This window comes from Moschus berezovskii, chromosome 1 (assembly GCF_049115385.1).
Source record: "Moschus berezovskii isolate FMDL1 chromosome 1, NW_MosBer_1.0, whole genome shotgun sequence".
In the NCBI taxonomy this organism is placed as follows: domain Eukaryota; kingdom Metazoa; phylum Chordata; class Mammalia; order Artiodactyla; family Moschidae; genus Moschus; species Moschus berezovskii.
Genome location: NC_142460.1, coordinates 9,314,545 through 9,385,840, shown reverse-complemented (window position 1 = coordinate 9,385,840; position 71,296 = coordinate 9,314,545). Strand labels below are relative to the sequence as shown.

The window sequence follows — 71,296 nt, the reverse complement described above, 5'->3', positions numbered from 1 at the left end:
CGTCCAGAGTTCATCAGGCACTCTATCAATCAGATCTAGTCCCTTAAATCTATTTCTCACTTCCACTGTATAATCATAAGGGATTTGATTGAGGTCATATCTGAATAGTCTAGTGGTTTTCCCTACTTTCTTCAATTTAAGTCTGAATTTCACAATAAGGAGTTCATGGCGTGCTGTGATTCATGGGGTCGCGGAGAGTCGGACACGACTGAGCGACTGAACTGAACTGAACTGAAAGGGTGGGTCCTAACCCAATATGGCTGATGTCCTTATAAGAGGAAGTTTGAATACAGACATACAAAGGGAAGAGTATGTGAAGACACAGGGAGAAGACAGTGCAGATTTAGAAAAATATTCACAACACAAAAGAGAGTTATCTTTTCTTTGGTGGGAATTTTTAGGACTTCAAGCCTGGGAGGCAGCATCTCCAGTAACCCTGAAAGAACTGCTCTAAAGAAGTGAAACTCCAATACTTTGGCCACCTCATGCGACGAGTTGACTCACTGGAAAAGACTCATGCTGGGAGGGATTGGGGGCGGGAGGAGACGGGGACGACAGAGAATGAGATGGCTGGATGGCATCACCAGCTCGATGGACATGAATTTGAGTGAACTCCGGGACTTGGTGATGGACAGGGAGGCCTGGCATGCTGTGATTCATGGGGTCGCAAAGAGTCGGACATGACTGAGCGACTGAACTGAACTGAACTGATATACATATGTATATATATGTATGTATGTATATATACATGTTGTGTTGTGCTTAGTCACTTAGTCATGTCTGACTCTTTGCAACCCATGTAGCCAGCATATATATAATTATGATTGATTCATATTGTTATACAGCAGAATTCAACACAACAATGTAAAGCAATTATCCTTCAATTAAAAAATTAAAGTTAGAAAAAAAAGAAAGTGGTTTCTCAGATGGTATTATGAAACTGACAGAATCTCAGTGAGACCCAGGACACGAGATTTGATTGCTATACAACCAGAAGCAATGGGAACCAAGGGAAATGCCCAACCGCGTGTGGACATTTTCTAGAGGAAAGCTCACTCAGTGCTCACCGCCTCTGTCTCATCACTCACTGTCCCTCAATTATTAGGGACCAGGATTCAGAAACTTCAGAGCTGCCCCAGGGGAACCAGTGTGTCTGTTGCCTTGCTTGCAAAGACCTCCAGTTTCTTGGTGCTTGGCCACTGCCTCGTATTGCTTGCATCCTTCTAGTATCAGGTAGGTATCGACTTGTAAGAAATTAAGTCACACACACCATCCTGGCTCTTCCTAAGTAAAGGTTTTGGTTTCCCAGCATCTGTTATTCTGGAAGACTCGCTAAAAGTTGAACTTCCCTGGTGGCTTAGTCGGTCAAGAGTCTGCCTGCAAAGCAGGAGACCCAGGTTATATCTTTGGCTTGGGAAGACTCCCTGGAGAAGGAAATGGCAATCTGTTCCAGTAGTATTGCCTGGAAAATCCCATGGACAGAGGAGCCAGGGTTGGGGGGGCGGTGGCTACAGTCCATGGGATTGCAAGAGTCAGACATGACCTAGCAACTAAACTTATCTGTCTCACTAAAAGGCAGTAGCAATGGCGTCTAAGTGAGCCTATGAGAAGTTTGCTGCCCTAAAAGGTTCAGTGATAGATGGAACATGTCTGTCCACAATCCCAGATCCAAGAGGTCTTCATCATTGGTGATTTTGCTGCTTAAGTACTGGTCTTTACAATACAGTGATTTTCTGGAACTCTCTACCAAAGAAGGGTGTTTTAAAAAAGCAAACAAACAAACAAACCACAGTTCCTTCTCACACTAACTCTAAGGCTTCTTCTGCTTGAATCTGCTTGTTCTGAACTTTATTTTCTCAAATGAAATGTCTTACCAGCAATCTCTCCCCAAACCCTCCATGCCACAAACCTCTACACCCACTAGTCTTTGGAGACTTTCAGTTTCTGGGTGGAAATATAAACATATGGGGATAAAAAGGAGAAACCAGTTCTGACGGTAACAGAGCAGTCAACCAGCTGCACCGTTCCTGGTTTGGTACAGATCCTGGATGCATCAGCTGGAAATAGAATGGGGACAAGGAGGGCCTTGAGTAAATCAACTGACTTGTTTGAAGACATTCGGACCAAGTTACCTCTTAGCATGTTTCTAGAGACAATGTCCTATGATTTTATGAAACTTGAAAGTCATTCATTTACATATTAGAAGAGTGTTTTTTCTTTCCTGGCAAAAATGATTCAAGACTTTTCAAAAATGATGCTAGAACAACTGGATATCTACATGCAGAAGAATAAAACTGAAACCTTATCTCACAACACACACAAAAATTAATTCAAAACGGACCATAGACTCGGATGTAAGAGCTAACACTACAAAACTTTCAAAAAGAAAACACAGGAAAAAAATCTTTGTGACTTTGAATTGGCAGTAATTTTTAGCTATAATACCCAAAGCACAAATGACAAAAGAATACATATATAAATTGGGCTTCATAAAAAAAATTGTGCTTCAAAGCACCAAATACACAGACTGAGAGAAGATATTTGTGAATCACATTTCTGATAATACACATATCCAGGATGCATACAGGACACTAGCAACTTAACAACAGAAAGACAAATAATCCAACTTAAAAATGAGAAAAGCATTTACACAGACATTTCCGCAAAGAAAATATACAAAAGACCAAAAGATGATCAATATCATCACTTAAGAGATGTGAATCTAAATGAAAATTTGATACATGTCACACCCAGATAACCACAATGGTGTGATCACTCACCTAGAGCCAGACATCCTGGAATGTGAGTCAAGTGGGCCTTAGGAAGCATCACTAAGAACAAAGCTAGTGGAGGTGATGGAATTCCAGTTGAGCTATTTAAAATCCTGAAGGATGATGTTGTGAAAGTGCTACACTTAATATGCCAGCAGATTTGGAAAACTCAGCAGTGGCCACAGGACTGGGAAAAGGTCAGTTTTCATTCAAGTCCCAAAGAAAGGCAATGCCAAAGAATGTTCAAACTACTGCACAATTGCACTCATCTCACATGCTAGCAAAGTAATCGTTAAAATTCTCCAAGCTGGGCTTCAACAGTACATGAAACATGAACTTCCAGATGTTCAAGGTGGATTTAGAAAAGGCAGAGGAACCAGAGATCAAATTGCCAGCATCCATTGGTTCATCGAAAAAGCAAGAGAATTCCAGAAAAACATCTGCTTTATTGACTATGCCAAAGCCTTTGACTGTGTGGATCACAATCAACTGTGGAACATTCTGAAAGAGATGGGAATACCAGCCCACCTGACCTGCCTCCTGAGAAATCTGTGTGCAGGTCAAGAAGCAGCAGTTAGAACTGGACATGGAACAACAGACTGGTTCGAAATAGGAAAAGGAGTCCCTCAAGGCTGTATATTGTCACCCTGCTTATTTAACTTCTATGCAGAGTACATCATGAGAAATGCTGGGCTGGATGAAGCATAAGCTGGAATCAAGATTGCTGGGAGAAATATCAATAACCTTAGATATACAGATGACACCACCCCTATGGCAGAAAGTGAAGAAGAACTAAAGAGTCTCTTGATGAAAGTAAAATAAGAGAGTGAAAAGGTTGGCTTAAGACTCAACATTCAGAAAACTAAGATCATGGCATCTGGTCCCATCACTTCATGGCAAATAGATAGGGAAACAGTGGAAACAGTGACAGACTTTATATTTTTGGGCTCCAAAATCACTGTAGATGGTGACTGCAGCCATGAAATTAAAAGACACTTGCTCCTTAAAAGAAAAGCTGTGACCAACCTAAATGCATATTAAGAAGCAGAGACATTACTTTGCCAGCAAAGGTCTGTCTAGTCATGGCTGTGGTTTTTCCAGTAGTCATGTATGGATGTGAGAGCTGGACTACAAAGAAAGCTGAATGCCAAAGAACTGATGCTTTTGAACTGTGTTGGAGAAGACTCTTGAGAGTTCCTTGGACTGCCAGTCAATCCCAAAGGAAATCAGTCCTGAATATTCTTTGGAAGGACTGATGCTGAAGCTGAAGCTCCAATACTTTGGCCACCTGATGTGAAGAACTGACTCATTGGAAAAGACCCTGATGCTGGGAAAGACTGAGGGCAGGAGGAGAAGGGGAAGACAGAGGATGAGATAAATTGGATGGTATCACTGACTCAATGTGCATGAATTTGAGCAAGCTCCAGGAGTTGGTGATGGACAGGGAATCCCGGTGTGCTGCAGTCCATGGGGTTTCAAGGAGTTGGACATGACTGAGCGACTGAACTGAACTGAGCTGAACACCCAGTAGGAAGATTTAAATTTTTAAAAGACAAAATTTAGCAAGCATTTGGAGAAATTAGACCTCTCATTCACAGATGGTACTATTTTATTTTTTAAATAGTGAATTACATTTATTGATTATCTTTTGTTTTTAATTAAAGTATGATTTAGTTGATAGAATTTTAAAATAGTGCAGTGGCAGTGACTTGGGAAAACAGTTTGGCAGTTTTCAAAAATTTAAACATAAAGTTACCATATGACCCAGCAATTCAAGGACCTATTTCATAGTTAAAACATATATCTACACAAAAATCTATACACTCAGTTCAGTTTAGTTCAGTCGCTCAGTCGTGTCCGACTCTTTGCAACCCCATGAATCACAGCACACCAGGCCTCCCTGTCCATCACCAACTCCCGGAGTTCACTCAAACTCATGTCCATCAAGTCGGTGATGCCATCCAGCCATCTCATTCTCTATCGTCCCCTTCTCTTCCTGCCCCCAATCCCTCCCGGCATCAGGGTCTTTTCCAATGAGTCAACTCTTCGCATGAGGTGGCCAAAGTATTGGAGTTTCAGCTTCAGCATCAGTCCTTCTAATGAACACCCAGGATTGATCTCCTTGAGAATGGACTGGTTGGATTTCCTTGCAGTCCAAGGGACTCTCAAGGGTCTTCCCCAGCACCACAGTTCAAAAGCATCAATTCTTCAGCGATCAGCTTTCTTTATAGTCCAACTCTCACATCCATACATGACCACTGGAAAAACCATAGCCTTGACTAGACGGACCTTGGTGCTAGATAAGGAGCAGAAAAGCCCAGATATCAACCAACTGATGAATAGATAAGCAGTTATTGATTGGAATATTACTCAGCAATAATAAAAAAGGTATGAAGTACTGACACTTGATGAATACGGATGACTCAAAAGAATTATGCTATGTGCAAGGAACTGGTCACAAAATAGCAGATACTGTATGATACTACTGGTCCTAAATGTTCATATTAGGCAAATTCGTTGAGACAGAGGACAGATTCAGTTCAGTTCAGTTCAGTTCAGTCACTCAGTCGTGTCCGACTCTCCGCGACCCCATGAATCACAGCACGCCAGGCCTCCCTGTTCATCACCAACTCCCGGAGTTCACTCAAACTCATGTCCACAGAGTCGGTGATGCCATCCAGCCATCTCATTCTCCGTCGTCCCCTTCTCCTCTCGCCTCCAACCTTTCCCAGCATCAGAGTGTTTTCCAGTGAGTCAACTCGTCGCATGAGGTGGCCAAAGTATTGCAGTTTCAGCTTTAGCATCAGTCCCTCCAATGAACACCCAGGATTGATCTCCTCCAGAATGGACTGGTTGGATCTCCTTGCAGTATAAGGGACTCTCAAGAGTCTTCTCCAACACCACAGTTCAAAAGCATCGATTCTTCGGCGATCAGCCTTCTTCACAGTCCAACTCTCACATCCATACATGACCACGGGAAAAACCATTGCCTTGACTAGATGGACCTTGGTTGGCAAAGTAATGTCTCTGCTTTTTAATATACTATCAAGGTTGGTCATAACTTTCCTTCCAAGAAGCAAGCGTCTTTTAATTTCATGGCTGCAATCAGCATCTGCAGTGATTTTGGAGCCCCCAAAAATAAAGTCTGACACTGTTTCCACTGTTTTTCCATCTATTTCCCATGAAGTGATGGGACCAGATGCCATGAACTTTGTTTTCTGAATGTTGAGCTTCAAGCCAACCTTTTCACTCTCCTCTTTCACTTTCATCAAGAGGCTTTTGAGTTCCTCTTCACTTTCTGCCATAAGGGTAGTATCATCTGCATATCTGAGGTTATTGATATTTCTCCCAGCAATCTTGATTCCAGCTTGTGCTTCTTCCAGCCCAGTGTTCCTCATGATGTTAGTGGTCACCAAAGGCTTGAAAGAGGGGAGAAAAGAGAGACTGGTACAATGTTAATTTGGGGGGTGGTGGTGGAAATGTTACAAAATAACAGTGCTGGTCACGCGCATTTGTAAGTACAGTTGACCCTAGAATAAAACAGGTTTGAATTGTGTGGGTCTACTTATACATGGCTGGATGGCATCACCGACTCTGTGGACATGAGTTTGAGTGTACTCCGGGAGTTGGTGATGGACAGGGGGGCCTGGCGTGCTGTGATTCATGGGGTCGCGGAGAGTCGGACACGACTGAGTGACTGAACTGAACTGAACTGAACTGAACTTATACATGGATTTTTTTTTTTCCAGTGCTATAGAGAACTACATGATCCATGGTTGACTGAATCCACAGATGCAGAAAGGCACACACAGGGGGCTGACTGTGAAGTTATACACGTATCTCCAGAGGCGGTGGGTCGACTCCCCTAACCATTGCATTGCTCACGGGTCAACTGTGTATGAAAAGCCACTGAACTATACATTTTAAAAAGGCGAATCCGGGGGTATGTGACTTATCTTTCAACAAAATTTTATTTAAAAAGCAATGCATGAGATTTGAATTTCAAGCTCATGGCATGAAGTACAGTCCTAACTTCAGCTAAAAGAATTAACTAAAAAAGAAAATAAGAAATTGAAGTTCCAAATTAAAAAGTGTTTGAAAACAAACCAAAAGGGAGCAGAAGAAAGAAAATAATGAAGATAAAAGCAGTAAGTAATGAGATGGAAATTTTAAAAACACAGCATACGTAATAGATTCAAATGTAGTTCATGGGAAAAAACACAACAAAGAACGTAGACAACTCTACTTAGGAAAAGAGGGAGAAACACAACTATAATCACATAAATGACAAAGCAAATAAGAACAAAGCAGAGGAAGTTAAAATACAATGAGAACCATCTCTGGCCACGAGAGAAGACAAAGCTCTGATTTACCCTCTCACTGTAAACAATTTGAAAATTGGACAAAATTGATTAGACAGCTGCTTTCGGACATTAGAAATAGATAGCATAGACCTAGAATGAGATGGCTGGATGGCATCACCGACTCTGTGGACATGAGTTTGAGTGAACTCCAGGAGTTGGTGATGGACAGGGAGGCCTGGCGTGCTGTGATTCATGGGGTCGCGGAGAGTCGGACACGACTGAGCGACTGAACTGAACTGAACAGTCCCTAGTGGGCTTCCCCAGTGGCTCCAGTGGTAAAGAACTTGCCAGCCAATGCAGGAGGTGCAAGAGATGCGGTTTCCATCCCGGGGGTCAGGAAGATCCCCTGGAGAAGGGCGTGGCAACCCACTCCAGTATTCTTGCCCGGAGGATCCCACGGACAGAGAAGCCTGGCGGGCTACAGTCCGTAGGGTCGTCCTCGACAGAAGAAGAGTCAGACTCAACTGAAGTGACTTCACATTCGCATCGTCCCTACTCACAGAGAAACAAAAGAGATAAGCCTTTCGATCGCTCCAGCTCTCCAACTCCAGACATCTTTCTGACTGTAGGGCAGAGGGGCAACCAAGACAGAGCCCAGCACTTGATGACTTGAAGAGTCAGAGACCAAAATGCAGGGATACTGGGGCCTGTGAAGTCATAGGGCAGCTTCCCAGACAGGAAAGAGCTACTCAGAAAAAAAAGCTGCAGGAATGTGCCTCGAGGTTCCTTGCGTGTTTGTTATGTCCTGGGTTGCTTCTGGATACGGTGGATACAGGCAGAGACTGGCCAGGTGCTGTCAGCTGACCGAGTATCGGAGTCACACAGGGAAGGGGGTGTAATATTAAATTCTGACCAATCAGAGTGGAGAGTCCTCAGTTACAACCTGGGGCATTGAAGAACCCAGCGCAGTCACACCATACTGTTAGGGCTGAACTTTCTGTGGAGTCAAGTTATTCTAGCCCTTCCCTGGCAAACCAAGGCTCACAAGGATCAATCAATCTGGCCTTCAAGTAACTTTTCTCCTTCCAAAACAAAGTCCATCACTCTATACAGGAAAATAACAAAATCTAGACATTAAAACATAGCATTTACAGCAGCCTGAAAAAATTACCAAAAAATTCTTATGACTAGGAGAAATTCTGATCTTTAGAAGCAAATCAGAAGTTACAGATGATGGAATTAGTAGACAAGGACATTAAATCAGGAATTACACATAGATTTTAATATTTAAAGGAAAACATAATGAGGAGAGACATGCTGCTGCTGCTGCTAAGTCACTTCAGTCGTGTCCAACTCTGTGCGACCCCATAGACGGCAGCCCACCAGGCTCCCCCGTCCCTGGGATTCTTCAGGCAAGAACACTGGAGTGGGCTGCCATTTCCTTCTCCAATGCATGAAAGTGAAAAGTGAAAGTGAAGTCGCTCACTGGTGTTTGACATGAGATGCATTTAAAAGAACTAAATGGAAATTTAGTTCCAGTCCATCCTAAAGGAGATCAGTCCTGAATGTTCATTCAAAGGACTGATGCTGAAGCTGAAACTCCATTACTTTGGCCACCTGATGCGAAGAGCTGACTCATGTGAAAAGACCCTGATGCTGGGAAAGATTGAAGGCAGGAGGAGAAGGGGACGACAGAGGATGAGATGGTGGGATGGCATCATTGGCTCAATGGACATGAGTTTGAGCAAGCTCCGGGAGTTGGTGATGGACAGGGAGGTCTGGTATGCTGCGATTCATGGGGTTGTAAAGACTCAGACACGACTGAGTGACTGAACTGAACTGAAATGGAAATTAAAGAGATGAAGCTTACAATAAAGGAAATTTAAAAAGCATTAGCAGAAGGAATAATAGTACATTCTAATACTTCAGAAGAAAAGACCAATAAACTTGTGCATGTAACAACAGAATTTAGATAAAATAAAGCATATAGAGAGAGAAAAACTGAGATTCAATTATTTGTGGAAAATTTTCATGCCCTCTAACATGATGGTCAAATCACCATCTGCAGTGAATTGAGCTCCCAGAATCACCCAATTCACTTTGATTTGGGTGATTCTGGGAGCCCAATTCACTGCAGATGGTGATTGCAGCCATGAAACTAAAAGACCTTACTCTTTGGAAGGAAAGTTATGACCAACCTAGACAGCATATTAGGAGAAGGCAATGGCAAGCCACTCCAGTACTCTTGCCTAGAAAATCCCATGGACGGAGGAGCCTGGTAGGCTGCAGTCCATGGGGTCACTACGAGTCTGACATGACTGAGCGACTTCACTTTCACTTTTCACTTTCATACATTGGAGAAGGAAATGGCAACCCACTCCAGTGTTCTTGCCTGAAGAATCCCAGGGATGGGGGAGCCTGGTGGGCTGCCGTCTATGGGGTCACACAGAGTTGGACACGACTGAAGTGACTTAGCAGCAGCAGCAGCAGACAGCATATTAAAAAGCAAAGACATTACTTTGCCAACAAAGGTCCATCTAGTCAAGGCTATAGTTTTTCCAGTGGACATGTATGGATGTGAGAGTTGGACTATAAAGAAAGCTGAGCGGTGAAGAATTGATGCGTTTGAACTGTGGTGTTGGAGAACACTCTTGAGAGACCCTTGGACTGCAAGGCGATCCAACCAGTCCATCCTAAAGGAGATCAGTCCTGGCTGTTTATTTGAGGGACTGTTGTTGAAGCTGAAACTCCAATACTTTGGCCACCTGATGTGAAGAGCTGACTCATTTGAAAAAACGTTGATGCTGGGAAAGATTGAGGGCAGCAGGAGAAGGGGACGACAGAAGATGAGATTGTTGGATGGCATTACCAACTCAATGGACATGACTTTGGGTAAACTCTGGGAGTTGGTGATGGACAGGGAGGCCTGGCACACTGCGATTCATGTTGTCACAAAGAGTCTGACATGACTGAGCGACTGAACTGAACTGAACATGATGGTAGTTGAAATCTCTGAAAGAGAAGAAAGCAGAAAATTAATTGCAGAAATAATGCCTCCAAATTTGATGAAAATTGTGTAGTCAGAGAAGCTCAGTGAATCCAGAGTAGGATAAAAACACAAAGGCACACAGGGGTGGATAGGGAGGGAGGTTGGGAGTGGGGTTCAGGAGGGACGGGACATATGTACATCTGTGGCAGATTCATGCTGATGTGTGGCAGAAACCAACACAATATTGTAAAGCAATTATCCTTCAGTTAAAAAAAACACACGTACACACACTACACCATAAAACATCACAATAAAATAGCTGAAAACCAGTGATAGAAAAACTCTAAAAGTAGAGGGGAAAGATGGGCATAGAGCAAAGGCAAGAATGACTGCAGATTTCTTGCCAGAAACTGTGCAGGTCAGAAGACACAGGGGTGATATATGAAAGGAAAAGATGAAGTGATGATAGATGAATACACAGATGATCAATCTTGTCAACCTGTAATTCTATATTCAGGAATTTGAAAATGGAAGCAAAATAAAATCTTTCTGAAAATGGAAGCAAAATAAAATCTTTTTCAGACAAACATAAGCTGCAATAATTCACCTCCAGGATATCTGCTCTTCAATAAATTAAAGCCAAGATCTTTGTACCAAAGGAATATGAAACTTGGAATCACATGAGAGCTTGGATCTAGATAAAGAAATGCACAGAGCAAAAAATTGGCAAATTTCTTCATTTCAGTTCAGTTCAGTCGCTCAGTCGTGTCCGACTCTTTGCAACCCCATGAATCACAGCACGCCAGGCCTCCCTGTCCATCACCAACTCCCGGAGTTCACTCAAACTCATGTCCACAGAGTCGGTGATGCCATCCAGCCATCTCATTCTCCGTCGTCCCCTTCTCCTCCCGCCCCCAAACCTTCCCAGCATCAGAGTCTTTTCCAGTGAGTCAACTCGTCACATGAGGTGGCCAAAGTATTGCAGTTTCAGCTTTAGCATCAGTCCTTCCAATGAACACCCAGGACTGATCTCCTCTAGAACGGACTGGTTGGATCTCCTTGCAGTCCAAGAGACTCTCAAGAGTCTTCTCCAATACCACAGTTCAAAAGCATCAATTCTTTGGTGATCAGTTTTCTTCACAGTCCAACTCTCACATCCATACATGACCATGGGAAAAACCATAGCCTTGACTAGACGGACCTTTGTTGGCAAAGTAATGTCTCTGCTTTTTAATATGCTATCTAGTTTGGTCATAACTTTCCTTCCAAGGAGTAAGCGTCTTTTAATTTCATGGCTGCAATCAGCATCCCCAGTGATTTTGGAGCCCAAAAACATAAAGTCTGACACTGTTTCCACTGTTTCCCCATCTATTTCCCATGAAGTGATGGGACCAGATGCCATGATCCTTTGTTTTCTGAATGTTGAGCTTCAAGCCAACCTTTTCACTCTCCTCTTTCACTTTCATCAAGAGGCTTTTGAGTTCCTCTTCACTTTCTGCCATAAGGGTGGTGTCATCTGCATATCTGAGGTTATTGATATTTCTCCCGGCAATCTTGATTCCAGCTTGTGCTTCTTCCAGCCCAGCGTTCCTCATGATGTACTCTGCATAGAAGTTAAATAAGCAGGGTGACAATATACAACCTTGACGTACTCCTTTTCCTATTTGGAACCAGTCTGTTGTTCCATGTCCAGTTCTAACTCTTGCTTCCTGACCTGCATACAGGTTTCTCAAGAGGCAGGTCAGGTGGTCTGGTATTCCCATCTCTTTCAGAATTTTCCACAGTTTATTGTGATCCACACAGTCAAAGGCTTTGGCATAGTCAGTGAAGCAGAATTAGATGTTTTTCTGAAACTCTCTTGCTTTCTCCATGATCCAGCGGATGTTGGCAATTTGATCTCTGGTTCCTCTGCCTTTTCTAAAACCCGCTTGACCATCTGGAAGTTCACGGTTCACGTACTGCTGAAGCCTGGCTTGGAGAATTTTGATCATGACTTTACTAGCGTGTGAGATGAGTGCAATTGTGCGATAGTTTGAGCATTCTTTGGCATTGCCTTTCTTTGGGATTGGAATGAAGACTGACCTTTTCCAGTCCTGTGGCCACTGCTGTGTTTTCCAAATTTGCTGGCATATTGAGTGCAGCACTTTCACAGCATCATCTTTCAGGCTTTGAAATATTTCAACTGGAATTCCATCACCTCCACTAACTTTGTTTGTAGTGATGCTTTCTAAGGGCCACTTGACTTCACTCTTTTAAAGCATAATTAAATATTTAAGAAAAATGTAAAAATGTATTGTGTATTTAATATATGTAACATAAAATGTGACAATAACAAATAGCAGGGAAAATAGAAGTATAATGTTTTAATAATTCTACATTATACATGAAGTGGCATAATATTATTTCTATGTGGATTGTGATATTTTAAAGTTGAATAAACCTTACGAATAATCACTTTAAAAACAATAAAACATGAAAAGTGTAGCTTATTGGCAATAACGAATGTAAATAGAATAGCAAAAAAATACAGTTAATCCAAAAGAAACAAAGAAAAGAGAATAAAGAAATATAGACGGTATGGGACAAACAGAAAATGCAGCAAGATAATAAATTTAAATTCAACAATGTAATAGTCTACACTTCAAAGACAGAGCTTCTAAGATAAAAAAAAGACAAACTATGATCTTCAAATACCTACTTTAAATGTGATGACAAAGATATGTACAAGTAAAGAAATGGAAATAGACAGATCATGAAAATAGTAAACAAAATAAACTGAGCAGCTTTATTATAGCTCAGTTGGTAAAGAATCTGCCTGCAATGCAGAAGACCCCAGTTCCATTCCTGGGTCCGGAAGATCCCCTGGAGAAGGGATAGGCTACCCACTCCAGCATTCTTGGACTTCCCTTGTGGCTCATCTGGTAAAGAATTCACCTGCAATGTGGGAGACCTGGGTTCGATCCCTGGGTTGGGAAGATCCTGTAGCGAAGGGAAAGGCTACCCACTCCAGTATTCTGGCCTGGAGAATTCCATGGATTGTATAGTCCATGGGATCACAAAGAGTTGGACACAACCAAGCAACTTTCACTTCACTTCACTTCATTAACATAAAAGAAAATAGATTTTGGAAGAATTATGAACATGGTTAAAGAAAAATATTTCATACTGATAGAGGTCAATTTACCACAAAAACAAAATGATCCTAAATGTGTGCATATATACAGTAAATAAAGCAAAAACGAACAGGCCTGATAGACTGACTAGGCAAATCAACCATTTTAGTTGGAAATTTTAGCATTCCTTTCTTAATAATTTATAGAACAAGTAAACAGAAACTCAGTAAGGATATTATTCATAACGATGTAATTGACAAAAAGGTATCACCAGCAGAATAAAGCATTCTTTTCAAGTGCTAATGGAACATACAACAAGATAGGCTATGTGCTGAGTCACAGAATAACCCTTTACAAAGTCTAAAAGGATTGAAATCATACAAAGTTTATGCTTTGCATAACAGCAGAATTTAATAAGAAATCAGCAACAGTAGAGTATCTGGAAAATCTTCAAATAGTTGGAAATTAAACAGCATACTTCTAAATAACCCATGGCCCAAAGGAGAAACCACAAGGGAGATTAAGAATATTTTGAGCTAAATAAGAATAAAAATGCAAGCAAAATTTGTGAGGTACAGTTTTTAAAAATGAGTTGAACTTCCACCTTCAAATTTTAGTGAAGAAAAAGTGCAAATTAAATTCAAAAACAGGAAAAAGGAAATAATGAACATAAAAGCAGAAATCAACAAAATGAAAAACAACAAAATAACAATATGAATGAAACCCACAGTTGCATCTTTGAAAAAAAAATACACAATGAAATTGATATACCTTAAGCTAGACTTTCTGTGATTATGATTTCAGTGTGTCTGCCCTCTGATGCCCTCTCGCAACACCTACCGTCTTACTTGGGTTTCTCTTATCTTGGTTGTGGGGTATCTCTTCACGGCTGCTCCAGCAAAGCACAGCTGCTGCTCCTTACCTTGGACGAGGGGTATCTCGTCCCTTCACGGCCGCCCCTCCTGACCTTGAACCTGGAGTAACTCCTCTTGGCCCTCCTGTGCCCACGCAGCCGCCGCTCCTTGGACGTGGCGTTGCTATTTTTGGGGGGGTCCAAAATCACTGCAGATGCTGATTGCAGCCATGAAATTAAAAGACACTTACTCCTTGGAAGGAAAGTTATGACCAACCTAGATAGCATACTAAAAAGCAGAGACACTACTTTGCCAACAAAGGTCCGTCTAGTCAAGACAATGGTTTTTCCAGTGCTCATGTATGGATGTAAGAGTGGGACTGTGAAGAAAGTCGAGTGCTGAAGAATTGATGCTTTTGAACTGTGGTGCTGGAGAAGACTCTTGAGAGTCCCTTGGACTGCAAGGAGATCCAACCAGTCCATTCTAAAGGAGATCAATCCTGGGTGTTCACTGGAAGGACTGATGCTAAAGCTGAAACTGCAATACTTTGGCCACCTCATTAGACGAGTTGACTCATTGGAAAAGATTCTGATGCTGGGAAGAATTGGGGGCAGGAGGAGAAGGGGACGACAGAGAATGAGATGGCTGGATGGCATCACCGACTCGATGGACATGAGTTTGAGTGAACTCCAGGAGCTGGTGATGGACAGGGAGGCCTGGTCTGCTGTGATTCATGGGGTCGCAAAGAGTCAGACACGACTGAGCGACTGAACTGAACTGAACTAAATAGACTTATTCAGGAAAAAAGAAAGAAGATACAAATGACCGCTTCAGGAATGAAATAGAAGCATCACTAGATACCATAAGCTTTAAAAGGATAATAGAAAATATGATCAATATTACACCAATTACTTCAATAATGTAAATGAAATAATAATTTTTTTCACAGTATTACTTAGTGTATTAAAGAATATCCTTATTTTTAGGATACACAGGCAGAAATATGTGAAGCACAGCTCACTTTCAAACAGTTTGGGACAATTTTGACAATTGGTGGGCTGAAATTTTGAATCTAATTGGTGAGTGTATTTCTTTCCTTTTTTTCAGATTTTTTTGATGTGGACCATTTTTAAAGTCTTTATTGAATTTGTTACGATATTGCTTCTATCTTTTTTTTTTTTTATGTTTTGGTTTTTTGGCTGCAAGGCATGTGGGAATTTAGCTCTCTGACCAGGGGTTGAACTGCCACCCCCTCCAGCTCCCTGCTTTGGAAGCCAGAGTCTCACCACTGGACCATCAGGGAAGTCCCACTGTGTTTCTTCCTTTACCTTCTCTGCATCTTTGAATGTGTTCATAATTCAAAATTGGGGAAAACTGATCAGGCATAAATGCTTGTCAGCCAAGAGGCTCTCACTCCAAATTCTTGTTTTGAAATAAGATGACAGTGGGAAAGGCAGGGTCATGACCTTTTTGCCCAGAAGGCAGTGTTGTGACCTTCCCTCTGTGTCAGGGTGAAGCTTCTTGGTGGAGACACTGGTGGGTTGTGGAACCTCCTATAAGACAAACACAGAGAAGAAAGACCTAGATTACTGGGTGACTAGCCTTTAGCCTTTCACCAGCAGCAAAAGCCAACAAAAATACCGAGTAGCTTAATCCAGGGGTCCAGCCACTAAACAACTTGTAAAATGCCCAGGGCAGTCCGCTTTGGGCCTTGCTCTGTAAACAGAGCCCTGACATACTTAATTCTTCCCAGAGGTTGGAAAAAGAGGCCTTGACTCACACAGACATGAAACTCAGCCTAATTAAATACTAATTACTCATAAGAGCTTTGTTTACCCAAACTTCCCGTAAACCAAGTTTGCTATGAAATGAGAGCGGGCAGAAAGAAACATAATCGCTGCTAGGAAAATGACACAGATAGGTTTATTCAGTCCTGAAAGTCCTTTTCTTTTTTTACAGAAATGATGTTGCTAATTGCACAAGAATAAGCAACACAATGAGTTGATAAGCCCCGCGTGCAGGGACTGAGAAGAGCTTTCCTTCATTCCTAAGGAGCTGAGTGTTCTAAATGGGTAAAACTGCAAGTAAAAAACAGTTGACCATCTAAAGCCACTTTGGATGAGACAAGCAGGATTTCCCATATTTCTATATGTCTCTTTGTGATGAGAGGCTCTGTCAAAGAGACAAACAATTTTGTGCTTGTGATTTTAGTAAGATACACGGAAAAGAGGCCTGGTAACGTGAGTTTCCTCTTGGCCTTTGGTCCTGGCTGACATCTGGGCATCCAGCCACCCTCTCTGTCTGAGTGGAGACCTGAGAGGGAGCCAGAGAGGGAAACAGCATCAAAACTGTCTTGGAGGACGGTGGTACTTCCCTGGTGGTCCAGCGGTTAAAATCTGCCTGCCAATGCCGGGAGCATGAGTTCAATCCCTGGTCCAGGGACATCCCACATGCTGCGGGGCAACTGAGCCCATGTGCTCTGCTGTGCTTAGTCGCTCAGCCGGGTCCAACTCTCTGCAACCCCATGGACTGCAGCCCGCCAGGCTCCTCTGTCCATGGGGATTCTCCAGGCAAGAACACTGGAGTGGGTTTCCATGCCCTCCTCCAGGGGATCTTCCCAACCCAGGGATTGAACCAGGTCTCTTGAATTGCAGGTAGATTCTTTACTGTCTGAGCCGCCAGGGAAGCCCAACCAAGCCCACACACCCTAACTACTGAAGCCCACTCGCTCTTCCCTGGAGCCTGTGTTCTGCAATGAGAGAAGCCACCACGATGAGAAACCCTAGGACTGCAACAATCGATCCCTGGGTTGGGAAGAGCCCCTGGAGGAGGGATGGCTACCCATTCTAGTATTCTCGGGCTTCCCTGGTGGCTCAGACAGTGAAGAATCCACCTGCAATTCAGGAGACCTGGGCTTGATCCCTGGGTTGGGAAGATCCCTTGGAAAAGGGAAAGGCTACCCACTCCAGTATCTCCTATTCTCCAAAACTAGAGAAAGCCCAAGTGCAGCAACAAAGACCCAGAACTACTCCCCAAAATATTAGAAAAAAACATTCTTGCGGGATGAAATCAACCCACTTACACAAGGGGTTAGTTGCTCAGTCGTGTCCAACTCTTTGCAACCCCAAAAACTGTAGCCCCCCAGACTCCTCTGCCCGTGGGATTCTTTAGGCAAGAGTACTGGAGTGAATTGCCATTCCCTTCTCCAGAGGAACTTCCCAACCCAGGGATTGAACCCGGGTCTCCTGCACTGCAGGCAGATTCTCTACCGATTGAGCTACAGGGAAGTCCAAATCCACTCAGAGAACACTACTTATTTTCTTGTGATCCATTTGTTCAAGCAGTGGAGCGGCTCCATCATGGAAGCCCTATAGACACCACGAGGTACAAGACAAGTACAGAATGAATTCCTGTTGTTGAGCAGCTCACATCACGGTTGATACCATACAATCAAAGTTTTAAATAGGAAACAAAGTGTGAGGAAAGCTCTGGGTTCTCCTCTCAGCTTTGCAGCTAGATTTTGGGGGGCCCTGAGTAAGGAGTCCTTTGACAGCCGTCCCCCCCCCCACAAACCCAGACCTAGAGGTCTCATACACTGGGTGTGAAAACTTCACCAGATTTCCAATTACAGTCCTTCTGGTCCAATCTCTGTAAGGGGATATCTGAGTACAGTCCAGTGAGGAAGGGCCCGGGTTTTGAAGTAAAGCATTTGGGTTGCTCAGTATTGAATCTCTGATCGTGGTCAAGTCATTTAACTTCTCTCTGAGCCTCCGTTTTCTTGCTGCAAAATGAGATGATCACACTTGCTCAAATGAGTCCCCACAAGCAAAGCAGCCACTCCATTACTGACCGGGCTGTGGCTACCCTGGGAATGCTTAACTGTGAAAAAGGTTTTGCAGTGCAAAGACAATGATCATTTTGCTTGTGAAGCGACCAGGAATGTGGGCAATTTGCTCCAAACGCCCTGTCAGCCAAGGCCCAGCCTAAGAAGGTTTGGCTCACAAAAGAGAAGGCGTCCCACCCCCTGCCTCCTTCTGATCATCCGTGGTGGGAAGAGCTGCAAAATTCTCTTAAGCTGAGAAAAAAATTCATGGTGGCATGAACATTCCTTATCCACACGGAGTTGACGTTCCTTTCGGGAAATGTGTCCATCTGAACAAGTCAGGTGGAGAAGGCAATGGCACCCCACTCCAGTACTCTTGTCTGGAAAATCCCATTGACGGAGGAGCCTGGTAGGCTGCAGTCCATGGGGTCCCCACGAGTCGGACACGACTGAATGACTTCACTTTCACTTTTCACTTTCATGCATTGGAGAAGGAAATGGCAACCCACTCCAGTGTTCTTGCCTGGAGAATCCCAGGGACGGGGGAGCCTGGTGGGCTGCCGTCTCTGGGGTTGCACAGAGTCAGACACGACTGAAGCGACTTAGCAGCAGCAGCAGAACAAATCAGGGACATCTATCACGTGGCCCATCCTGGCTCCAAGACACGCAGCAGGAGGAGCAGAGGGACTCGGGCTCTGGCTGCTGTGTGCAGGTGTGCCCGTTGCAGTGAATGTTGGGGGCGAAGGCCCTCCCGGGTCCACGTGTTGGGAGGCGGCTCCCTGCGACCACCTGCATCTATCCCTCAGGGGTTTTGGGGTAGAAACTTCCAGAGCAAGGCTGGAACAGTGGTCCATTATAATACCATCATTGCTTCCAATTTCCAGACCATGGTAGATAACTAACAACACAAGACTGGGATCCAGAGCCTACAGGGAACCTGCACAAACCGTTAAGAGAAAGACAAATGAACCAATTAAAAATTGGGTCAAAGTCCTGAGCAAGTGCTTTATCATAGAGCAGATGTCCGCGAAGGAAAGCCCCACAGGCCAAATCCCACCCCTCCCCAGTCTGGTTTATTAATAGTTTTATTGGAAGAAAGCCCCCACCCCACCCTCTTCACTCCCACTGGGTAAGTAAGGGGTGCCTTTCTCTCCAGCAGCAGGGCTGACGTGTTGGGACAGAGACCATATGGCCTGTAAACCAGAGATTTTATTCTCAATGCCCCTCGTTATTTTTACTTTCTCTACTTTTATTTTACTTTATTTTTTATTTATTTTTTAATTGGAGGGAAGTTGCTTTAAAATGTTGTGTTTGTTTCTGCCATAAAACAAGGCAAGTCAGCCATGATTATACATATATCCCCTCCCTTCTTGAGCTTCCCTCCCGCCCCGCCATCCTACCCCTCTGGATCATCACAGAGCACCAGACTGGGCTCCTTGTGCTACACAGCAACTTCTCACCGGCTAGCTGTCTTGCACATGACAGTGTGTGTATGTCAGTGCCAATTTCTCCATCCGCCCCACTTCCCCCCCGCACTGTGTCCACAGTCCCCTACACCTTCATCTCTGTTCCTTCCCTGAAAATCGGTTCATCAATACCATTTTTCTAGATTCCATGTATATGCATTAATACATGATATTCGTTTTTCTCTTTCTGGCTAACTTCACTCTGGATCACAGGCTCTGGGTTCATCTCCCTAACTAAAAGTGAAAGTGAAGTCATTCAGTCATATCTGACTCTTTGCGACCCCGTGGACTGTAGCCCACCAGGCTCTTCTGTCCATGGGATTTTCCAGGCAAGAATACTAGAGTGGGTTGCCATTTCCTTCTCCAGGAGATCTTCCCAACTCAGGGATTGAACCTGGGTCTCCCGCATTGCAGGCAGATGCCCTACCATCTGAGCCACCCTACCTAACTAGCACTGACTCAAATTCCTTCTTTTTTATGGCTGAGCAGTATTCCCTTGTATATCTGTACCACATCTTCTTTATCCATCCATCCGTCGATGGTCATCTAGGTTGTTTCCATGTCCTGACTAATGTAGATAGAGCTGCTAAGAACATATAAGCCCCTTTCAGAATAATCTGCAGATCCTGTAATATAGGGGTCCCCAACCTCCGGGATGGAATGCCTGATGATCTGAGGTGGAGCTGATGTAATGATAATAGAAATAAAGTACACAATAAATGCAATGCACTTGAATCATCCCCAAACCACCACCCCTCACCCTAGTCTGGGAAAAAATTGTCTTCCACAAAACCAGTCGCTGGTGCCAAAAAGGTTGGGGACTGCTGCAAGAAATCCAAGTCCAATAAGCGTATGAAAAGGTGCCCGATGTTATTAGCCAAGAGGAACATGTTAAACCAAACCCACAGTAAGACACCCTTATGCACCCATTAGAAAGGCAAAAACCCCAGAGCCTGACCATTGTGATAATGATGGGGTAACTGGGGCTCCTGGCTTCAGCACTCATGGCTGAAGTGCAGACTGGTACCATGTTGGAAACAGTTCTGCTGCCTCCACTACAGATAAACACATGTGCCTCCATGACCAGTGATTCCTGGGATTCAAGAGAGATGGAGACTCAGGGCACCAAGAGACACTTGTGAGAATGCTCATGATATCTTCAGGTACCATAGCCCCAAACATGAACCAACCAAATGGTCATCAGCTGTGGGCCCAAGGTGAATCAATGTGGTATGTTTACGTAATGGGATGGATGGCACACGGCAATAAAAGAAACTATTATAGAGGCAAGGACACATCACAGACACAGTGCGGATTCAAGAAGGCAGATCCCAGGGTATGTACTGTGTGAATCCACCCGCAGGAAGTTTAGTAACATGTGGCTTGGGGGTTCCATACAGCAGTGATCTCCAGGTTGGCAATTATTGATGGTGGTTGGTTGTTGACCACGAGGGCCCGCTGGGACCTAGAGTGTTCTGCATGTTGCTCAGGAAGGTATCCCATGCTGGAGGTGTATGTTGAAGGTCCCTGAATGGGACCCCAAAGATTCAAGCACCTGCAGTGGAAGTGTTGTATCTCAATAAAAAAGAAATATAGAAAGAAAGAAAAAAAGACTGGGAATCCTTTGGACTTGAACCTTAACGCCAGCAGTAGACCATTGTCAAGTGAGATGAAACCATAACACCTTCTAAACTTGGCCCTGAAGAGGATCAACATTCCAGAATGTACTGAAGTCCTTCCTAGAAACTCATTTTTCTCCCCCTCCCCTCTCACCAAAGCCCAGGACACTAACTGTGGGCTCACCTGGCCCCGGCCTGATCCCTGATGCAGGCGTGTTTTGAGGTGACACCCGTTGGGGGTGTGTGTGACTCCTACTGCGGAGACCGGGGACACGGGCTGGTGCCAGTTACGGGCTGGTGGTGATCGAGACCCATCCTGGTCACTGGAAGGCAGAGATGCCTCCTCGGGGTCAGCCGGTCCCATGGGGGTCCCGGCAGTCTTTCTAGGAGCGCACACTGGGGATCCCCGTCACACTTGGGCCAAGTAAAGCGTCCACGCCCGCATGCTGCACAGCAGGCGGGCAGACGCAGGACGCGTGAGGGAGGGAAAGCTAAGGCAGCTCCTTTGGGTCTCCAAGCAGGTGAACATTTCCCGTTCGGGGCTGGGACTTGTGCTGCTCTCCGACAGTCCCCAGGGAAGGCTCGGGAATTTCCCCAGGTTTCATGGGTTGTGGAGGGCAGAGGGGTGGACTCACCGGGGCCCGCACAGCGGGAGCACCTCGCAGCCGCTCAGGTATCGTGGGTGCGGGGCTCGGCGGGTCCCTGAACGCCTATTCCTGGGGGTTTGCCTTCGCGCCGCCTCCGCGCTCACCCCGGAGGGAGGCGAAGGGCCACGCAGGAAAGTCAGTAGGAGAGACTGTGAGCCCCAGTCGACAAGGCACCCTTTGTGAAAACGTGACCATGTGGTGGGGTCGCAGGTGCCGCGGGCCTGCCTCTCCGCACCTTTCCTTCCCCCTACTCTTCCGACAGAGACGCCCGCACCCCCACCCCCGGGAGCTGGCACAGAAAACAGAATGGAGTTTGTTTTCATGGAGCGTTTGCAGGATTACACGCAGGTGCAAGCTGTGAACTCAAGGTCCCTGGAGGAATTCACGATGAATCAGTGTCAATCCTAGCACATTGCCTGGAAGGTTATTTTTGAAATATTTAAGTATGTATGTATATGTTATTTTTCTGTTAAAAGTATGAGGTGTGGATATCAGACATACGTACATTTTTTATATTACCGCAGGTTCCGGCTAACCGAATCCCAGCTTGGAGTTTTTGCAAGCTGTGTGTTTTGAAGTATCCGGCCGCACTGTATTGGTTTACGGTGGGTGCTGTAACAAACGGAAAGGCTGAAAAGGACAGAAATGTATTCTCCCCCAAGTTCAGGAGACCAGAAGTCCAAATCAAGGTGTCAGGACAGGCTGGTTCCTTCTGAAGTTCTGAGCAAAGGTCCTTCCAGGCCTCTCTCCCAGCCCCTGGTGGCCGCACCCTCCCAAGCTCTGCTTCTGTCTTCACATGGCTTCTTCCCCACAAGTCTGTCTGTCTGCCCTTCTGTAAGAATCTCAGTTACCCAGGATGAGGTGCCCGCCCTAACCCAGTGCCACCTCATCTTGACTAATGACATCTGCAAAGATCCCTTTTCCAGTAAGGTCTCCTGAGCTTCCAGGTGGACATGAATTTGGGGAGATGCTCTTCAGCTTAGCAGGAGCACTGAGTGTCTCTATCAGTTTTGTCACTCTGCGGACAGGCAGGAAAACCAGCCCGTGACCACATCCTGAGGGAAGGGCATCTCAGGATGTGCGTCTGGAAGGAGAGTGTTTGGTAAGCACAGGGGGGGAGGAGGGCAAGGGCTGGTGGGAAGGTTGCCATGGTGACCGTCTCACACCTACCATGGTCCCCCTAGTTCCCGGGGGTCCCCTTCCTCCATAGATCATCCGCAGTCCACCCACCCTGCACACATGGCTCTGTGGGTGGCCAGCAACCTCCGCTCCTCCCTTGACAGTCTGGGGTCCTGGCAAGGAGCCACAGAGAACCCAGAGATTTGAGTTTTCAGGGTTCATTAATGAACTTGAATGAAATTGAAGTTGGATGAACTTGAACTTGGATTCAATTAATGAAGGAAATGCTGCATTTTAGTTGGAAGCCAGTGAACATTAAAAAAAAAAATATCCCACAAAATTTTTAATGTTCACTGGCTTCCAACTAAAGTGCAGCATTTCCTTCATTAATTGACTGGAGGCCACACACTGCAGTAGGATTAGCCACACCTCTGATGGGGTCATCAATCCAAACGGCACATATTTCATCCCACGTGCTTGTGGTTGCAAAATCTTGAAATACTGCTTCGAAATTGTAATAGTTATGAGACCCGGCACTGATCTTATTCTACAAAATGCTAAGAAAGAAGTGTAGGTCACTTTTCCACAACTATAATCCAGGGTACAACAGTTGGTTTCACTTGTCATTCTCTGAATTTTGTATGTCCAAAAATAGGATTCTGAGAGGGGCCCCTGATCTCCACCAGCCTGCCCCTGGGAGCCACAGCATGTCCTGAGTGCCAGCACTGCACGGTGAGTTCTACAAGAGTTAGTTAAGAGACTCCCCACAACGACATGGTGAGGTAGGTATGAAGGAGCCCCCCATTTACAGATGAAAAGACTGAGGTTCACCAAGTGGATAAGTTTCCCCAGGACCCAAAGCCAGTAAGTGGCAGAGTTGGAAGTCAAATCCAGAAAGTTTGGTGGGGAGCCTGCCTCGGTGCATTGGCTCAGAGGTGACGATCACGCTCTGGTCCAGTGAGGTAGCAGGTGTCAGACCCAAAGCTGATGCATCCTTGAGCTAAGTTCACGAGAAAGTGTGATTTTAATTCTTCCTTTTTTAACTAATTTTTTTCCTTTTCCTGTACATGTTCCCCTAGGTACTAGAATAACAAAATTGTCTTCTACCTGCATTGTAGTCTTGATGTGTTTGTGTGTATGTGTGTGTACATGCGTGTATGGGATTGCCACCAATAAGAAACTTTTCACTTCATAAAATAGGAAAATGTCTAAACAGCAAGAAGTACATGTGTGCATGCTCAGTCGCTTTGACTGTGTCTCTTTTGTGACCCCGTGGACTGTGTAGCCTGCCAGTCTTCTCTGACCGTGGGATGCTTCAGTACTGGAGAGGGCTGCCATTTTCTTCTCTAGGGGATCTTCCCAACCCAGGGACTGAACCCACATTTCCTGTGTCTCCTGCATAGAAGGTAGATGCTTTACTGTTGAACCACTGGGGGAAGCCTGAAAATACAATAAAACGTGCCAAAAATGAGTGCAAAATGTCAACTCCTCTAAATTATTTAACGAATTTAGACCATTTGAAAAAAATTATGAAGTTTCAGGGATAGTGTATTCATGTGTTTTTGTGTTTTTTTGCATTGTGTTTTAAAACCAATTCAGTTTATTGGGGGCAAATTTTAGATTATTAATTTCTAATAACCATTCATAGCATACAGACATGGTCCTTATTATTTCAGACATCTCTCTCAATGTTAAACTTCAATGACGGCTTAAGGAATCGTGACTTTTGATTTAAATTAAAATACATTATTTATAGTACCTTATTCTAGAATTTATACTAACTTATTCTAGAGGGTGTAAGACATACAAATAAGTTATTCATCAGAAATGTATTAAATAAAACTTTACTCGGAAAAAATCTTACAAATTATAATGCACTACCTATATGAATAAAAATCAACTATGTAACAGAAGCTAAACTAAAAAGATAAAACATTAAAATGACTTTTAGGCTGATGTTGTGTCCTGGTCGTGAGTGTCCGGGCCCGGCTGTGCGGAGCCCGCGGGTCCCCGAGTCTCCGGCTGGACCCCGCCTCACCAGGGGGCCCCGGGACCCAGGGCCTCCCCTGCCCGCTCCGGGCCCCCGTGGGCTGCAGGTGGAGCAGCAGGCGCATGCGGGCCCCTCGGGAGGAGCTGGGAGCCGGCCTCGGCCTGGGCCAGCGCCTGCCTGAGGCGGGCGTTCTCCCGGATCAGCGCGCTGAGCGCTCGCTCCATCCCCGCGGCCGCCGCCCGGCGCTCCTGAGCCCTTTCCTCGAGGACGCGCACCTCCTGGCGATGGAAGGCGACGGTTCTCTCCAGTTCTCCGCGCAGGTCTCCAGCTATCTTCCGGGAGAGGTTGCGGATCTGACACTCGGAGTTGAGCTCTCTGCACACGACGAGGAGCCGCTTCTTCGACTCCAAGCAGCGCGCCTCCTCCCTGAACAGTCTTCCGTGAAGCTGCATCGCGCAGCGGTCGTGGGACTCGGGCAGGCTTTGAAGTTTGCGCCTCAGCAGCTGGATCTCCCCGTCGAGCCGTGAATTTTCACACCGCAGGGCGGCTTCCTCCACGTGGAGGCTTGTGATTCGTCCCGGGAGCGCCTCCCGCCTCCGCTGACCTCCCCGCGGGCGCCCGGCGGGCTCTTGCTGCTCCTCGTCGGGAGGCGGCGGGGACACGCTGCAGTCAGCGGCCTCACCGACGGCCTCCAGGTCAGCCTCCGACCCCTGGACAGCGGGGTGGCCGTTCTCCGCTTCCTTCCCTGGCTGGCCGTCTGGGTTCCCTGCATCCGCGCAGTCTCCAAAGAGCTCGGGCAAGGTGAAGACGGCCAGCAGGAGTGCTGCTGTGGACCTTAGTCGGTTGAGCCTGTCTTCCAGGACCCGCTCCTCGCGGGCCTTGGGCGGCTCCGGGCCTCCTCCCAGGCCCTCCTTTTCCTGGACTCGCTGCTTTTCTCTCTCGATTTCTCGGTCAGACGGTTCTGGACTTTCTGGAAAATCAACACTGTTGTTCAAATCAGTCATTTGTTTCTTCTGAGGTCGTTCTCCACCACCCTCTGATGCTTTTAAGGTGTGTTTTCCATCAGTAACTTGGGAAAGGGAAGAAGACTGGCTGTTCCATGCCGTCTCCAGGAAGTCCGCGGTGTCAAGAAACGCTGACCCACTCAGGTTTGCGTTCATGGCCGACAAGCACAAGGTTTGTAACGTGGGAGGACTGGCCTCCAGCGGAGGCGGCTTGAGGGCTTCATCAGCCTGAGCCCGTGGTCCAACATTCTGACTACATTTTCCGCAGACTTCCTCATGGGCAGAAGACCTTTTCCCCAGCGACTTCACACTCCTTAAATTGTGCCATCTCTTTACCGTGATAACCAGTACCACAGCACATACCAGGATCTCCCAGGGAAACTCAGGGAGACCTGAGTCGTGTGTCCAGCTCTCAGGAAACACCAGCAGAGTGCCCCATATATGCTCCAGCATCAGCTGGAAGGCGTATCCCAGGGCAGGCAGCAGGCCCTTCATGTCTGCGAGGGCTCCACTGCTCTGTGTCTGAGATCCAGTGTCCCGGTGGCCTCAACGGACCGCTCAGAACCCTGCGAAGTGTTCCGTCTCCAAGGTAAACAGGTGCCTGACAACCAGGGCTGATCAGTTAGGCTGGGGGAGGGGAGGCCAGCCAGGTTCCAGGAAACAGTTCTCCCAGAGTGCTCTGAAATTGAGATCTAATCCCCTACACAGGCCCTGGGGGAGGTGCAAACAGCTGATCTCAGCTTAGAGCTGGGCCGTCTAGGCGCACCTGGCCCTTCAGCAAACCTCGGGGTCAGAGCACAAGAGCAAGTCAGTGCAAAGTGGTAGGACTCCGTCCTGTTTGCATTGTGATGATGAATGACCTCTTCCAGACCTTATTTGGTGGATTTTACCAACAAATGATAAAATTGTTTCTGAAGGGCTTTGCATGGAGGTGAATCATGGCTGATACACAATGTTTTTGTCCGTTTTCTATTTACCCTTTTCCATTACGGCCTCTGTCCTTCCAGCCTGCCCAGGCCGGGGGTCCACCTTGAATCGGCCTAGCTGGCTCCCTGCCACACAAACACACAGGTGTGTGCTAAGCCCTGCTTACAGGTACACAGCATAGGAAGCCATAGGCACAGGAACACCTGGAGGGGACCCAGTGTGGCAATCTCGGGCTGTTTTGCTATCTGAACACGAATTTGGCAAGCAGGAGGGGTCAGTTACTCATAGCACATGGACAAAGGCCATGCCATTTCCAGTTGCAAAGGTGTCAACACACCAGCCATGACCAAAAATGGTCTCGCCCCTAAAGTTAGATTTCAAGCATCATCACATGTTCTAACCTTGCCCAGGAATTGCAAAAGGGTTTACACAATAAGGGGTTTCCTCCTTCCCTGCTTGAGTCTTACCCTTCTGTCGCATTCTTCCAGAAAAGACAGATTAACATCTGGCCCAGGTTATGGGACTCTCTCATCCGCTCAGAGGACTGAGCTGCTGCCAGTGGCTGTGTGTCCAAGGACTCTGTGTGCTCTGGTTGGAAGCTCCTGGGTCATTTAAAATTCAAAGCCAAGGGCAGTCACAGAAGCCTGGGGGAGTCCTGGGTAGCAGTTTGAACATCAACAAAACTTGGTCTGGTTATCTTGGCAAGGGAGCAGCATCGGGAAGCAGAAGGCCTGGGTTTGAGTCCCGGTTCTACTCAGTGTCAGCTTTATCACTGAACTCTGAACCTATGCTGCTTCTGGAAACAGAACATGGCTGTCAGAAGCCATCTGTTCTTTGCAGAACTCCTGCTGCAAGGCTTTGGTCATACCTTCTGTGGACCCTCCAGGTCACCGACTTCCCTCAGTCCTAAACCAACAGCAGATCATCCACCCACTCCCCACTTTACGGAGGGGAAACTGAGGCATGGAGTAAGTCATGTGGCCAGGATCACACACCAGTGCCCCAAAAACTGGACGAGAGTGGTAACTCGAGGTTTAGCTCCTAAGCACAGAAAGCCTACAGCCAGCTTGCTCTATGTTTCCAAAGAGGTGATGAAACAGCCCACCCTGCCCCACCCTTGGGCCCTGCCCATCTCCTCTGGTGCCATATCCTGTGCCTCCCACGGCCACCAAGCTCCCATCCCCACTCCCTGAGCGCTCACCACGTGGGGCTCTCTGGCCCCTCATACGAGGAGAAGCCAGGACTCAGAGAGCTGGGACTCTAAGGGCAGCTCCTAGTTCTGCTGCTTCTCTACCTTGTGGAAAAGCTGGAATATGGACCACACACACCTCATCTCTTTATGACCTCAGATCTGACCATGTTAGGGAAAAGTGTTTTTTTTTTAAAAATCATGATAAAAATTTTTAAAAAGGTTTGGGATTTGAGTGGAACAAGGAAAAGAAGAGTGGTGCTGATAGAAAGACTTTGAAAAGATCCAGTTCAGCCTGCGTGAATGAACTTTTTCCTTGTCATGGAGACATCAGACCATTCTTTTGGCTTTAAATGGAATATGCTTCATCTAAGCTGGCTATGGAAGGGTTTTAATAAAATTCTTTTTTAGAAATAAAAAAAAAAAATAAAAAAAAAAAAAATTTGAGCTCTCAGGTGAAAATCTGAAATTTTGAAAATTTGTGTCTGCCACTGGGTGCTTGATAGCTTCTTAGGACTTTTCTGGTGAAATTGGTGGGGAGAGTAACTAATGTGATCATTTTACAGTGTATGTTGAAATGAGTCAACATTTTGAGGCAGTATTTTCCGATGACTAATGCATGTTACAAAATCACACTTGGGTAAAGAGATTCATTCAAAGTGCAAGATGGACCTACAGAATTTCACTATTGACAAGTTTATTCATATAGCTTCATATTCCAACTGCAATTAATGTTTAAGAAACTACCATGTGTCAGCTTAGGTGTAGAATAAAACAATATCCAGTTATCTGAAACAACTATAAAACATGCTCCCTGTTCCAATTACAGATTTGTGTGAGGCCTGAGTTTCTTTAAAGTGTATCATAACAGATTGATGCAGAAGCCGGTATGTGAATTCAGCTCTTTTTCATTAAATCAGACATCAAACAGATTTGAAAACACATAAAACAATGCCATTGTTCCTTTTTTGGAAAAAGTTATTTTTCACAAAAATGTTAATACAGGTGCTATTTCAAAAATATTGAGTCATATTTTAAAATTTGCTGTAATTTCTAATATAGCTAACATTGATGATCAGTGATGTGCTGTTAAACATATTTAAGCTCCCTTAAAAGGGCTGTTGGGGAGCCCTGATTTGTAGCAGAGGCTGATTTTGTTTTTGTTTAAATAAATGTATATTTATTTTTAGCTTCACTGGGTCGGTCTTGGTTGCTGCACAGAGGCTTTCTCTAGTTGCAGCAGTCAGGGGTTATTCTCAAGTTGGAGCGCGTGGGCTTTGGTAATTGCAGCATGCAGGCTCAGTAGCTGTGATACACTGGCTTAATTACCCTGAGGCATGTGGCATCTTCCTGGAACCAGGGATCAAACTCATGTCTGCTGCCTTGGCAGGTGGATTCTTATCCCCCGCACCACTGAGGAAGTCCCAGATGCTAATTTTGGTGGTGTATAACTGCCTTCATCCCAACCAAGTTCCAGCTACCAATACCTCACTGATGCAGCGTTCGGGAGAGGCCCATACCATCAGCTTGGGTCAGCCCATGGCGAGCCAGCTCCAGCAGCTTGGATATCATCCAGCTAAGGTTCTGGAATCCTCACTAATTCTGGAGAGTGGAAAGGAGGTTCAAGAAGGAATTTGCGCTCAGGCGTCCTAGGACCACCACCCTCATCTTGGTTACATCAGAACTCCAGGGGAGTCGAGGCCTCAATTACAAGTCTTTGAGCTTCCAACCCTAAGATTCTTCTTTCTTTAATTGGATTTTTAAAAACCTGCTTATTTAGGTTTTTGGTCATTCCACACAGCATGTGGGGCATTAGTTCCCTGACTAGGGATCAAGCCTGCACCCACTGCACTGGAAGCAGAGACTTAACCCTGGACCACCAGGGATGTCGCTACCCTCGTGTTCTAACAGAAACATCCTGAAGTCTCTTGAGATCTCTGCCAAAGCCCAGGTGAAGACAAGATACCCGAATCTTTCTAATTTCTCCTTGAAAAACCTCTTTAAGGAACACTTTTTGGGAATCGCTTCAGGAGGGTTCAGTTTGTTCCAGCTTGGTCCCGATTTGCTGGGGGAGGGGTGTGTAAAGTCAGTTCAAAGGGGCTGTGCCCTGGAGTGACTGAGCTACCGAGGGCCTGGCCCAGCACGCTGAATCCACCGCCTCCACGCTGGGGGAGGGAGGCATAGGGGAGAAGCATGAAGACTCTTACAAGGAGGAACTGATGTAAACAAAATACTTTATTGAGAAAGAAAAGACCAGATTACAAAACTTTGATATATAAGTCCTGTTTATTATCATGCCAAAGGTTTACCATGGATTTGATTTTCCATGACTCTTGGGTCGAGCCATGTAAAGTTGCCAACTCTGTAGATAACAACAGACAAATACTGGCAAATACTGGCAAATTCACGCGGTCAAAGCCCAAATAAAACGAGCAAGCGGATGGCTGATTTCTTGCAGCAGCAAGATGTTCCCAGCCGCATGTCTGTTGATGTTATAAACAGCTGTCCGGCAGATAAACAGATCTTGCTTGAGAAGAACATCCTGTGTGTGCTTAGCGGTACTGCAAATGGTCTTGTGTGGGTGCGAGACTCAGTGGTCCCCCTTCCGGCTCTCCCCTGCTCACCCTACCACCCAATTCCCCCATCTCATCACACGGAGGATTTGTCTTCAGACACGTCACCACTGGTCCCCCTACGCTGCTAGTAAAGACTGACTTGGAAACCAACTCAATCGTTTACAAAAGCCAGGTACACAGGCTGAAACAGGGGTTCCTTCGAAAGGACTATAAAAGTCTCCATGACGATGAAGGCATTTTCTTCGCATGAGCGACCCCAACGCCTTCTCTTTCCCATCTTTCTGAGCCTCCCTTTGCCTCTGGGCATTCTGTGTGCAAGAAAATAAAAACTGTGGACACTCAACAGAAAGGAGCAGCTTGGTGTCCGGAAAAGCCTGAGACTCCACAGGGAAACAAGGGACAGACTCCACAGGGACAAACTCCAGCTCCACTCACGTCCGAGAGGTTTATTAATTAAGCCTCCCCTACCCCTGCACCTTCAGCTCTGCACAGTTCACTCTCCATGGTGCTGCGGTAAAAATAAAACTTTCTTACAAATTACATTTTTTTTCCAGTGAATTACTTTTGCAGTAAAAATAGCTGCTACATAAATCCCTCCTGATCTCTGAAAAGGAGTCGCATATTTCCAAAAATAGTATTCCTATTTTAATCATACAGCATAATTTGGGGTGTGGGGGTGGGGCTGGGGAAGGAAATGCCTGGTCAGGGGAGGTGAGTCGCTGGGGAAAACAGTTGAACTAAAAAATAAAGTAAGTTTTGTATATAAACTTATTTTAGGCATGCATAGAAATGGAAAACATATGCCATCCGTCAAGAAAAATACTGCTTTATAGCTTTTACATTACAATTAAAGGAGAAGCAGAGAGGCCAGAGAGGCCCCCAGATAATAACATTAAGTTTCTTATAAAAATTCCCAAATGTACAAAGTCCTTGCCATAGATAATAACCCAGGCAAAACAAAACAAAACAGGAATGAACCTTCTTAGACCTTATTCCTGTAGGCATATTAAATGTAAATAATACACACTTTACAACTTCTCTTAATCTGCACCGGCAGATTAAATGTTTGTAAAAGGACGCCAGTGCTCTTGAAAACCAGCGAACACTGAAAAATGCCATCTGCATTCCTATTTTCACATACAGTTATATAATTATTTTAAATTACAATATACAATTTCTGTTAAATAGATCTGTTAGGGAACTCTGATAACAATTAAAAGGTTACAGTCCTATATACAAACTAACCTCCGAAAGGGCATGTGTTTGCCCCCTCCTCCCCCTCAGAACCAAAGAGAGCTCTTGTGCGATTCCAGGCTGCAAAAAGGCAAATGAAAAACCCAAGAAGTGTGCGTCCGTGACACGCTCGCTCCTTTGAGAAGACCCAACAGCCTGAGCGATCCTGTCACCACACAGCCCGCCCAGGGCTAGGCCGCGGGCCCCAAGCTTCTTCCTGGGCTGATCGAATGGAATAGCATCGTTAAGTGGCGGGTTCCTGGCAGCAGGCTTTCCGAAGCGAGAAGCCGTGCTGCTCTCGGCGAGGAACCGCGCTGTCCCATGGAGTAAGGCCACTGCTCCCGAGAGGCGTGCCGGATGCGCTGCTCCGGCCCTTCAGGGTCCTGGGGCCGGTCGCTCTGACGGCCCCGCTCCCGGCCCGGGAGGGCTCAGTCCTCCGTGTCCGGCTGGACGCCCAGGATGGCGTGCAGTTCCTCGGGCGTGAAGCCCAGCAAGTTCTGCAGGTCGCACACGAAGCGGTACACGTAGCGCTTCCCTGACGTCTTGTGGATGATGTTCTTGTCGTAGTAATAGCGCAGACCCCGGCTGAGCTTCTCGTAGTTCATCTTCGGCTTGTTTTTCCTCTTTCCCCACCGGCGTGCCACCTGTGGCGGGGACGGGAAAGAGTGCCCTTTAATTCCGCGAGTGAAAAAAGCACGCATGTCTCCCTCGTCCTGGCAAAAACCATCACAATACTGTAAAGAAAACTATCCTCCCCTCAAAATTAATTAATTTTTAAAAAATGAAACAGAAAAAACACGCCTTTTCCATCACAATACTGTAAAGAAAACTATCCTCCCCTCAAAATAAAATAATTAAAAAGAGAAAGAAAGAAAAAGCACCCCTTTTGCCCTGATGACGATTTGGACACATGCTCATTGGACCACCACAAAGGAACCTAAGAGATGCCATCTGCTTTCCTGCTCTGCATCCCTGGCTATTTATCTGGGGATGGAGGGGCAGGCAGATGAGGGAGACGGGTCCCCCAACCCACAGCTTCGTCTGCTGAGGCTTCTCCCTTATTACAACCTTTGGGATCGGTCCTGAGACAAAGGAAACGCTACGTGCCCCCAGCTCGTGGGGTCCCACTCCAAGACCACCACATCCACAGCGGCTGAAGCGGGACCGAGGTCACGTGAACGTCTGCATTCCTCCGTGCCTCTGCCGCCCTGGATTACTGGGGAGGTGACGCAGCACACCCCACAGGTGCCAGAGACCAAGGGCGCCCCTTGTGCTATCCTTGAAGGGCTGGTATGGGACCCTCCCTCAGCTTTCTCGTCCAGATGGGCTGGCACAGCTCCATCCACCTCAGCCGAGGAGTGGGGCTCAATGTCCACCCCCCGACAAGGGAAAAAGGCAAACTTCCTATGACATGTTCCAACGGTTGGGCAAGAACCTCGGTTTACAGCCTGTGCCTTTCGGCTCGATGACAGAGCAAGATGGTGAAGCCCGACAGTGCCACGTGCACAATCCACACCAGGGATCGTGCCTCAAGAACCCCACGGACAGAGGAGCCTGGTGGGCTACAGTGCATGGGGTTGCAGAGAGTCGGACACAACTGGGCCACTGAGTACAGTGTGTTAAACTGTTTATCATTGCAATAAGACTCTTAAAGAGCCAGAAATGCCTCCTGCACAAGTGCTCTCATTTGTATATACTTGGGACCCGTTTCTTGCACCCGGGGAATTGGGTTTGCAAAGCCCATGTGATGGAATCAGGTTTGAGAACCCGGGGGCCTGAGTCCCCAGGTCTGGACGTACCTCGTCAGGGTCAGCGAGCTTAAACTCCCACCCGTCCCCCGTCCAGCTGATGAATGACTGGCAGGACTTGTCGGAGAGCAATTCTAGAAGAAACTGCCACAGCTGGATAGGCCCGCTTCCTGCAGGGGAGAAGGAGATGGGTTAGACGTTTTTAAACACTGCAAGGCTTTAGAGTCACCCTCCTGAAACAAGAACTGTGAGATCAAGTGGTATCGAGTGGGTATCAAGGTGAAGGTATGATGCTGGATGCTGGTCAAAGCCTTGGATGCTTTAATGGCAGGAGGCCAGACCCCAAAGTGAGGGCTTCTTCCACCACACCTCCTGCTCTTGGGAAGGAGATCACTGGGCCCTTGATCACTGGGCTTGGTCTTTTGGAGAAAAGAAAAGGAAAAAAAAAAAAACCAAATTCTGAGCCACCATCTCCTTGGCATCAAAATCCCTCCCTCTGTTTAATTGTTCCTTATGTAATAACTTTCAAGGTTTATTTCTAGAAACACCTCGTGGGACAGGGGTGGGGGCGTTAGAAGGGGCCTTTCAACGCAAAGTGAGGCATGTCATTCTCAGAACCCCCCCGCGTAGCTTTCCGACCAGATGACAGTGGCTAAATTGCCTGATCCAAGCCTTGGTTTACTGAGTGGTCACTGGGGCACCCAGGGCAGTAGCCAGGGCCTCAGCATGTGTTCGGTGAGGTATAAGCTTTGCCAAGTGTTCTCCATGTACATTTTCTCGATTAATATTCAGAGCCACCACCACCTTGAAAGGATCGACATTTCAAAGACGAAGGATAAGATGGGCCCAGGTGGCTCGCCCTGGATCACAAGCTCACCCAAGAGCCGTCCCCCAAGGCACAGTGACCGCATCGTGGATACAGCTGTGACCTGAGTGACCAGAGCTAGTGTCCTCCAAGCCCACTTCCCTGCTGTTCTAGTCAACCACAGAGCTGGCAAGGCAATAGATGGTCACTAATGTTAAAATGAAAACCCACCCACACCGTGGCTGTTTCCCTTCTGATCAGGCTCTGATGCCCAGGTATGAAAATGACAGCCATTTTCACTCTCCGAGTAATTTTCATGGCTGTTTGTTTTACAGGACAGAAAAGAAATGGGATGCCTGCGTATTCTTATTTTAGGATTTTTAAAAGCAGGTACTTTTTAAATCCCCAGTGGCTCCATATGGTCAAACTATGGGGGAAAAAAAAAAAAGCACATTTAAAGACACAGAAAGCAATCCAAAAAAAAAAAAAAAAATCCTCGTATTTTTGCTAAAGTACTGGAAATATCTGGTTCTAAAAACAGCTTTAATATTTGTCCCCACCTAGAATAGCGGTTACCCAAACCTTCAAAATAAGATGGATTTGAGAAGCAGAAGAAGGTAAACAGTCCCTGTGTTATTGGAGGCCGGCTCTGGGCCCCCTCCCCCGGCCAGACTACAGTCTCTGAAATTCCGGGCATGGCTGAGTCAGAATTCAGCCTCCAGGGCCCATGTCCCTCACTGTTCTCCTCTCCTTTTGGGGACAGGCCAGGACTGACCAGGTGAGGAAGCAGCCTGGGGATTCTCACCCACTATGCTGAGCTCAGCGACCACGAACATCCCTGTCCATGTGGCCTCTTTCGGATCCAGGGAGACAGCTCGCTTGGCTTAAGGATGACACCACACGCATAAAACCTGGAGCGCCAACGCGAGGTCCTCCAGCGAGAAACGCCCTCAATAAACAAGGCGGGTGCACGCACCTGTGAAGCCGGCCAGCACGGCCGCGGGTATAACTGGTTTGCCCTGCTCCACCGGGTCGCTCCGATCCTGGATGTAGTCCTTGAAGGACATGGTCGGCTTGCTGAGGCCCAGGGACTGGCTGCAGTCGTCCTCGAAGCTCTCAAAGGAGGGCACCCGCTGCACATCCAGCAGAGACGACTGGCTGTTCCAGGACTGCAGCAGCGACTCCGAGCTCTCGAAGCTGTCGCCGCCCGTCTCCGCTGAGTCGTGGTCCCTGGGCTTCCCTGGCAGAGACAAGCACAGGCTCTGACCCCTCCAGGAAGACGCAAGGTCAGCCACAACCACCAACCCCTCCAGGCGTTTGCCCTGCCGGTGCACAGCCACTCGTGTTCCTCACTGAGCTGCCTGTTTCTTATGAATACACGCGCTACTCAAGCGCCTCTTCCATCAAAGGCAGGGCAGAGACACTGTACAGCTCTGAGCAGCGGGCTACACTGCACGGGAAAGGGCAGCAGCGCGGGTGATCTCAGACACAATGCGACAAAAAGCTCAACACGAGAACACTGTGCATCCAGTTCAAGAACGGGAAAGACGGTGATGAGAAAAGTCAGGACAATAGCATCTTCTGGGGGGAGGGGAGAGCTACTGAGTGGGAGGGGGTATGAGGGAGCCTTGTGGGGTGCTGGCACCCTCTCCATCTCAATCAGGGTGATGGCCACCCAGGGGTATATAAAGAAGAAAACCCAACCTGGGTTTTGTCCACGCACACTTCCGAGTGTGTTCAGTCGCTCAGTCGTGTCCGACTCTGCGACCCCATGGACTGTAGCCCGCCAGGCTCCTCTGTCCATGGGATTCTCCAGGCAAGAACACTGGAGTGGGTTGCCATGCCCTCCTCCAGGGGATCTTCCCCCCGGCTAGGGATAAAACCCATGTTTCTTATGTCTCCTGCACTGCAGGTGGGTTCTTTATCACTGTGACACCTGGGAATATGCATTTTCGTCTCCACAAAGACATCCCATCACCTGCCTCCTCCAATGACCCACTGGATGGGTAGAGGATTCCGACCACAGGAGCAGGAACTCTGTTGGTTCCCCAACACCCTCCCGGGCCCTGGACCAGAGCTGGAGGCACAAGAGGAGCAAGCTTGCTGAGCATCGCTGCTGTGGCGGTGTCCCGGCATGTCCAGTCCTTGACCTCCTCCAGGGGCAGAGCACAGGCCGACTGATTAAGAAACTCAGGTCATGGTCTGACCATGGCCCTGGGAAATCACACCCCCAGCCCCAGCGAGAGGCACGCTCAGGAACCTGGGTCTCACCAGAAGCGCTGGAGAGCAGGTTCAGGCTGCCGGCCGGGAAGTCCTGGCCGACAGAGCAGTAGTTGACGCTGACAGTGCTGAGTCGGGCCTTGGGGAACATCTGGAAGTCCTGCTCTGGCCCGAGCGTGCCGGGCGCTGAGGACGCTGGACACAAGCCGTCCAGGAGGCCGCCTTTAGGGTAGCTCTGTGTCTGCATGCCATACGGCGCCTGCTCCATGCCAAAACCTACAACACAAGACCGCAGACCACATAGCTGTCAGGAGACATCAACGTGATGACCAGAGACCCTACACGCCTCCAACCAGAGAGAATGTGAGCAGACCCGCCCGCTCCAGCCCTCCCTCTGCCAGACCTCAGTGGACACACTGAGGCTTTGATGGGCAGCTTTTCCACCGAGTCCTCCTCTGATCTAACTGTCCATCTTCTTAGTCCAGGGCCCTTTCCCAAAAGGCTTGCGGCCTCTGGACCCTGGGGGCGATGCAGTAGGTGAATATTCCTACTGCTTCCACAGGAGCCCCAGTACAACAGGGTCACTGGCTCTTTTGCCTCCCGAGGAAACTAAGGTCCAGACCAACTAAGCGATCTGCCATCCAGCCTGTGACCCATAAGTGAGCATCTCCAGTCACCCTGCCCACGCCCGAGGGGACCACCGTAAGCGGCGCTCACCCGCGTCAACCACCAGAAATACCAACCCAAATTCCGTAACAACCCGAGTTCAGAGCAAATGGGGTACTGCTGTTCACACACCTCCTGCGTCTGCCACCTTTACTATTACACTGATCTGACCCTGCGATCGGCCCACTCCATTCTGCACCCTTGCATTATAAATTGCCTCGACCAGCGCTGGCCAACGCAAAGGTTAACACAAGCCACCATAATGCAACGTCAGATTTTCTAACAGCCCCACTGGAAAACTAAAAAGATGCTGGCGAAATGAGTCTGAACATTTTACTTGACTCAAGAGACGGTAAAGAACCCGCCTGCCAATGCAGGAGATGCAAGAGACATGGGTTCAATCCCTGGGTCGGGAAGATCCCCTGGAGGAGGAAATGGCAACCCACTCCAGTATTCTTGCCTGGAGAATCCCATGGACAGAGCAGCGTGGTGAGCTACAGTCTATAGGATCACAGAGAGTCGGAAACAACTGATAGGAATGTATGCAAGAAATCCATTACCATTTCAACATGTAATCATAATTTTAAAAATTATTAAGGAGACATTTATATTAAGACTTTCAGGTTGGTGGGCATGAGTTTCATCTCACTGCCCATCTCAAAGTGGACCAGCAACACTTCAAGAGACCAGTGGCCTGGATTTGTGAGTGTGATCATTGTGTGGGACAGTGCAGGTCTAGACCCTGGCTTCGAACCTTTCGTGAATCTAACAGGAAGTCTTAGAACTAAGCTCTTAAGGGCAGAATTCATTGCACTGACCTAACGAATTGCTATTAATCCAATGAGGAACTGAGTTGAGGTGTGAATTTTCTTCATACTGATCTTCGGTCTTTTCTTGGTTTTCTGAAAAATCAACAGAGGAGACAGAAAATTACAAATTGAGAGGTTTTGACGGGCAGCTTTTCCACCGATTCCTCCTCTGATCTAACTGTCCATCTTCTTAGTCCAATGACACAAGAAAAAAAAGTTCCTTTCTGAATTACTGTTCTACGGTTATTCCAGCATAAAGAAATGCATTTTAGCTGCATACTTAATCCGATGGTGTTCCATGTCATTATGTCTTTTAAAAGTACTAGAAATAACAACGTATTTTCCAAATAACTAGAAAAGGACTTCTAAAATTAGTGCTGTCACTGGCAAAGTTAAATTTTCTGTTGTTTAATTTGAGTGGTCTAGATGGTGTATTGAATTCATCCATGAAGTCCACAAAGGGTTAAATGCGTATGAAGTACCCCCTTGACCAGGGGCTGGGAACACAGCAAATGAGGGACCGAGACAGATTCTCTGCCCTGGTGATGCTTCTGACCCATCACCTCAAACCCTAAGGTGTGTCCACGGGTGGTGAGAGCTACAGAGAGATCAAAACAGTGCCACGGGCATCCAAATGGGGACACATGTGTCCAAGAACTTTAAAAAGGCAAAGGTTGGCATTCTCTGAGTGAACTTACTTCTACAAACACACAACCACACACACCCACATATCCAGACACACACTGAGAAATCACAAAACAGGTCCAACATTGCCAACAAACAGATTCAAACAGAAACTTGTCAGATCAGACTTGTCCAGGTTCAGGGAAAAGGGTCTTTAGGTTTCCCTGGCCCTCAGAAGTCATAACTACGAAGAGCTGGTGGGGGGCCCTGAGAGCTTTTTAAGATGCTGAGTCTGTAATAGATGTTGAAACTCAAGAGTTTAAAATCAATTGATTGAGAAATGTTTCTCTGAACTCTGCCAACAGGCTTATTTTCTTATATTTTTAACTTGAAGGATTCCTATGTTTTGCTTTTTAAACTCAATGTTTTTTTTTCCTTTTATCCAAAATGTGTATTGGGATGGTTTCCCATTCATCTTGATACAGGGTACATTGAGTGCTGCTTCTGTCTGAAAGAGCAGCCTTCTGTAAGCCTTGCTCTTCCTCCTGAAGGCTGGCTGAGGACAGCACTGCAGTGAACACACATAACTACTGCCTATGCACGGCTAAAGGCAGGGTGATTCTATAGCACCCTGTGCACTTCACACCCATGAAACAGGAACTGGGGCTCTGCACGAGGCGCTTCTTCCCGTTTCCTCTTTTCTTCTGGAGAGGGATGAAGGAGATACTTTCGAGAGGCATGTGCTCATGGGGAGGGCATCACCGCCGGTAAGGCTCAATGTATTTTTACCACTAGTCTTAATGCTCTTATTTAGGTCTAAATCAACATTTTCTACATGAGAGTTCTTTTCCTTGAAGGCCAGTTTCTGTACAATATTTCAGTGTGTAAAATATGCATCAATTACTTCTACATTTGTTTATAAACATAAAACAAAAAGTCTTTGTGGGATCCCATCTGGTCTTAGGGAAAAAAAACTATAAAATTCCCAGTTTATCGCTTTGGCTAGGGCCGACTTATTTCTCAAGGCTCTGAAAAGTGAGCCCCCAAACACGGGCATCCCAGCTGCCTTGACGTCAGAGCCATACGTTATGCCTCCGACTCATGAGGTCTGGCAACACTGAACACCTTGGTGACTAAAGCTCCCACCTTGTGGTTAATGCTCCCCACACATGTACTTCCGTTCCGTTCTGTTCCGTCGCTCAGTCGTGTCCGACTCTTTGCGACCCCGTGGACTGTAGCCTAACCATAACCAGGCTCCTCCGTCCATGGGATTCTCCAGGCAAGAATACTGGAGTGGGTTACCGTTTCTTTACTTAAGTGGAATCAAAATCTATAATCACTACCCCGGAGCCGACTCCTGCCAAGGCCATTTTCAGTCCATCTGCCTTCCATCACTGAATCGCCGACCCTACAGTTAGCATGCAGAGCTCCCCTCATCACTCTTTCCCACCACAATCACCCTGTTGCTCAGATACCTTTGATCATCTGCTCCAGATGCTCCCAGAGAATATCACCCACAAAGTCGGGCGCCAGCTCCAGAAAGCGCTCCTTGCCAAGGTTACACAGCACCTGCCCTGTCATGCCAAACCTCTGCAGGTTCACGTCCACCAGACTGAACTCGTTGGTGGCCCAGAGAAGCCACTGGCATACCTGCTGCTCAGTCCACAGCCACGGATCTAGCAGGGAGGGGAGAAAAGCAAGGCAGTGAGGCCAGATGCACTCCTGATTTACCTGCAGAGCCCCGATGGGCACCAGGGCTCAAGGTGATGAGCCAGCAGATACCCAGGAAGATGCTGAGGCACTAACAGCAGTGCTTGAAGAAGTGTTCAGAGGGGTGGGTTTAGAAATAAACACTGGCTCAGCTTCATGAGATCTCTGCCCCTCTTTGCAAGACACCCTAGGCGTGTGCTTGAAATGACACCATCTCAAGCTATGGTGGCCCGACGCCCCGGTCTAGCACAGCGCAGGGCAGAACGTGGCTCCAAGAAGCAGCACTTACTCTTCGGGATCCCCAGCCGGCGTTGCTCCTTTTTGAAGCCACTGAAGGTGGCTTTTAAGGCTTGACTCATCACAGCCTTGCTGCATGGGGTCAGAAGAGGCAACTCGCAGTTGGCCGAGTCTGGAAAATAAACCCCACGGGGACGTTAAGAGTTCCAGTTGGCCACAACACAGGGAGGTGGGGGAGGGAGTATTCGCTCTGAAGGAAGAACAATGAGGATCCTCAGCCTTCAGCATCACTCCCCAGAGGAGGGTAAATGTTAATATGAACCAAAACAGTTTCTGAACAAAACTGAGAAAATATATTATAACTTAATAATACATGTATTATTTCCATCATTATGTAACTATACTGCTTACAATTTAATAACTACCCTTATTTGAAAAGAAAAATGTAAAGTAACACTCGAGTTGAATTTTTGCCAAACTTTAGAAAGCAGCGATCGATGCCTAGGTAAGGTTTCTCTTGCAGGCCAGTCTTACAATTTTGACAACGGACAAAGTTGCGTGGTTTTTCACCAAAAGCCTTAAGGGGTTGTAAATGGCTAATCTGGAAGCGACTTCCATCCATTAAACTAAGCTGCAGGCACAGGGACAGCAGATGTCACAGGAACACACAGTACTTAGCACCTGTGACGTCAGTTTTTTTTGAAAAACAACCTTCTCTGCATTCCCTCAGCAATTTCAAGTATGATGAATGGCAGTCACGTGATAGCACACTTACGCAAGCATGTGCGTTTTAATTAATTTTCTGGGCTGTATTTTTTAGCACTGAGTTCATATGACAAAGTCATCTCTGGAATGTCTCCTGCTAATAGCTCTATCACAGTAATCACAGAGGCATCACCTGATGTGCTAGTCCTTTCAAAAGAATGAACACTGATACAAAGACCTACAGGCACCAAGGCAGACGGTTAAAGACGAGCAGGAATAATTCGCTGCCCCAGACTGGTGGTGGGGGGGATCTGAGCTGAGGATGGGAACCGAGGATGAAAAGGTGGGGTGCGCTGTGAGGTCCACTGGTCTGCGTCACAGAGGGGGCTGGGAGATGGGGCCTGGACTGGCTGCAGAGTTTGAGCAGCCTAAGGAGCCACTCAGGTGCCCCCAGCAGGGCACCTCCTCTCCCTGGGTTGCGTCTGGCGGGTAAGGACTTCAGAGTCACCAGCTGCATAAAAAAGAACTGTTTTCTCCCAGATTCCAGCCTCTGTCTCACTTTTCATACAAAGATTCAAGATATCAACGTGCATCCCTTACAAAGGGTCATCTATGAACTGAGATCCTTAGGGACATCGCGCTCAATTCATCAACTCTGAGTAACCAATTACCATGAGAAATTGAATCCAAGCCGGTTGGCACTTCCTGGAGTGTTTGCTCTTCATTTAGGGAGGGGAAAACTGCGAGCAGGGACCCATCAAAGGTGTCAAAGGCGGCCTGGCGCTGCAAAGGCAAGAGGGAAAGAAAACGGAAACGTTGGCATTTACACTTAGTTAATGACCTGTTTTAAAAGTGGTCCATGGGCAGCCTCATCAAGACGCCCTGATTCAATCTGCCAGTTATAACGCCACGTATGGAATCAACCAGTCGGGACTCTGAGCAGACTTCTGAGAAGATCCAAATGACCCAAACGATCTCTTTACTCTGGATCACTTACAGACACACCTTGGAGACGCTGCAGGCTTGGTTCAAGACCACCGAAATAAAGTGACTTTCACAGTAAAGCAGGTCACAGAAATGTCTGGGCTTCCCCACACATAGAAAAGTTACTCTTACACTATGAAGTGCGCAGTAGCATGATGTCTAAAAACTGTGCACATACCTTAATTAAAAAATATTTTATTGTTAAAAAATGCTAACCATCATCTGAGCCTTCGTAATCTTTTTGCTAGTAGAGGGTTTAAAATTTGTCATGGATTACCAAAATGTGACACAGAGACATGAAGTGATCAAATGCTGTTGGAAAAATGGTGCCAATCAATGCTAGACTGCAGGGTTAGCACAAGCCTTCATTTGTAAAAAAAAAAAACTCAGTATAGCAAAGTGCAGTCTATCAAGGTCTGCCTGTCACCAACCACAGAATCAGAATGACTGGGAATTTACTTGTAATGGCCTAATCAAGTTAAATGGATAAGTTAGGCAAACAAACCTAAAACCAAGAGTCTTAGAACAGTGCCTGGAGGGACTCAGAGACCACCTACATCCAAACACCCGGCCCTTCTCAGCTAAACAGGTGAGACACTCAGGCCGTGTACACAAGGAAAATGACTCTCATGCTGTCATACAGCAGGAACTAACACAACAATATAAAGTTATCCCCTAATTAAAAAGAAAAAGTCCTGTGATAAATCATAATGGAAAAGAATATTTTAAAAATGTACATGTATATCTATGTATATATGTGTAAATACATATGTATAACCAAACCACTTTGCTGTACAACAAGAATTAACAACAATGTAAACCAACTATGTGTGTGTACAGGTAATTGTGTTTGACATTTTGCAACCCTATGGACTGTAGCCCTCCAGGCACCTCTGTCCATGGAATTTTCCAAGCAAGAATACTGGAGTGGGTTGCCATTTCCCCCTCCAAAGGATCTTCGAGACCCAGGGATCAAACCTGTGTCTCCAGCCTCCCCTGCCTTGGCAGGCCGTTTCTTTACCACCTCACCCGCTAAGAAGCCCTACTATATTTATACTTCAATATATAAGGAAAATAAATAAGAGGAAAAAAAAAAGAAACAAACAAAAAAAAATGATCCTTGGCTAAACAGCTTCAGCTCACTGCAGTTAAGATGAAAGGCAGGGAAAGAAAAAAAAAAAATCAAACAAAATACGTATGAGAACATTCCTTAAGATTTAATTTTGTAAAAATGTAGTGTATTGAAAAGGTCACTCCCTCACGGCCTCCCATCATCTATGAAGGAGAAAGAGTTCCAAAGAAAACAGATTTAAAATTAAACTACCTACAATTCAGGGGAAGAGACACACACAGAAAGATAAGCCTGGAGCTGTGAGAATTTAAAATACAAATGGAAGGGCCTGTACCGTAAGATTCATTTGTAAGTAACAGACAAAGGTCTGATTCATCATCGCCTAACTTGTGGAAGAAAAACGTGAATATTTCTCCAACATAAGCTGGAAATCCCATGTCATGTGTAATACAGTGACCCATTTGTTGAGTCATCAATTAAAAAGTGTGTAACACATTTACAGAGCCAATAGTTGGTGTGCTTTCTGTTTAGAAATGCAGAACAGTGAATGACGCACGACAGAAGAGGGTAGGCAGAAGTTGGAGCTTGGCCCAGTGATGCTGGCGCCCAACCCCCAAAACACCCAAGGCGGGGATACCCAACTGCTGGGGTGGGGGTGGGGGGAGAGGCCAGTCATGCACGTGTGAAATACTCGACTTATAAAATAGCTTATAGCAATGCCAATTTTGGTGACATACCGGATAGATTTTTTAAATTCCTGGTGTGGAAGCCTGGCGTCCTGCAGTCCAAGGGGTTGCAAAGAGTCATGCAGGACTAAGCAACTGAACAACAAAGCATGGCCCAGGTGACTAAGAAATGCTTTTCCTTTCCTGACTGCACTTCTGTTTTTAAAACCAAGAAGCCAAAAGACAAGATAAATTCCCACTGCGTATCTCAACACATCAGTTTCAGCAAGAACAATTTCTTCTCCAAGCCCAACAATCACACAGGCCTAAGCTCTTTCGAGTTTAGAGGAGAAATTTTCTCTCTAGAGGTGTCATTTCAAACTTAATATTACTGTAATTTCTTGTATGGTTTCTGCCAGGCGACAATGAAAACGTCTGACCAGACAGAACAACAACAAAAACCTCACTGGCTTGAAATCTGATCAGTTTCACGATACTCTAGAAAAACCTGTGTCAGTTTTTGCCTCCTGGGGTTTGATCAGACAAACAACCTCATAACCATAGAGAAAAGCGGAACATGCCAGAGACACAATATTATACAAAACACTACCAATCTAAAACCACTGCTTCTGAGACATCTTTACCACAGAACACTAAAAAAAAAAAAAAATCAAATCTGTCACATTTGGAGAAGGCAAATGGGAAATTATCAATTTGTGTAGCTAAAGAATGTTCCCAAAAGGGAGTGAGAAGCCCTACATGAAATGTTTATTACAAGGGAGGAGGCTGTTCAATCTGTTTTTCTCTTTGTTTTTAAACAGCCACAGTTGTCCCAGGAAGGACAGACTGCCTGAACCCCATGGGCACTGACCCTTCTGATGAGAGCAGGAGCAGCAGCCAATAATAGGGCCTGCCTGCCTCCTCTAGGCTCTTTCAGCTCCTTGCCATCACTTGAGGAAACTTCCTGGGTGGACAGAACAGATACCTCCTCCAGTTCTGTTCTCTTGAGAATTGATAGACCGGTTCCACCTGGTAGGAGCCTCAGAAATCAACTACCAAGGCTTCACCATCTACAAATTGAATGGTTGCCTTCATTTCTTGGAGGATAAGTCAAAAAAAACACCAGGAAACCCATTTAACAGATGAAAACACTGAGACCCAGAGAGATTAAGCAAACAGTCCAGAGTCACACAACCAGTCTCACGGCTAGAACCTGTCTCCTGGGACCCAACTGTTTTTTTTTTCACTCTTAGAAACTGAGCTTTCCAATTGTTTTAAGTTTTTATTAAGAATTGTTCACTCACCTTGAGTGTTCCTCTGTAACTGCTGGCCACAGGGGCCACCTGGTCCATGTTCTTGATTCCAAAATCATTCATCTTTAACAAAGAAGAAAGAAAAATCAAGAGTTGAAAGAGGCAACAAACCAAGGCGATTGTTAAGCCCGCATCCACACCTCAGTTCAAGTGTTCCAGCCCTAACAGGTCATTCAGAACTGAATGCCAGGAATTCTTCCCACAAAGGTGATGCTACTCAAGGAATTAAATAATAATGCCTCCTGCAAAACTCCCTTAGGATCTGAGGCGCTCAGATAAAGTTGCCTTCCGGCTAGCTGGGATAGCAAGGCTGGGGGCCTGGGTCCTTCCAGGACAGGAGTGGAGAAGACCTGTATTTCATTGCCAATTTCAAGGTCGGCTCGTGGTGTAGGCGCTGCTGGGGGCTGTGGACCGGTGGGCTGCCGGGCCGTGGACCACCTCCTGCATGCAAGGGGCAGGAGCTCAACCTGGGAGATCCAGGGCCAGCTGCCACCGCCGCTCCAGGGCAGACCCAAATCCTGGAAAGCCCACTGGAAGACCCGCCTCAGAGGCGCCCTCCCCTCTCCAAGCTCAGGAAGCACAGAAAAAGGAAGAACTTGAGATCAAACCCTCCCTCATTATCTCAGATTCTCCAGCGTTGAGCACACAAACTCAAAACACTGCATTTGAGGGCCGCTCAGCTGCACATTTCTTTAAGAAGTAGTTCCGACTGCGGACCTGCCTTACTTGCTTGGATGGCCTGGGCTTTTACCCTGGACCTGCGCTAGACTCCTGAGCGCCTGGCCCTGGATTAGGGTGGACTCAGATGTGCTTGCCCTCGATTTCAAAGATTTTGCAGCGAAAAGTCAACTATCTCAGTACTGACTCCGTGTTTACTGCGTGTTTATGTAATATTCTGAATGTGTTAGGGTAAATGAAATTAATATCATCTACTTCACTGTATTTAACTGCGGCTCTTAGAAAACTTAAGAGCTACATGTATGACCTGCAATTGGACAGTTCCCTAAGTGACCTGTGATTTGCTGTAATCAACTGAAAAACTTATCTGAGGCCCTAAAACGTTACTGTTTGCTAGGGTAAGTTAAATATTAGTACGTGAGAAAAGTACTTAGATAATCCTGCCAGAGCATTAAACGAAAAAAAAAAAAAAGAGCAACTGAAGCTGATTTTCAAATACCCTGGAAAAGCCCCCATGACAGTAACCCACCCTCCTGGCTTCAGGACCAGGAACTGGAGGTCTAGAATAGGGAACTTCATGAGTACCTCCCACTGCCCATTCTGAGGTCTTCACTGGGTGCTGCTACCTGTTTCAGCCAAAACTTTGAGTAATTAAAATATTGTGCAATGGATAAGGCTGACTAGCAGAGGCAAACAGCATATTTTCCTGTAACTACTTAATTCGAGTTTATCCTTTCTTGTTTCCTCTTTATGGTCAACATCATGGCTAAACCAGACCTCCTAAGGACTCCGCACACAGACACATACACCCCTTGGCTAGAAAGGCAGTGGGAGGAGAGTCCCTGCCACAGGGGAGGCCAGAGGCACTGGGTGTGTGTGTGGGGGAGTGTGCACGCTCAGTCGTGTCAGACTCCATGACCCCATGCACTGGAGCCTGCCAGGCTCCTCTGTCCATGGAATTTTCCAGGCAAGAATCCTGGAGTGGGTTGCCATTTCCTACTCCAGGGGATCTTCCTGACCCAGGGGTGGAACCTGTGTCTCCTGCATTGGCAGGCAGATGCTTTACCACGGAGCCACCTGGGGGGTGGGGGGAGCTGTTAAAAAGCTCTGAGGGCAGGTCATCATCAGGATGGCTGGTGCAGGCTGGAAAGATTTGACAGTAAATAATGGGGGATGGGGAGGGGGTGTTGTTTTGGATCAAAAGGGGCTGTGTCTGCTCAGAATCCCCACTTGGTGAATCCTGTCATCCACAAACAATCAAAAATCAATATACACTAGGGATGATCACTGCCCTGGTAGGTTCCTAGGTGCAAAGGGCCAGGCCTGAGCTGGGGGAACACACCTTGCCACCTTACTCAACAGTCTGACATCCCTGAGAGATAGATGTTATGCCATCTGACAGAGAGGCTACAGACTCCCCCTCCCCCAGGATCACAGGGCTACTGTGGGGAGGACTTTCAGGGGCACGGAGCAGACCAAATCCCCTTGGGGGTATGGCCTGACCTGAGCTCCACCTTGAGCCAGGATCCCCTAAATGGTGAGGCCTGGACCCTCCTCCCAGCAATAAAGAGCAGAGATCACACACAGATACCATTAGACTAGGCTCCTGCTATCGACTTTTCACAGATGCAAAATGCTCCTTAATGGAGAGCTTTATGCCACTGATCTGCATGAACGAAGCCTTGTCACCTGTTGATGACATCAGCAAGCCTCAAAACAGGCGACCAAAATGAAAGGACATCTTGGGTGTTGCCAGTTACCCATCCCCTTCTCCCGACTTGCAGACTTTATCCACATTCTTGAGTTCCACGGAGATGGACCGAGAATAGATGTGTAAGGCCACAGAGCAGCCTTGCCTGGTTCTTGTGTACAAATTCTGAGAGGAAAGGCAGTCTACCACTCCCATACAAAGAGCTGTAATTACCAGCTTCGGAATAGAATTCTTCTGTTGTCAGCTTTTAATTTGTTTTGTAAAAACCATGTAGAATCAAAGTCCTCTACCAATGGTTTCTGGCAAACACGTAGCTAATCAAATTTAAGTTCCCCTATTTTACTCAACAGGTTCCCAGGTGGCTCAGTGGTAAAGAATCTGTTTGCCAACTCAGGAGACGCAGGTTCAATCCCTAGGTTGGGAAGGTCCCCTGGAGAAGCAAATGGCAACCTACTCCAGTATTCTTGCCTGGAGAATCCCATGGACAGAGGAGCCTGGCGGGGTTCATGGAGTTGCAGAGAGTGAGACATGACTTAAGTGCCTAAACAACAGTTCTACTCAACAGGGCTTGTGAAGACTGCAGACAGGCCAAATCAGTCCACAGAAGTCAATTTCACATTCAAGTCTTTCTGCCATTGCCCTATTGATCACTGCTCTTGAGCAACAACAGAAAAAAAATGGGTAAATGGCAGACATGTTTAATTTTAAAACAAGTAGAACTTGCCCAACAACAGTACCCTTATGGGAACAAGTGATTGCTTCTGTGAGATTAGACCACAGGTTTGCATTTAGGCAAATTGAAAAAGAAAAAAAAAAAAAAATCAAACCCTAAGCGCACTTTTGAAGATTGGTTTTCTTTTTCCTTTGAAAGCTATCAATCTAGGGAGAGGAATGACTAATCCCAGAAATGAGTGTCAGACTATTTCCCTGCAGGACACACAGTGCGCTAGTTTACTGTACTGTGATATTATTCAGAATTTTAATAAACCTTAACTTAGAGATTTATCTCTCTGGTAGCGGCGTGGGATGGCAGACAGCGCACAGGCGCTTCCACTGCAGGGAACAAGATGAATCTCTTACCGGTAAATTAAAATTAATTATCCCTATCTCCAAAGGGGGCTGCTCATTTCTTTACTTCCTAAATAAACTGCAGGTCAAATACTATTTTAGGATACCATACAATTGAATACAGGCCAATACAAAAGTCTCGAGCGCTTAAAAAAAAAAAGCCATATACGCACGAACGCTGTAACCCCTTCGTCCAAAATGCTGTAAGATCCCGAAATTAGAGGCAGCCTTGCGCACCCATGCCCCCATTTCCGACACTGTCCCCACGTTCACCTCCCAGCACCGAGGGGCCCGAATGCAGAGGTCCTGGGGAGCCCGCGGGGGTCTCGGTAGAGCCGCCGGACCCTCCCCGCGCCCCCATCGCCTGCCGCCCTGGCCGGTCCCCGGACGCGACAGCGCAGGAGACAGGGAGCGGGGGTGGGAGCCGCAGTCCCCCAGGTGTTTCAGGCGCCCTCCGGTAAGTCACCGGCAAACCGGGGCGCGCCGGGGCCCCTCAGACACCTTCTGCCGCGCCCCCCAAGCCCCCAGGCGAAATCAGGTTCGCCGGGCGCCCACCGGCAGGAGCCACCCCCGCCTTCACGCCTGCGTTTCCTTTTAAAACAAAAGCAAGTGAAACGAGCCGGCGCGCCCTGCCCGCCCCAGCCGCCTCGGCGACCCCAGGCCCCGCGGCCCAAGTTCGGAGCCGACTCCGCGCGTCACGGCCGGGCCCATCCCGAACCCTGCTCGCCGCCCACCCACCTACCCCCAAAGCCACTCGGCCACCCCGGGAACAAGAGCCCCAAGCGGACCGATCCTGGACGCGAGACCCCAGAATCCCACGGATAGTCGCCACCCTGCCTGGACCCCGGCTGTGCCCCGGGGGTCTGGGGCGCCACCCGCGTCCCCAGCTCGGTTCCTGGGTTCCCCGGGAGAGAAGCGGGCGCCGCAGGGCGCTCCCCGCCCGCCGACCCCCGCCGGACCCCGGCCACCCCGCCCGGCCCGACCCCGCTCTTACCGCGCCGCGTCGGGCAGGGCCGCCGGGGGCTCGGGGCCCGGGCTTCCTCCGTGCGCGTCGGCGCGGGCGCGGGCGCGCGAGTGGGGCGCTCGGGGAGGCCGGGGGCGGCGGGCGGGCTCCAGGCGCTCGGGGAGGCCGGGGCGGCCGGGGGCGGCGGACGGGCTCCGGGCGCTCGGGGAGGCCGGGGCGGGCCGGGGGCGGCGGACGGGCTCCGGGCGCTCGGGGAGGCCGCGGCGGGCCGGGGACGGCGGGCGGGCTCGGGACGATCGGGCGACCCGGGCTGTGGCTGCACCGCGCGCCGCGCCGCCGCCGGAGGAAGTAGCCGGCCGGTCCCCTCGGCCGCGAGCTCTTCTGGAGCCGGGGCTGCGGGGGGAGGAGGGAGGGGACCTCGGGACAAGGGGGCGGGAGAGAGGAGGCGGGGCGGCGGAGCGGCCGGGCGGGGAGCCTGCGCGCGGAGGGGCGGGCGGAGCCGCGGGGCGGGGCTCGGAGCCGGACCTGCCGGGGCTGATCTCGCCCGGCGCCTGCCGGCCCTCGGCGGCCGCTCGCGTAGGGCCGCTGCGGGCCTGGGCCTCCGACGTCCGGCGCCCCGGGCCGTGTGTGTCCCGGGAGCTCAGGACGAATCTTTCTTTTATTTCTGTCCTTCCCGTGTCCGCCGCTTTAACCCCCAAAGGTGCCCTGGCAGGACTGGAGTAGCTAGCTAGCGCTGGTGCCACCGAGTGGCCGCGGGGCTTGGTCCACCGGGGGACTCATGGTGGCCCCATTCGTGGACCTGCTTATGGACTTAGGATTTCCGATGGTTTTTATTCCGAGCGTTCTGTCGTGAAAACACGCTGAGATGACAAAGCTACGAAGTGGACCCTCGGTCGGTCACCGAGTGCCCCTGCTCCGGGAAGCCCCCCCACCCCCCTACCCCGCCCCAATCCTGCAACCTCCGTGTGAGTGGCGCCCCTAGAGTTGAGCGGTGCCTTGGTGATAACCAGCCTGGCTGGACTTCCCTGGGTTGTGCTGAGTGGCTTCAGTCGTGCAGACTCTGCGACCCCGTGGACTGTAGCCCGCCAGGCTCCTCAGTCCATGGAACACTCCAGGCAAGAATGCTGGAGTGCGTAGCCATTTCCTCCTCCAGGGGAACTTTGAACCCAGGGATTGAACCGACATCTCTTGCATTGGCAAGCGGGTTCTTTACCTCTAGCACCTGGGCTAATCCTCCGTGATAATTCTCCAAGGCCTCATTGTCCTCGCTTTATATATGAGAGAACTGACCCTTAGGGCAAATAACTTGCCCAGTCAGAAGACACACAAATGGGAGATTCAGGGTTGAAACTCCAGTTTATCTGACTTCCAACTATGGTCAAAACTGTCGCCAGTACCTCCCGTTCCATTTTTAGCAGGAAATACTTGAGTCTCTGGCTAGAAATGTGCACGTTTCCTATTCAGATTCAGATCAGATTCTCAATATTTTGGTGGAATATTTAGTTTCCCAAAGGTGGGTGTAGAATAAAATAGCTCAGCTTAGGCACGGCCAGGGACTGGTAGTTGGTGCATCTCAGACCGCAGTGCTGTGAAGGAAAAGGGAGAGGGGCTTCACTTCTCTGTTGCCAAGGTTCCCAGTTTCCATGGCAACCCTGAACCCAGGAGTTGTTCAGGTAATTGAGATAGTATTGCACCTTAATGTTTTCAGGTACCTGAGGGTCTCCAGGACTCACCATTGCATCGGTCAGAGGCTGGGTCTACATAGCTGAAACCACCAGGAGCAGAAACAGTTGATACTTCCAGCAGATTGAACTGATTCTAATGGCTGCTCTGTGTACAATTAGGCCTGGATCAGAAATCATAGATAGATCAGGAAGGAATTTCATAAGTGGGATACAGATCCATAGTAAGTTACCATGGAGACATGAAGAGTGTGCTACTTTTTTTTTTTTAACTGTACCAGAAAATACTGACTCATTCGGGCTGCAGTTTCAGCTAATAGAGGGATTTTCCCCATGGACTACTGAAAGCATCTGAGAAACTTGGAAAAGACAACCATTAGGTCAAGTTCAGTTGTCCAGAATGGGGCTGCCTTGTTCATAGCAACTGCTCCTTTGTTCATGAGTATCAGTGCTAGGTGATCAGGGGCCCAGGGGGCCCCTGAGACCCAGTGATCTTTGGGAAGACATCTTTCTTCCTTGAAGAGCTCAGATAGGAGGGGCGTTTCCAGCACATCTGAGCAGAAAGATATCAAAAGAAGGGTAACAGGATTTTGAAGACAGTCCACTCATGACAACCAGCTTTCCCTGTGCTCTAACTGGCGGTTCTCAGCTGTACAGAAGCAAGGGTGATTATGCCACCTATGTCGTAAGGCTGTGATGGGAGCTCAACACAAAGTTAAAATCTGCAAATTTGTCTCGCACCTGGTAGAGAGAGGTTCAAAATGTTATAGCCATTATGTGTCTTTTTCCAAACTCCCCTCTGGGAGCATTTTATGAAAAATCCTTTAAAATATGTAAAAAAATTATTCCTACCCTCTTGGATATAAATGCATGAAACATAGAAAATAACCTAGCCAGGAGCATACGTGCAGAGCTGGAAAAAGTACAGCAGCTGAGAGAGAGAGGAAGCTCAGGTTACCCGCAGTTTGGGCTCTTGACTCCCACCCAGACTTCTGCCACTCCCTGCTCCTCTTCCCAGGAGCCCTGGGCTCAGCCAAGCAGTCCCCTTACCCTGGGTCCTACTCAGTAACTAACCCCCTCTATGCTTGGCTGGATCACCCACCCATAATCAAATGGCTTATGCTAGTTCTGGGGCCGTACCGGGGTTCCTAACATTTTTTACCTTCCTGTTATTAGTCGGTTTCCTAGTAACTCAGCAGAACTAAAACCCGGCATGGCTGCAGCCTGTGATTATTCATTGACTATTATGGCTTGATTCACAGGGAACATCAGGTTTTCCAGTGAATTAAACCCAATAAAAGTATGACCCTTGTGCTTCAAGATCAAAAGTCGAAGGTGTTAGAAGGAAATGAAAAGTTGGGACGTGCATGGGTTGAAATGACCAGACATTCAAGCTGAGTGTAGGAGTAGCCTTAACTCTTCCTTTAAGAAAGAAGGAAGCTCATCGAAGAGAGGAAGAAAGAGGAATTATAGCAGAATGAATGCATTATAAGTACTAAATTTCTAGAGAGTAAAATGCACATAGAGTTCTTTAGAGTCCAGACGTAATTATTAAAAATGATTAGCTTACCTAGTCATCCTGTAAAAACCACCACAACAAAAATGCTTCCTTAGAAACATGTCTGTATTTACCTTGAAATCTTAATCAACAGGCAGTATACAGTTTGAAGCAGTTTCCAGCTACAGGCTAAACAGACGTCATATGGTCTGAGGTATATCATTTATTCATTCAGCAAGCACAGTGTCAGCTGCTGAGAAGACAGATGAGTAAAGGCTTATTCCCTACTCTTGGAGAAGTAAAAATGAAGTCCACAGTTCTGCAAATGCCATATACAAATGCAATACTTTGGAAATCCTAGAAGGGGGTAGGCAGTGGAGGAAGAAATGCACTTAGATGTGTTTTAATTCATTTATTCACCTTGTGGATAAAGGTCTGTCTACTCAAAGCTGTGTTTTTTCAGTAGTCATGTATGGATGTGAGAGTTGGACCATAAAGAAGAGCACCAAAGAATTGATGCTTTCAAACTGTGGTGTTGCAGAAAACTCTTGAGAGTCCCTTGGACTGCAAGGAGATCCAGGTCCATTCTAAAGAAAATCGACCCTGAATTTTCATTGGAATATAACTGAAGCTTCAATAATTTGGCCACCTGATACGAAGAGCCAACTCATTTGAAAAGACCCTGATGCTGGGAAAGACTGAGGGCAGGAGGAGAAGGGGACGACAGAGGATGAGATGGTTGGATGACATCACGGACTCAATGGGCATGAGTTTGAGCAAACTGTGGGGGATTGTGAAGGACAGGGAGGCCTGGTGTGCTGTAGTCCATGGGGTCGCAAAGAGTCAGACATGACTGAATGACTGAAAAAAATTCATTCGTGTTTTACCACCTATGTTTCCGTTACTGACCATTCACCTTGCAGTCACTGGGTCACGTCTGGCAGGAGTTATTCTACTGATACATGTTAGGGTCAAGGAACAGATGAGGACTTCCTAGTGTTCCAGTGGTTTACAGTCCACCTGCCAGTGGAGTGGACATGGGTTCCATCCCTAGTCTCGGAAGATTCCATATCCTGTGGAGCAACTAAGCCCATGCACCTCAGCTGCTGAGCATGCGCTCTGCAACAGAAGCCACTGCGCTGAGAAGTCCCTGAACTGAAACTAGGATAGCCCCTGCTCGCTGCAACTTGAAAAAGCCTGTGAAAAGCACCGAAGACTCAGCACAGCCAAAAATAAATGAAAAATAATTTTAAAAAGGAACAGATGAAATTAAATTTTAAAGCGCCCCATCTCCCTTCACCTCACACAGCAGATAGGCCCACAGTGTGTACACCATGCAGTTGCCCTCTACTCATGCCCATCTGCTGGCAGAGGTTCCCAGAATCCAGGCCAGCCTGGGGTGATCCAGCACCCCTATAGCACCACTTGATCCCCCAGGATGGTCCCACACTACTTGAGAGCAGGTCGTTTGCATCTATACTTCTCTTTAAGATTCCTCAAAACAGCCAACATGCGAGTCTGAAAGGTCAAAAACTGCCCCTAATGTCCTGTGTTAATTTCATCTGCTTTTGGCAGCCTAATTCAGTTCAGCTCAGTTGCTCAGTCGTGTCCGACTCTCTGCGACCCCATGAACTGCAGCACGCCAGGCCTCCCTGTCCATCACCAACTCCCAGAGTCCACCCAAAGTCATGTCCATTGAGTTGGTGGTGCCATCCAACCATCTCATCCTCTGTCATCCCCTTCTCCTCCTGCCCTCAATCTTTCCCAGCATCAGAGTCTTTTCAAATGAGTCAGCTCTTCAAATCAGGTGGCCAAAGTATTGGAGCTTCAGCTTCAACATCAGTCCCTCCAATGAACACCCAGGATTGATCTCCTTTAGGATGGACGGGTTGGATCTCCTTGCAGTCCAGGGGACTCTCAAGAGTCTCCTCCAACAGCACAGTTCAAAAGCATCAATTCTTCGACTCTCAGCTTTCTTTAGAGTCCAACTCTCACATCCATACGTGACCACTGGAAAAACCATAGCCTTGACTAGATGAACCTTTGTTGGCAAAGTAATGTCTCTGCTTTTTAAAATGCTATCTATGTTGGTCATAACTTTCCTTCCAAGGAGTAGGCGTCATTTAATTTCATGACTGCAGTCACCATCTGCAGTGATTTTGGAGCCCCAAAATTGGTCCCTTGTGATTGATCCCTGTGGGCATGAAGGCAGGACAGCTAGACAGAGCAAGCCTGTGATCTTATCCTTTGATGGGCCAGTCTCCCTGGGGTCCAACCCCAGCTCAGCCTTCCATTAGCTGTCCAGCTGTGACCCTGGTAAGCGACATAAACTGTCTGGGCCTCAGTTTCCTTCTCCATCATTTGCATAATAGCCGTGCTTTTCTCCTAGGGCCGCTGGACGATTAAGTGAGTTAAAGTTTCTTAAACTCTTAGAACAATGCCTGGCACGTACGAGGTTGTGACAAACAAGCCAGAACTCCCCTGACCCTGCAAGGGTTGATCCCACCATCCCCTTCAGCCATGTCTAATGACCGCCCAGTTCTACACTCTAAGCAGGATCTTGACTCACAACGGGAAGAAGATCAAGACCAAGGCCGTCTATACGTGGACATTGTTTCACTGTAATTCTCCGGCCTTTGGTGGCAGGATATCAAGGAATAAACACTGAATTTTATAATTGGGGGAAAAAAAAAGAGTTAATAAGTGAGACCAAATTCTGTTTTTATAAGGAAACTAAAGCCTATGGAGGATCAATTTTCTTGCTGTTGGTCATAAGACTACTTCCTGGTGGACCTGGGGCCCCAGTCCAGGCCTGCTGCCCCCAGTGCCTCCCTGACGCAGTCATATTTCCTTATAAGGCAGTGCTCTCAGAGTATATGAGCCGCCTTCAAAATCCACTGTGATATTAAGCTGCATGATGACAGGCTCTAGACAAGTCTGAACAACAAAAATAGTAAGAGGGACCCGTTGTATTCTGAAGAATTGATAATCCCTAAATAAATGTGTCTGCAGTGTGAGTCAGATCTGAGGAGATATAGGATTTCAGAGTTGTGTGTGTGTGTTCTGAATCACAAAATGATTCCCACAGTACATGCTGGACTGAATGATGCTTTGAGCACCAGCCTGACTATTTATCTTGCAAACTGGACACTGAGCTGCTAGTCTTCACACAAACGAAGAGTTAGTCACTGCTGCACTGTTAATCATCCAGCCAGTGATTAAGGAAGGCTAATTTACGTTGCCCCTTTTGGTGACAATGTAAAACCTGGATTAGCACTTTAAAGCCCAGGAATGTGACAGAAGCAACACGTGAATAATCGTTAAAACCGGGTATTTATGTTGTGTCCATTTGAAACTGCTCCCCTCAGGCTGGGACTCGAACCCAGTCAAAACCCAGATTAGGATTTGAATCCCTTTGGTTGAGATCACACACCTGGTCCCAGGACTTAATGAGGCTCAGGTTCTTTTTATGTTCTTTCTGTTCTTCGGGTGTTTTATGCACAGAAGGAATTCCGTGAAAGCCACAGTGATAGGTAAGAAGTGAATTTATTGAGAGAGATACACATTCCATAGACAGAATTCGGTCCATCTGAAAGGCAAAAATAGCCCCAGGAGAAACACATTCCACAGACAGAGTGTGGGCCATCTCAGACGGCCAGAGGCCCTGGGATACGGGGTGGTTAGTTTTATGAGCTGGGAAATTTCATAGGCTAATGAGCGGGAGGATTGTTCCAACTACTTTGGAGAAGGAGTGGAGATTTCCAGGAATTGGGCCACCGCCCACTTTTTGGCCTTTTGTGATCTGCCTTGGAACTGTCAGGGCACCTGTGGGTGTGTCATTTAGCTTATGGTGATGTATTATCTCCTCTGGAGGCTCAGATGGTAAAGGATCTCCTATAATGCAGGAGAGTTGGGTTCGATCCCTGGGCTGGGAAGATCCCCGGGAGAGGGAAATGGCAACCCCCTCCAGTATTCTTGTTTGGGAAATCCCATGGACAGAGGAGCCACGTGGTCTACAGTCCATGGGGTTGCAGAGCGTCAGACACGACTTGGCGACTCAACAGCAGCAGTGTATTACAATAAGCATACACTAAGGCTCAGGGTCCACTGGAAGTTGATTCTTCCGCCATCTTGGACCTCGATGATTCTCACCAGTTTATGTCACATCCTCAACTGGTAGGTCATTCTTTTCAAGGTTGTGCTCTGCCTCCCTCCCTCTTGTTTCACGTTCTTTTGAGGAATGGTTTTCCAATTGCTGCAAGACATTTTCCCTCGTCTCTTTACCTTTATGAATTCCAGTGTCTGCATCTATTTCAGACCCACGGAGTTGTTAGTGTCTCTGGTTTGTAGTCATTATGTAAATCGCCTCTTCTCATTACAGCTAACGGGGGCTTTACCATTAAATGCCAGGCTTGCCACCTTGAACTTGCCTCTTTGTTTCTGGTTGAGGGTGAAGAGGAGAGACCACCCACCACTCTCAGCTGTCAAGGGGAAGAACCCCAGGGCTCATCTTCTGGAAGGTTCTCACAGAACTCTGCAGGAGGTGCGCCAGCTCTCTGAGCAAAGAAACAGTCCTATATTTGCCCCCTTATTAAAACGAAGCAGAGATGACTTGCAGGGACACACCCCTTCCCCACCTCCACACCTGGAAAAAGGGACAATGAGTGGACCAGGTCCCAGTTGCCATCATAAAATTCTTAATACTTTAAAATTTTTACCTTTTTTAAAAAATTATATTTTCATTTATTTATTTATTTTTTGGTCATGTCCTGAGAATTGTGGGATCTTAGTTTCCCCACCAGGGATTGAACCCCTGGTCTCTATGAAAGTGCAAAATCCTAACCACTAGACTGCCAGGAAATTCCCTTAATAATATATATATATATATATATTTTTTTTTTTTTTTAATAAGAGGCTGTTTTCCATTTTTCAGTTACTGCTGCTGCTAAGTCACTTCAGTCGTGTCCGACTCTGTGCGGCCCCATTGACGGCAGCCCACCAGACTCCCCCGTCCCTGGGATTCTCCAGGCAAGAACACTGGAGTAGGTTGCCATTTCCTTCTCCAATGCGTGAAAGTGAAAAGTGAAAGTGAAGTTGCTCTCTTAGCGACCCCATGGACTGCAGCCCACCAGGCTCCTCCGTCCATGGGATTCTCCAGGCAAGAGCACTGGAGTGGGTGCCACTGCCTTCTCCGCTCTCCCCTGCTAGCCCTGTGTCATCACCAATCCGCTTTCTGCCTGCCTATTCTGGGCTTTTCCCATGAACAGAAGTGTACCATTTTTTGTTTTGTTGTTCAGTCGCTCAGTCACTCTTTGTGACCCCCATGGACTGCAGCGCACAAGGCTTCTCTGTCCTTAGCTGTCTCCCAGAGTTTGCTCAAAACTCACGTCCATTGAGTCGGTGATGCCATCCAACCATCTCATCCTCTGTTGTCCCCCTCTCCTCCTGCCCTCAGTCTTTCCCAGCATCAGGGGCTTTACTAATGAGTCGGCTCTTCCCATCAGGTGGCCAAAGTACTGGAGTTTCAGCTTCAGCATCAGTCCTTCCAATGAATATTCAGGATTGATTTCCTTTAGGATGGACTGGTTGGATCTCCTTGCAGTCCAGGGGACTCTCAAGAGTTTTCTCCAACACCACAGTTCAAAAGCATCAATTCTTCACTGCTCAGCTTTCTTTATGGTCCAACTCTCACATCTGTCCATGACTACTGGAAAAACCATAACTTTGACCATACAGACCCTTGCCAGCAAAGTGATGATCTCTGCTTTTTAATACACTGTCTGGGTTTGTCATAATAGCTTTTCTTCCAAGGAGCAAGCGTCTTTTGTGATTGGCTTCTTTCACTCAGCCTACTCTTCTCAAGGATCATCCAGGTTGTAACCTGTGTCAGCATTTCGTTTTTCTTTATGGCCAATATATATTTTATTATATCCAATTGTTTGGTTTCTGTTGGCAGCTATCTGTGAAACGTCTGGCCTGTGATTGAGGCTTATAGCATCTTTAACACCTAGAGAGGGCTGACCGGTGATGCTCTTTTCCTGGACCAGCCTGGGCAGCAGAGGAAGACGCAAAGCCAGTTGGGTAGGAGGTGCCCCGGGCTGTGCCAGACGGTCCGTCACAGGGCTGCGTTCAGGCTCCTCTGTCTTCCCACAGTGGCTGTCCCGGCGGTGGGCCACCCCAGAAACAGCTGGGTCTTCCTTGTTGGGGAGAGGGGAGGAGATCAAGGAAGCCCTTCCCTCTCTGAGCTTGAACACACTCGATAACGAGGGAGAAGAATATTTGAAGAAACCAGCTGCTTGTCTCTTGTTCCTTTATTTTCACCCTTAACTTTGGTGTTTGTATAGAAAAATGAGTGAGCTATTTCCCTGAAAGAACCACCTGATCTGGTTTAATAAAAAAAAAAAAAATTGACATTTTACTCATTCACTCCCTCACTCATTCCTTCCTTCGTTTCAGTTTTATTGTGGTACAACTGGCATAATTTGACATTTTATTTTGACAGGGAAATAGGGTTTAGTGGTAAGGGTGAGTGAGCAGGGGAAAGCACCAAGGCCCTCATGAGTGCAGGCCCACCATTGGTCCAGGGGCCATAATTAGGGACATATCTGACCCCTCCTATCTTCCTGGTGGCTCAGATGGCAAAGCGTCTGCCTATAATGTGGGTAGACCCGGATTCAATCCCTGGGTTGGGAAGATCCCCTGGAGCAGGAAATGGCAACCCACTCCAGTACTCTTGCCTGGAAAATCCCATGGATGGAGGAGCCTGGCAGTCCATGGGGTCGCAAAGAGTTGGACACGCCTGAGCGACTTCACTTTTCACTTTGACCCCCTCAGCCATCTGGGATGAGCCACTTTTCTGCCACCATATTTTCAGATTCATCCACATTCACTTCAGTTCAGTTGCTCAGTCGTGTCCGACTCTTTGCGACCCCGTGTATCACAGCACACCAGGCCTCCCTGTCCGTCACAAACTCCCGGAGTTCACTCAGACTCATGTCCATTGAGTCAGTGATGCCATCCAGCCATCTCATTCTCTGTCGTCCCCTTCTCCTCCTGCCCCCAATCCCTGCCAGCATCAGAGTCTTTTCCAGTGAGTCAACTCTTCGCATGAGGTGGGCAAAGTATTGGAGTTTCAGCTTTAGCATCAGTCCTTCCAATGAACACCCAGGATTGATCTCCTTTAGAATGGACTGGTTGGATCTCCTGGCAGTTCAAGGGACTCTCAAGAGTCTTCTCCAGCACCACAGTTCAAAAGCATCAATTCTTTGGCGATCAGCTTTCTTCACAGTCCAACTCTCACATCCATACGTGACCACGGGAAAAACCATAGCCTTGACTAGATGGACCTTTGTTGAAAAACTAATGTCTGCTTTTTAATATACTATCTAGGTTGGTCATAACTTTCCTTCCGAGGAGTAAGCGTCTTTTAATTTCATGGCTGCATCAGCATCCGAAGCGATTTTGGAGCCCCCAAAAATAAAGTCTGACACTGTTTCCACTGTTTTCCCATCTATTTCCCATGAAGTGATGGGACCAAATGCCATGATCTTTGTTTTCTGAATGTTGGGCTTCAAGCCAACCTTTTCACTCTCCTCTTTCACTTTCATCAAGAGGCTTTTGAGTTCCTCTCCACTCTCTGCCTTAAGGGTGGTGTCATCTGCATATCTGAGGTTATTGATATTTCTCCCGGCAATCTTGATTCCAGCTTGTGCTTCTTCCAGCCCAGCGTTCCTCATGATGTACTCTGCATATAAGTTAAATAAACAGGGTGACAATATACAACCTTGATGTACTCCTTTTCCTATTTGGAACCAGTCTGTTGTTCCATGTCCAGTTCTGACTGTTGCTTCCTGACCTGCATACAGGTTTCTCAAGAGGCAGGTCAGGTGGTCTGGTATTCCCATCTCTTTCAGAATTTTCCACAGTTTATTGTGATCCACACAGTCAAAGGCTTTGGCGTAATCAATGAAGCAGAAATAGAAGTTTTTCTGGAACTCTCTTGCTTTCTCCATGATCCAGTGGATGTTGGCAATTTGATCTCTGGTGCCTCTGCGTTTTCTAAAACCAGCTTGAACATCTGGAAGTTCATGGTTCACATATTGCTGAAGCCTGGCTTGGAGAATTTTGAGCATGACTTTACTAGCGTGTGAGATGAGTGCAATTGTGCAGCAGTTTGAGCATTCTTTGGCATTGCCTTTCTTAGCAAATCCCTGCTTCTTGGAAATATGGACCTTCTGTCAACCGGGGAATTTGAACTTGGCCTTGCAGAGGGCCTCAATCGGATGCTCCTTGTTCTGCAGCTTGGTGTGGATGGACTTTATGACTTAGCCAGTGTGGACCCTGGCCACTGTGCCCTGGGCCTTTCCAAAGGCACTGCTCATACCTGTCTGCAGCCTAGACTGAGGGCAGCAGGCCAGTCATGAATGTCCCCTGGAAAGGGCTGATTCCAAGGTCCCTTAGGGCAACCCACACAGGCAACAGGCTGCATGTACTACCTGACATTTGCAGTCGCTTTTGTTGGCTTAATTGGCTGCAAATATAATTTGACATTTTAAAAATGATTTGTCAGTGTGACTCTCACATTTGAATACTTATTTCTAAAGGCTTTTAAACACTGTATTTGTTCTCAAATCAGCATCCAGAGGGATCCTGTTAAAACATCTGTCAGACCCTGTCTCCTCAGCTGAAGCCCTCCAGTGGCCCAGGGTGACTCAGAGGAAGAGCTTGAGGCCCCCCTGTTTCCCCTCCCCACTCTGAGGCCTCTGTCTCTCAGATCTCTCTTCTTGCCCCCGTCCTGCTGGTCCTCAGGGCACCAGCTGGCCTCCCCCAAACACAGGACAGGATTCTCCCTCTCCTGGGAAACCTCTTCCCATGTCTAAAATTTAACGCACTTTTCATCTAACACAGCCTGATTTTTTTTTTTCCCTAAAGCCCTTGTCATTATGTAACTTCCCTTTGACATTTTCCTTTTTAACCCTGTTCACTCTCCCTGAATATTCTTCAGAAGGACTGACGCTGAAGATGAAGCTCCAACACTGTGGCCACCTGATGCAAAGAGCCAACTCACTGGAAAAGACCGCGATGCTGGGAAAGACTGAAGGCAGGAGGAGAAGGGGACGACAGAGGATGAGGTGGTTGGATGGCATCACCGAAATGAGTCTGAGCAAGCTCCGGGAGTTGGTGATGGACAGGGAGGCCTGGTGTGCTGCAGCCCATGGGGTCGCAACGAGTCCGGCACGACTGAGCGATAGAACAACCACTCTTCTTCTCCCCTGCATGAATTCTATTCCATCAGGGCAGGGTTGTATTCATTTCAGGCACTACTTTTCTGCAGAACAATTCCTAACGTGGCATTCAATAAATATTTGTTGGGTAAGCAACACTCATGAATTCCAGGGAATTTTTGTCACCTTTCTGAAGAACAAGTATAATGTTAGTTTGTACGTATGGATGCAGTTGTTACAAGTTTTACCAGTAAAAGGAGATAAATACATTATGTGAAGTCTTTCATTTTTTATTGGAGTTTAGTTGATTTACAGTGTTGAGTTAGTTTCAGGTGTAATAGCAAAGTGATTCATTTATATTGATGTTAATACATATACATGTATTTATTCTTTTTCAAATTTTTTAGCATTTACATTATTACAGATTATTGAGTAGAGTTCCCTGTGCTATACAGTAGGTCGTTGTTGGTTATCTCTTGTAAATACAGTAGTGTATAGGCGTTAACCCCAAACTTCTAATTTATCTTTCCCATAACGCGTAGTTCCTCTGTTGGTAACCCTAAGTTTCTTTCTGAAGTCGGTAAGTCTGTTTCTGTATGTAGATAAGTTCACATATCATTTTTAAGATTTCACATGGAAAGTGAATAGTTTTCTTTCTCTGACTTCTTTTAGTATGGTAATCTCTAGGTTCATCCATGCTGCCGCGAATGGCATTATTTTATTCTTCTTTATGACTGAGTAGTAATCCATTGTATGCATATACCACTCTTCTTTAACCATTCCTGTATTGATAGACATTTAGGCTGCTTCCTTGTCTTGGCTGTTGTAAACAGTGCTGCAATGAACATTAGGGTGCATGTATTTTTTGAATTAGAATTTTGTCCAGTATAGCCTGGGAGCAGGATTGTTGGGTCATATGTTAGCTCAATTTTTAGTTGTTCAGTGGTCATTTATAGTATATTGCTGAAACAATGAAAACCAGAATAGTGGCAGACCTTGTGTTTACTTAGTACTTTATGATTTTCCTAGGCTTACCTTCTATGAAATTACTTATTTTGGATAGCAGTACTATTTCCAGTTTAAATGACTTGCTCCAAGTCACAGAAGTTGCTGACATCTTGATCTTGGACTTCTGGCCACCAGACCTGTCAAAGAATTAATGTCTACTTTTTCAGCCCACTGAGTTTGTGGTACAGAAGCCACAGGAAACTCATGCAACCTTTTTTTCTGAGACAAGATGCTGAAAGGAGAGAAAGAAGCCACCAGGGATGAAGTTAAGGGATGGGAAGCTTTCTAAGAAAGTGCAGGGTCTTAGTAGGAGTAAGACAGTTTTGAGTGCATTGAAAACATAAGATAAAGGGTAAAACAGTTGAATTAGGCAGTGACTTGCATCTCTGAACTTCTCTACAAGAAAATGAGAAAAGGAGGTTTATGAAACTGCTTTCTTGAACACTCCAGCCAGTGGGGCAAATGTGTATTCATGGTGATAACTACATGTTGAAATCTTAGGTACAGTCTTAGAGGTGAGGCACCATCTCCTATTTATGTGAAAAAAAAAGCATTAAAATAAAAAGAATAAGAGCTTAGAATTCAGATCAATTACAAGTTGATGATGGTGTGAAGGGATCAATGGCCCAAAGATGAGAAGAAAACGAGAAGGTTGTCTTTAGTTCTCCTGTTCCTACTTTCTCCTTGTTGGGGTCTCTGAGCCACTCAGCTTCGGAATCCGATCCAGTCCCTGTTCCTGAGTCAGGAAGAGAACTGGTCTGGCCCCATAGACTTCTGGACAGGAGCTAAAGATGCACCAACAGGGAGCCCCGTGGTCTGGTGGAGATTGGCCAGGGTCACTGCTGGGTCCTGAGAAATCCCTGGTCCCTGTCCTTCTGTGCACCAGACTCTTCTCCTTCCTTCGCCTCTGGTCTCCAGGACAGAGCTTCTGCTGTGAGCTAAAACACAAGCTCAGGGAGAGCAGAACCCTTGTCCGTTTTGTTCATTGCTATGTCCCAGCACCTTTGACAACCTCAGATGTGTTCCAAGTGTTGATGAATATGCCTTCAGTGGATGAATGAATAAATCAGTGCGTAAACCAATGACTGAATCTGGCTGGATTCAGGGCATCATTCCGACCTCTCAGATCTGTATGACTCCCAAGCCTTTCTATCCAAAGTATCTTCCATTACTAACAACTTTGAGTCACCTATTACCTTGATAAGGAAGTCCTTGAACAAATAGTGACTAAGAGTCAGTCGGTATGTCACTAGGACTCTCCCTCTGGGTGACAATAACCTAGGGATGATTAACTCTTTTTGTATCACTGCCCTGGAAGATCTGAGACATTGCGTGAAATATCCTACTGAAGAACAAATAACATCTGTCACACTTGCCTTTTCTGCTTTTCCAGTAAGCTGGAATCAAGATTGCTGGGAGAAATACCAGTAACCTCAGGTATGCAGATGACCCCACCCTTATGGCAGAAAGTGAAGAGCCTCTTGATGAAAGTGAAAGAGGAGAGTGAAAAAGTTGGCTTAAAGCTCAACATTCAGAAAACTAATATCATGGCATCCTGCCCCACCACTTCATGGCAAATACATGGGGAAATAGTGGAAACAGTGACTGACTTTATTTTTCTGGGCTCCAAATCACTGCACGTGGTCATTGCAGCCATGAAATTAAAAGACGTTTACTTCTTGGCAGAAAAGTTATGACCAACCTAGACAGCATATTAAAAAACAAAGACATTACTTTGCCAACAAAGGTCTGTCTAGTCAAGGCTATGGTTTTTCCCGTGGTCATGTATGGATGCGAGAGTTGGACTGTGAAGAAAGCTTTATAGCGCCAAAGAATTGATGCTTTTGAACTGTGGTGCTGGAGAAGACTCTTGAGAGTCCCTTGGACTGCAGGGAGATCCAACCAGTCCATTCTAAAGGAGATCACTCCTGGGTGTTCATTGGAAGTACTGATGTTGAAGCTGAAACTCCAATACTTTGGTCACCTGATACGAAGAGCTGACTCACTGGAAAAGTCCCTGATGCTGGGAAAGACTGAAGGCAGGAGAAGAAGGGGACAATAGGATGAGATGGTGGGATGGCATCACTGGCTCAATGGACATGAGTTTGGGTGGACTTCGGGAGTTGGTGATGGTCAGGAAGGCCTGGCGGGCTACAGTCCACGGGGTAGCAGAGTTGGACACGACTGATTGACTGAACTGAACTGAGTAATCCCATCAGTTCCCACCAATGTAACCTGCTTTTATGACATTCTAGCGGCTCAGTGGTAAAGAATCCACCAGAGCTTGCTCAAAACTCACGTCCATTGAGTCAATGATGCCATCCGACCATCTCATCCTCTGTCGTCCCCTTCTCCTCCTGCCTTCAATCTTTCCCAGCATCAGGGTCTTTTCAAATGTGTCAGCTCTTCACATCAGGTTGCGGAAGTATTGGAGCTTTGGCTTCAGCATCAGTCCTTCCAATGAATATTCAGAACTGACTCTCTTTAGAATTGACTGCTTTGATCTCCTTGCTGTCGAAGGGACTCTCAAGAGTCTTCTCCAACACCACAGTTCGAAAACACCAATTCTTCAGAGCTCAGCCCTTTTTCATGGTCCAACTCTCGTATCCATACATGACTACTGCAAAACCCATCAGTTCAGTTCAGTTCAGTCGCTCAGTCGTGTCCGACTCTTTGCGACCCTGTGAATCACAGCACACCCGGCCTCCCTGTCCATCACCAACTCCCGCAGTTCACGCAAACTCATGTCCATGGAGTCGGTGATGCCATCCAGCCATCTCATTCTCTGTCATCCCCATCTCCTCCTGCCCCCAATCCCTCCCAGCATCAGAGTCTTTTCCAGTGAGTCAACTCGTTGCATGAGGTGGCCACAGTATTGGAGTTTCAGCTTTAGCATCAGTCCTTCCAATGAATACCCAGGATTGATCTCCTTTAGAATGGACTGGTTAGATCTCCTTGCAGAAGCCATAGCTTTGACCATAAGAACCTTTGTCAGCAAAGTAATGGCAAAACTAGATAGCAGCATAATGTTTATGCTATCTAGGTTTATTATGCTATCTAGGTTTGCCATAGCTTTCCTTCCAAGGAGTAAGCGTCTTTTAATTTCATCGCTGCAGTCACCATCTGCAGTAATTTTGGAGCGCAAAAAAATAAAGTCTGACACTGTTTCCACTATTTCCCCATCTATTTGCCATGAAGTGATGGGACCGGATGCCATGATCTTAAGTTTTTTGAATGTTGAGTTTTAAGCCAGCTTTTTCACTCTCCTCTTTCACATAAGAGGACACTTAAAGGTGTAGGAAACATGAGACAACAAATATAGGAGTTAAAATGAGATAGCAATGTAGTCTTCCCTGCAAACACTCAGGGGAGATGGTCCAAGGTAGGTTTTGTGGCTCAGTGATGTTGGGACTTAGGCTCAACTGTCAATCAATCCATCCATGAGATATGTCCCTCCGCCAGGCTATTTTCCCGCTGCTCAGGGATATTCCTCAACCTCTTCTATCTCTTGCGCTCTCCAAATCAATCTGGAACTGAAACTGTGGATTTTAGCTCTGACATTTCCCCAGCGCTGTCTCTTCCCCTGATTCTTACTGGTCTAACAGGGGCGAGCAGCATAGCGTCAGCCAGATCATTTCCAAGCAGCTGCCCTCCCTCCGATACCTTCCTCTCAGTCAGTACTATCCCAGGCAGCCTGATGTGCTGTGCTTCCTGGCCTGCTGGTCTGCTTACGTTATCCCCTGCTCTGCTCTGCTCTCTCTGTTTTGTTTTTGTTTTTTATTATAGTTGCTTTCCAATGTCGTCTTCATTTCTTCTGTACAGCAAGGTGAATCCGTTGTACGTATACATATATCCTTTCTTTTTTTGCATTTCCTTCCCATTCAGGTCACCACAGAGCATTGAGTGGAGTCCCCTGAGCTCCACAGTCAGTTCTCATCAGTTATCTCTTTTATACGTAGGGTATATGTGCTGATCCGGATCTCCCAATCCCTCCCTCCCCCATGCCCCGCCCTTGGTGGTGGTGGGTTAGTTGTTAAGTCATGTCCAACTCTTGCGACCCCATGGACTGTAGCCTCCAAGGCTTCTCTGCCCATGGGATTTCCTAGGCAAGAATACTGGGGTGGGTTGCCCTTTCCTTCTGCAGGGGATCTTCCAGACCCCAGGATCGAACCCGCATCTTGAGCCCTCATCTTCTGCATCGCAGGCAGATTCTTTACCACTGAGTCACCAGGGTAGCTCCTACCCCCTTGAGAGCCAGACGTTTGTTTTCTATGTCTGTGTCTCTATTTCTGCTTTGCAAATAGGTTAACCTATACCATTTTCCTAGATCCCACATGGGTGTGCTCACGTATGATATGCACTGCTCTTGTTGCTGTTCAGTTGCTAATTCGCGTCTGACTCTTTTCGACCCCATGGACGGCAGCACAGCAGCCTTGCCTGTCTTTCACCATCTCCTGGAGTTTGCTCAGACTCACAACTGTTGAGCTGACAGTGATGCCATCCAACTGTCGCATCCTCTGCCGTCCTCTTCTCCTTCTCCCTCAATCTTTCCCAGTCTGAGTCAACTCTTCACATTAGGTGGCCAAAGTATTGGAGCACTGCTCTTGAAATGAAATCTAAACAGCCTGGCATGCCTTTTGTTTGCACTGCCAACCTCCTCTCCCACTAACCCTCCCACCTCTACCCCATGAGCCTCAAGGTCCAGCCAAGAGTAGGGAAAGACAGAGAGGAGTAAACTGAAATGCACTGAGGGCTTTCTGAATCATCATGGCTATGGTCTGAGTGTTTGTGTGGCCCCCAGATTCATACACTGAAACCAGTCCCCCATGAGATAGTATTTGGAGGTGGGCAACTTAGGAGGTAACTGGGTCATGAGAGCTCTGTTCTTTTGCACACAGTCCTTATAGTAGCCTCACTGAATCTCTGAGCCGACTCCTGGACCTTAATTCCTGGGCTGTAATGGTCAGTTTTGGCTGTTTCTCTCCAGAGACACTTAACTTCCTTACGGTCCCAGAGAGTCCCCTTCCGCCAAGCCTCCCTGGGTGAAGGGAGCATCAGGATCTTTTACAGGGGTCGCGGGCAGGCACTTGCAGGCTGGAGAGGCTGAGGTTGAAATGGGCTCCACCTGTTCAGTGGGTATCAGGATCCTGGCTGGCTGGTTGCAAGACGATCCCTTCCTTCCCAGAGGTTTCCAGAAGAGGCAGCCAGGCCTGGTCTGTGGCTGTGTTTACTGAGTCACGGACTTACTAGGAACCAAAGCCACTGGTGGTCCTCAGAGGGCATATTCAGCATAACTGGAAACACGCCAGGGCTGGTGAATGGTGCCTGGCCAGTGTCACTGCACTGAACTTGGAAGGCTCTCGGTAGATTTCAGGGCCTGGATCCGTTCACACTGCGTGGATCCAAGCCTTCCTGCTGAGCTCTTCCAAAGGGCTCTGAGTTCTCTCCTGGGGCCCCGAGCATCTTTCAGGGTGAGTGGGACCCAGGATCTCTGTGAATACCAACTCCAGGGGGCTCAGATACCGCTGGGCTCTACTGGGGAAGGAGCTGCTTTCCAGGGTCAGATTATAGAGCTCTGGGACAGAGAACTGATGAAAAGAAGTTCGGGCTTTGCCAACCACTATGGTGTCTAGTCAAGGCTATGGTTTTTCCCTTGGTCATGTTTGGATGTGAGAGTTGGACTGTGAAGAAAGCTGATCGCCGAAGAATTGATGCTTTTGAACTGTGGTGTTGGAGAAGACTCTTGAGAGTCCCTTGTACCGCAAGGAGATCCAACCAGTCCATTCTAAAGGAGATCCATCCTGGGTGTTCATTGGAAGGACTAATGCTGAAACTGAAGCTCCAATACTTTGGCCACCTCATGTGACGAGTTGACTCACTGGAAAAGAGTCTGATGCTGGGAGGGATTGGGAGTGGGAGGAGACGGGGACGACAGAGAATGAGATGGCTGGATGGCATCACCGACTCGATGGACATGAGTTTAAGTGAACTCCGGGAGTTGGTGATGGATAGGGAGGCCTGGCGTGCTGTGATTCATGGGGTCGCGGAGAGTCGGACACGACTGAGCGACTGAGCTGAACTGAACTGATGGTGTCTTAAATAGGGCCCTTCACTTCTGATGCCCGAGTTTCTCCCATAAAACAGAGATAAGGCCACCTGCCTCATCAACTACACAGATACGGGCAGGGTTATTCCCCCGACTCCTTTCCTCCCCTCATCCTTCCATCCACAGATGTTTGTCAGGTGCCTGCCATGTGCTAGTCCCAGTTTTAGGCAACTTGGGATACATTAATGAACAAAATTGACAAATATCTCAGCCCTCATGAAGTTTATGTAAGAGCAAGGGAATACATATGTCAAATAAGAAGCATAACAAGGAAGTGAAGTGTTTAGTAATTAAAATGACCTTAAGTGCAGGACTTCCCTGATGGTCCACTGGTTAAGATTCTGGGCTTCCAATGCAGCAGGCACAGGTTTGATGCCTGGTCAGAGAACTGAGATCCCACATGTGGGGCAGCCAAAAATATATAAATAAATAAAATGACCATAAGTGCATGATGGGTAAAGAGAAAAGAAAGGACAGCAAGGCAAGGAAACCCGAATTATGAGTGACAAAGGACCATTAAGATCTAGTGCATTGGGTGTCACATCCTATCACAGGATACCTTTACATTCTAAAATTTCTCATTTATGCAGATCCTATACATTTTTACCACATTAAAAATCAAAACATAAAAGTGTTGAAAATATTTATTTATTTAAAAATGATAATAAACCTATTATATGATCATTTGAATAACATTTCTTAATAAAAGGTGACTCTATGTTCTAAAACAATAAAAAATTAGTATGAAACATGTAATTGTTTTACATTTTTGAGAATCTTCTCAATGTCTGGCTTAATGTAAGGTAGTTGGACTTTCTCATCTGCTTCTGAATTCAAACCCTTACAGTATCACATGTCATGGAGCCTCTGAAAAGCTCTACTAGACATTTGTGAAAGATTGAGAGTGAAATAAACAATTATTTATGTAAATTTTGACTTCATAGTTGCCAGGAAAAAGGCTCAGGGACCCATAGCCACCCTGGAACACACTTTGAGAACTGCCACTCAGGTGTATTCCAGTCTCATTTCAAATGAGAAAACAGGGTCCCAGTGTGAGTTTGTGCAGTCTCACAGCTGATCAGTAGCTCTTACTGAGGACCGGATGCACAGCTTCTTACCTTAGCCCAAGATTCTCTCCCCAGAAGAAGGTTTATTTGTTGCTTGATCATTTTGATGAAATACAAATGCCTAGGTACTTAATCACACTCAAAATGAAGGCACAACTTTTGAAATAAATATGATACCAACGCAATGGCCACCCACAGCGCAAGGTAAGCCACACAGGCCCTCGGAGCACAGCTGTCAGTGGCATGTTTACTAGTCCCTCCGTCTCACTGGGCCCTGGTTTGCACAATGTCCCTTTGTGCTTTCTGAAAAGCCTGTGTGTTTTAGGTGTAGCCTTGTGTGCAGTAAGAGGAATCATTACATTTACAGTAATTATTCCCTTTGATGAATGGAACAGAGGTGGTTTAAGCCGAATCTTGATGGAAGGAGGAGAGGTAATGAGCTGCTCTGTGTCAGCTGGTCACACTTAGAAGAGCATCTTATGTCCTGGAAAGGTGTATTTGACACACCTTGACTTCAGTCCCAGGAGGCCCTTCAGAGTAAGTCAGCTTCATCACAGCCAGCTAGTGTGAATGGATCAGCTCCTCTCATTCAGGGATGGTGGGGACATAGCTGCTAATTGTTACCATTTGATTTCGATTCCTGGAAGGATAGGCCCTTGGAGGGAGTGTGGTCTGAACAAATAGTGCCTTCTCTGAGCTCCCCAGGTGTTGTAGGCGTTAGTCATCTCAGTGTTATCAAGATGTAGAAACTCCTGGCTGCGTTGGGAGTGAGTCACTGGACTCCATCAAAGGCCGATGACACAAACAAAGATGAAACAGGAAAGTCCACATGGTGTCCTTCACTCGATGAGCCCACCAGGGACTGCGCAGGTGAAGACTTAACCACCCAGAGGGAAGGTGGTGCCCCGCAGCCCCCTGACCCCTGCACCAGCTGACTGGGGTCCAGGGAATTGCTGGGGATCACTCAGCTGGTGCACAAGACCTGCTATGTTCATCCACGGCCTCTCTGACCTCTCGGGGTGGTCTGTCCCCCTGTTAGACTGTAAACATGTAAAATCAGCCACATGGAGACAGAGTACAGGGGCTTCTGGGGACGAGGGAAGGGGGC

The 71,296-nt window shown here is 47.0% G+C and overlaps 2 protein-coding genes and 2 pseudogenes across 3 annotated transcripts; all 4 read right to left on the bottom strand.

Moving 5' to 3' along the window:
- Positions 1-24,375: 24,375 nt before the first annotated feature.
- LOC148778659 (melanoma inhibitory activity protein 2-like) lies at positions 24,376-26,350 on the bottom strand. The gene has a single exon (XM_088834652.1). It carries the CDS (start codon positions 26,192-26,194, stop codon positions 24,740-24,742), a length of 1,455 nt encoding a protein of 484 aa, XP_088690778.1. The 5' UTR covers positions 26,195-26,350; the 3' UTR covers positions 24,376-24,739.
- Positions 26,351-30,082: 3,732 nt separating this feature from the next.
- ETS2 (ETS proto-oncogene 2, transcription factor) lies at positions 30,083-49,987 on the bottom strand. 2 transcript variants are annotated; one of them, XM_088835173.1, is made up of 11 exons: positions 49,634-49,987; positions 45,174-45,245; positions 41,820-41,931; positions 40,496-40,615; positions 39,972-40,172; positions 37,882-37,965; positions 36,449-36,673; positions 36,160-36,354; positions 35,154-35,417; positions 33,424-33,542; positions 30,083-32,268 (listed from the first exon to the last, which is right to left on the bottom strand). In XM_088835173.1, exons 2-11 carry the CDS (start codon positions 45,243-45,245, stop codon positions 32,053-32,055), a joined length of 1,608 nt encoding a protein of 535 aa, XP_088691299.1. In that variant the 5' UTR covers positions 49,634-49,987; the 3' UTR covers positions 30,083-32,052. The 2 variants fall into 2 exon arrangements, with proteins under 2 accessions (XP_088691299.1, XP_055272518.1); XM_055416543.2 differs by lacking the exon at positions 36,160-36,354 and having other exon boundaries at positions 49,634-49,984.
- Positions 37,972-39,964, bottom strand: LOC148778658 (small ribosomal subunit protein eS27 pseudogene; annotated as a pseudogene).
- Positions 49,988-61,221: 11,234 nt separating the features above from the next.
- On the bottom strand, positions 61,222-61,319 carry LOC129553676 (small nucleolar RNA SNORA70; annotated as a pseudogene).
- Between the last annotated feature and the right edge of the window lie 9,977 nt (positions 61,320-71,296).

Excerpts from the sequence above, each read along its gene's own strand:
- LOC148778659 (XM_088834652.1), bottom strand. The coding sequence starts at position 26,194 with ATGAAGGGCCTGCTGCCTGCCCTGGGATACGCCTTCCAGCTGATGCTG.
- ETS2 (XM_088835173.1), bottom strand. The coding sequence starts at position 45,245 with ATGAATGATTTTGGAATCAAGAACATGGACCAGGTGGCCCCTGTGGCC. Across the intron at positions 33,543-35,153 it reads CGTGCTGGCCGGCTTCACAG|GAAGCGGGCCTATCCAGCTG; the intron begins GTGCGTGCACCC and ends TCTCCCCTGCAG. Across the intron at positions 32,269-33,423 it reads AGCTCGCTGACCCTGACGAG|GTGGCACGCCGGTGGGGAAA; the intron begins GTACGTCCAGAC and ends TCCCCGCCACAG.